Raw genomic sequence first — 71,707 nt, 5'->3', positions numbered from 1 at the left:
ATAGCCGAGCTGATCCATACAGACGCAGTACGCGGCGCTCTCTTCAACGTTTTTTTAGCTGTTTCAGTTGCTATGACGACCGCGGCGTCCGAGGTCTGGATGTCTGCGTGACTCGAGGCGGAAAGAAAGAAATGACACATTTTGCACAACCAGACTTGCTTGGGACTGACATCCGTGTGCCCCACCTCCTCCTGTCTCTTCAACTTGGCTCCTTTCTGGACTTTGCTTGTAGTGCAGATATCCTAGGGAAAGGCTCAAGCCGGTGCCGTGCGCCTAAAATAGCTGAACTACAAGCTTGCGTTTTGTGAGCTTCTAGATCGTCCATTTATGCCGCACAACCAGGCATAAATTATGCGTCAGTGTGACTGTGATCTCAAAGAGGGATGCCCTCTGGGAGTTTTGGGTCAAAATTCAGGTTTGATTCTATGCAGGGATCTCTTTTTATTTCATGATTATTTGTTGGTGAGTACTTTTTTTTTGTATCTTCTCGTCATTTTCTTCTTGTTTGAGTCGGTTTGTCGTTTTTCAAACCCATTTTGTCGTCAGTGTCCTTGAGGAAACCGGTGTCGCAAAAGCCATGAGAGATTGAACCCAAAACACGTTTTCTTTTGTTTTTGTTTAATTGCTTTTCTTACTTTTCTGTTTGTTATCGTGTTATTCTGAGGATTTTGATTACAGTCCTGTTTTTAAGGGTTTGTTTGTTTGTTTGTTTGTTTTTGCCTTTTCAATATTTCTCTGCCTATAGGATGTTTTTTTTATACATATATAAGCTTTTGTTACGAGCTCCTCTCATTTCCCTCATTTACCTGTGTCCCAAAGTTTGTACATCTTGAGTGTATGTTTGTTTACAGACTTGAGAGAAGGTGAAGGTTCAGTTTCTTACTTTAGAGAGTTCCCTACTGCCCTGGACCAGCCCCCTCTACCCACGGTCTGCCAGGCATCAGGATGCCTTTCATTCCATGTTCCATCTGTTACTTTGTTCCATGTTCCAGAGGGTTGTTTGGTTCATCGATATAGCCCTCCTCCTCCTACCACATCTGACAACGTATTCCTCCTTTCATGACCAATGCACCATACTGATGTCTCCAAGGGAACCGAGCCTAGCCCAGATATTTAGTAACAAAAGATAGCATTTGTTTTTTGTTATTAAATACAGTTTTTTTTTTCAAGCCACATTTACAGTATTCATTCAGTGGTTGTTTGCCCAAGTCCTTTTTGGTACATTGTATCCTGTTGTTGTTTTTTGTTTCGTCATACGGTAGATCTAGTTACTGTTATTCTTAACCTATGAATATGAACTACAAATTGAATGTGCAATATTTATACAAAAAATAAGAAAAATTCAAACTAAAGTATGTAAAGGAAAAGCGCACAGATAGCCCCCCCCCTCCACAGTGTATGAATGTGCGGGCCTGTTGCTTTCCACGCCAATGTACAGTAAAAAAAAAGAAAACTCTGTGTGAATACAGAGAGAGGAGAGGTAGGGAGGGAGGATTAGAATGTTTAGATGTAGCCCATTTTTAAAAAGGTTTTGAACGTACTGTGGTCAATTTCATTTCTTTTCAGACCTGTAACGTGAAACTAGATATTTGGCATTGTAAAAAGAAGAAGAAGTAACAAAAGAAGATGCATGATGGGAGACAAGGTGCAAATTTACCAAAGCACTTGGACATATGTCATTTATATGGAAAGAAATTTGTATGACCCTCCATTTTAACAATTGACTATGAAACCTAATTCCTTCTCATTACACTCCTTGTATGATTGTGAGAATATGTAGCCTGACATTTTATTGTAAATGGAAATGAGGATTGGGTTGCTTTTCTTTTTTGCATAAGAGTCCAAGAATGTTAAAGGCTATTTTATCTCCAGATCAGTTTACGTATATATGACACTAACAACAATTTTAATTAACTACTGAGCATTTGAAAGCATAAAATGAAAACCACGTTTCTTGACATCCAGAATCAGCGCTGATATTCTCTGAATGTCATCAAGGGGAGTGATGTACTGGCGCCCCTATAACTCCTGTTTTATAACCTGAGCCTCAACTGTGTCTCTCTATGCTTGTGTCTAATTCTCTCATCGCTTAGGCCTGCGAACGGTAGATGAAGTGACATTTGGTCAGTGGGGCAGTACAAGCCTCAACCTACAGACACCGCAAATGGAGAAGTTATATTCTTAGAAAACGGCCTCTTGGTATGCCAGTCCTGCCTTGCTTATACAGAAGATTAATTGCAATGCAAAAGGTACAAGTCGTTTTTTTTCTTATCAGAGGTCTCATTGCGTAACTGAGAATATACTATTTTAGCATGTAAATGAAATTACACTGACAAACTACGAACCCATTCACTGTTGTGTGTCACTTTCTCCTGACATTTCATTAGACAGCTTATACTCTTTAACAGTCCTGTTTGCTGCTCTTCTTTGCCTGACTAAAGGTGGCTAGTTGCCTTTCAACACACACTGAGCTGTCCTCGCAGGTCATAGGAAAATGAAGTATTTTGTTGTCTCATGTCTTAGTAGTGAAATCCATCTGAATTGCTACATAAGAGGAGATGAGAGACAGTCCACGGTTGTTTTAACTCATTGTAAATATAGGCTGGAGGGAGTGACGATCAAAGTTAACCGATGCATCCAGTTGTACAAACCTATTTAATAATCTTTGTTATTGACCAGTTTTTGGGGTATTTTTTTCCTTTGTATGTGGGTAAGTGCCCCCCAACGAGGCGGGCTATCGCAAGTGTCTCCTTCCTTATTTATTTATAATTTGGCCTTGATAAGTATGTAATAAGAATAAAGGTTTGTGTTCTAATTTGCCATTTGTTTTGGTATCAGCAAACTGGGAAAGGCATGTGAATAGCAGTTCTATGAGGCTTTGTAATTACTGTTTTAGGCAGTAATTACTTGTGTGTGTGTGTTTGTGTGTGTGTGTGTGTGTGTGTGTGTACGTGTGCGTGCGTGTGTGTATGCATGTGCATGTTGAACACCTGTGCCTTCCATCCGGCACAGAATAATACAATCAGCGACTTGATTAAAATCATATCCTGAAAACGCGAGTTTCTATGGCAACGAAGGCCTGCCTGGGTCTGTGTTTGGACTGTGTAGTGTAGTGTGATGCGTTATTAATTGACACAAATAGAATAGGCAGTTCTGCAGGTGAACATCATAAGCCCTAGTAATCATGCTTTTCCTTTCAGGCTGAAGTCAGCGTTTTCACTTAAAGGACCACCGTCATTTTCAACATATCTTCATGTAATTGGTCCTCATTAATGCTCATTATAAGACTCCGGTACCATTTCTCTCTACACCAAGGCTGTGGACAGTTCAGAAACCTGCCTATCAGTGACATCATTGGTAGGCAGGTTTGGTCATTTCAAACTTTGTTTTATTTTTGTATTAATGTAAGCAGCATGGCTTCTATTTCAGCGTACTAACAATACAGGAAGAGAAAGGCTGTATAGTTTCTAGCTTGGAATCCTCGATAATGTCATTGGTCTCTCTCTACAAAGTCCTCAGACGAGCCCTAGATCGGCGCCTCCAATCATCTTGATTCTCCATACATCTGGCCAGCTCATTTGTCCTTTAACGCACCAGCATCTTTTTTTTTAGTACATCCACATTGGTCGGCAGGTTTCTGAACTGTCCATAGCACTCCAATTGACAAGACATTGTGCTATCTTATAATGAGCATTAGTGAGGACTAATTACATAAACATAAGGCTGGAGTGATCCTTAGATATAACAGACTTATAAAGTCTGTCATCTATAGTATTTATGCCCTTCAGTATATTTACAGTCTACGTATATTACTTATGTATATACCCCAAAGAGATCTTGGCACAAAGATAACCTTTCTAAGGAAGAAATTCTTCCACACAAAGGTTAACTCAAATGCTTCTTGGTAACCAAACTGTGATCCTTAAAAGAGAACTTTGGTAGAACCTTGTCATAGTATAGGCCAGTGGCTCTCAAACATGCCATGGACCCGCAATTTGATATGTACTGTTCTAGAAAAAAAACACCCTTCTGGTGTTTGGGCATTCCTATGTGAAAGCATGCTGTACCCCAACACTGCTTCCTCCCAACTGTGGCCATCACCTTACATAGCCTACATGTACTGTAGGCAGCAATGTAGTGTTTCTGAAAAGCAGAAATGGGTTATTCTGACCATGTGAACTGAGACAGAGAATCATGTTCAGTATCATGTCAGTATTATGTCAGTATCATGGTAATCTCTCAAGACAGATTCTGATAGCAGAATCTGTTAGCAGCACTACTGCCTTAAACATGTAATGTTGTTGTTAGTAGGAATAAACACAGAAGCACCTGACATCAAAAAGGGAACGAGACAAACCTGAGTTCCTGTTTAACACAAAGTTGTTTTTGTGTTTACCGAATGGGTTCCCAGATTTTGTGTGTGTGTGTGTGTGTGTGTGTGTGTGTGTGTGTGCGTGCGTGCGTGCATCTGAAAAGATTTTGTGCCAGGGACACAAATCATTTTTAATCTGGGATTTGAATGAAGGTTATGGAAAATATTCTTTAATCCGTTTTGCATCAGTGTAGCAGATCACACACACATATACTTTATATGTATTTATTTATTTATTTGTTTGTTTGTTTATTTACTCCTCTCCAATTGGTCTACTTTGAAAACCTGTGTCAAATCAGCATGAAAGATGAATGACATCCTCACATGCTAGTCGGTCAGTCTAGTACACGTGACTGGAAAGGCAGTAAGGCCTTGCCTAACAGTGAAAGTGAACAGAGAAAGCAAAAAAGTGCAATTCCTTGATACCCTCTCACAGAGCACTTAAACCTACACCCCTTTCAACCCAGTGTTCCTATTTTGGGCATGTCATAAGCACAAAAAAATGAATCAAGTTGCAAAAATAGCACATCTATAAGAGGATTTGAGCTTTTGATAGAACTTACACTTTTTGTAAGTTAATGCTTTATTTAAGACAGGGAACAGAGAGACAGGAAAGGCAGGGAGAGAGGGGGGATGACATGCATGCAGTAAAGTGCCTTAAGATGGGATTTGGACCCAGGCCAGCCAATAGGAAGTTCTACAGCTTTATTTATGTGGTAAGTGCTCTTAACAGGTGAGCCACAGGGGCGCCCAAAGCAATACTAATACCAGCAGGACAAGTGTGCAGTGATGCTGAATTAGTGTTTTGTTTGCAATTCGTGTTTGTGATACAAAGAAAAAGACCAGTATATTGAATTGCAATAGCTCATAAAATATTCAAAAAACCTTATTTCCCAACTCCAGGCTTTAAAGTTTCCAGTTTAATAAAACGCCCAACCCACATTCTTCATTCTCTACACAGAGAAAAGCAAACCATTGAAATATTCCTCCCTCACTCACTACAAGTGATTCCCTCTGATCACGTTAATGAAAAGGTGATCAAGGGGAATGTGATTACAGTGATAGGCGGTGATTGCACATCATCACCAAAAGAGGCAACGAAACACATGGAGAATATTGAAAGAGTCAAGTGCTTCTCCTCCGCTCCTCGCTCTGTCCCTCCAATCCCCATGAGACCTGTGTGTGTGAGTCAGAGGAGTGTAACGTGCACCAGCCTGCTGACGCACATTCATACATCCGAGTGGCTCCGCCCCGCTGACAATAACGGCAGCAACCAGCGGGCGCATGAGAAGGACAGCTTCCACAATGTTATGGGTGTCATTTTGTAGGTGTGTTGTTTCTGTGTTCTAATACCTTTCCAACTTTTCCTCCACCTCCCTCTGCCCCTCGCCCTCCCACCTCTGTCTTTATGACTCAGTCAAAAGAGTTTTTGTTCTGTTTGCACCCATGCACACACACTCCAGTGTCATTGTGATCCATATTGGAGTTTACCCAAAGCAGTTCAGTTCAGCCGAACTGAACTGACGTTGGCCATCCGCCGCCCCCCAAATCCATGCCTCTCCATCCTGTGTAGAAGTGATGGGGTTCTGGGGGGGAGATACGTGGACTGAATGGTCCAGGGGACTGGGTTTGTTTCGTCGCTATGGAGCTTCAATGTAACGCAGATGAATAGAAGAGATGAAGTTAACTGAGATACAGAAACTCAGAGGCACAAAGGAGGTGTATTCAGAGCCTGATTCAGCTCCTGGCATTGTGTTGAAGTGCCCTTGAGCAAGACGCTGAACTCATAGCTGCTCCCACTGAGCACGTCTGCGTGTGAATGTGAGGCATGCAAACCATTTTGTTTGTCGGAAGACTGTAAAAGCACTAAAATAAATACATTCAGTCCATTTACCATAACCCACAGAGAGATACAAGAGGGGGGGAAAAGTTATGTTACTAAAAGAAGGGCCCCCTCCCCTTTTTAATGTTGCCTCAGTCCACGTATAATTAATAGACGTGAGCCTGCCGTCCTGCTGTCTTTATTATTGGTCGAACCAAACTGTGCCAAGCTGACCTTTGGCAGCGCTTGGCCGACGCCGCACCATGATGGGCACTTGGCTCGTGCGGCGAGCGGGCCAAAGAAGCGAAGGTGGGCAGCATGTGTGAGATCTGCTAATGAGTCTGAGATGGAGCGAGGCAGGAGAGCAGAGGAGGAGGAGGAGGACGAGGAAGGAGGGGTGGTGGTAGTGGTGCAGGGGGGGGGGGGGGGTAGCCACTGATACGTCTGGGCGATGACTCACCGGCACTGGGTATTTATAGCACCGGGATGGGGGGGTGGGGGTGGGGGCTGGCGGAGGAGCGTGGCGAGAGGTACCAGGGCAAGCGGTTTGGGAAGGATGCCAGGGCAACGTCATTGCACTGCCTGCTGGGGGAGTGGAGGACAGACAGCATCAAAGTTAAAGTAACAGAGAAAGAAAGAAATGAAAGAAAGTGAAGAGAAGAGGGCAGAAAAACTGGAGGCGGAAGAGGAGAGGGAGGAGGAGATATAGGGGAGAGCAGAAGCAAGACAAGCACGTTTAGATAGGAGTGGAAAATGGAGAAGATGAATGGCACTGACTGTAAGGAATGGATAGTAGGGAGACAAAGAATAGAGAGCCGAAGAGATGAAGAGGCAGCTATTTCAACACCTTTTGCCATAATTGCGTTTCAAACATATAATAGCAGATCTACAAGATTGTAGACCTGCTGTTTTAGAAATTCTTTGAAATACTGACATGCCAAAATACAAAGTGGTTAAAAATACAAACAAACAAACAATTTTCCAAAAGATAGCAGGGTGTGGCACCCTGCAGAGATGTTCGTGAGTGCGATGAGGCAGTGTGTCACTTACAATGCATTTTATCAGCGGTTATATTCTCAGCTAATGAGCTATCCCCAGTGTGGTGTCTGCAGCGTGATGCTGACACATAACACTCTTTGAATTTTGGGTTTTTACACACACACACGCGCGCGCCTAGACGTGCACACATGCATATAAGCACCAGATGTGTCTCACATCGTCACACTGTGACAGAGATGGAGGGAAGTGGAAGAGAAGTGGAAGACAGAGTAATCACCACAGTAGCCCAGACTACTCTGCAAAGTCCTGAATGTTAATTAGTGTCCCTTGTGGGTGCATTTTTACACTCACAGTGTTAAATTAACGTTCAAGACTTTCCAGTGTACCATTCAGAAGGGCTTTTCTTCTCTTCTGTGGTCGCACCAAACCAGAGCGAGGAAATAAATTATCATAAAGTAAGTGTGACCATGCATACTATGACTTGTTTTCTCAAATATAAACGCATATAGATGCTATTCAGGTATTCATACCATGTTGATGAAACAAACCATTAACGCCTGAACTTTAGGGAAGTGTTCATTAGAATATGAATCATGAATGAATCATGTTTTATTTTTCTTTATTTTTTTGGGGGGGGGGGGTGCGCTCTATCATTTATAGAGAAAGAAGAAAAGAAACAAACACAGGATACAAGGTCAAATAATCATAGATATATACGTACTGTATATAAATAAATAAATAAATAAATACAAATGATTTAACAAGAGGATAAGCCTCTTGAGATGCAGCATCTTGTTTTCAAGGGGGTTCTCAGCTATACAGATAACATGTGTAATAGCAGATAAACATGACTCATGTCCTTTTAGGCAGTGGTTCTAAAAGTGGGGTCCAGGGACCCCCAGGGGTCATTGAGGGGGTTCCAGAGGGTCCCCAGCAAATGCAACGCGTTGTGAGCTTGTAGAAAAAACTCTTTAAGAAATGTGAGACATTTTGAATCTTTTGAAACCTTTTAACAACACAAATCTTGTATGGGGGTCCCTGGCACAGAATATTTTCAAATGGGGGTCCACAGCCAAATACATATTTATGTTGGGGTCCTCGTACATGAAAAGGTTTGAGAACCACCTCTTTTAGGAACATTAGCATCATTATGTAAGTGTATACTAGTATACATATTAGACACATTAATATGGTCAACTCAGAGGTGACATGTAATTTCCCTCCTGTTGTGACGAGGCTGTCTTAGCTGTGGTGGAAGCAGTATCTTAGGCAGAACCTCGTTAGCAGGCACACTTCTCCCCCTGGCTGCATGGCTCTGTGACGTCAGCCAGTGCGTCACACTGACTGCCGTATCACAGAGCAGCACACCAACATTATACACAAGAACACACACACACACACACACACACACACACACACACACACACACACACACACACACACACACACACACACACACACACACACACACACACACACACACACACACAAAGAGAGCCATACAAACACAAAAGAGAGTAGGGATGATTCAGACGATAACCAAAGTGAAACTATGCGCTCTCTAGCTATGCACTCTCCGACAGACATGTCTAAATTGTAATACAGCAATGCATTCATATTAGTAGTTTGAAATTTGTACTTTTGAATATTTAAAGGGATATTTCACATTTTATTGTCTACTCAGGCTTTTGAGAACCCCCCAGACCGTTTTTAAGTTGCTTGATTCAGTATTTAGATATTTGATATTCATTTTATCAGACACGCCCCCTTCCTATACAAACCCATTGTAACTTCACTCAATTTTTAACATGTTAGATTCATAAAAAATACCCGTCCTTGGTTCTGGTGACTCACCCTGCCCTCCTAATTTTTCATCTATTTTTAATATTCTTTTTGGGAAAATGAAAAAATTCAATAGGCCTACAATAAAAAAAGTAATCGAAAAAACACGGCCCCCTCGCGTATTAGGAGGGCAGGGTGAGTCACCAGTAGCAAGGACGGGTGTTTTTGATGAATCAATGTTAAAAATTGAGTTTGAAGTTATAATGGGTTTGTATAGGAAGGGGGCGTGTCTGATAAAATGAATATCAAATATCTAAATACTGAATCAAGCAACTTAAAAACGGTCTGGGGGGCTCACAAAAACCTTAGTAGACAATAAAATGACCCAAAGTTTTTTTTAAAGTGAAATATCCCTTTAAGTATTTTTTCAAACAAGTACTTTAACTCAAGTACAACTTGACTGATCAACTTTCACTTGTAGTTGAGTAATGTCTGACCTGTCCACCACAGATGATCCAAAAGAAGGACCCAGCAGAGACACTCCAGATTTGACTGTGTAATGACAGAGCGGGTAAAGGCACGACTGTCCATCTCAAGTCTCATTAATGCAGGGATGCTTAGCCCAATGGAGCATGACTTTCTGTTGGATTCTGCTGGCCCTACATGGACATTTGCCCTTTTGAGAAAGGCTACGAGTGCGTCTAAATGAGTCGGTGTCGATAATGAACACTCCTCCTCTCCTCTCCTCTCATCTCTCTCTCTCTATCCCTAAAATCTGAACTTCCCTTTCCTACACTTACACAGCCTATTCCAGCCCCAACTTCATCATCAAGCCCACCTTGCTGCTGTATAGGAAAACCCTTTTACCCATAGAGATGCTTTTACCCTACAACCCTACACACTTCTGTGTGTGTGTCTGTGTGTGCATATGTGCGTGTGTGCATGTGTGTGAGGGTGCGCGCATGTATGCGTGTGAGTGTGAAGAGGCCATTGTTGATAGGTGGAAAGGGAGGGGGCCCCTCTCCCATTTGTGAGAAAGCGTCGCCATGGAGATACCAGTTCAAAAGGAGGTGAGCCTTGAGAACGGGCGTACGTACGTACATTTATTCATCCCACCGTGCGTGTGTGTGTGTGTCGGGGGGATCATGAGACAAAGCAATACATGAAAACAAACAGAGAGTGGGCTGAGATGGAGAAAAAGAGAGACGGAGAATGATTCCTTCCTTGTGACAGAGACAATGCTACAGCCACACATGTCCCTCACTTCCTCCCCTCCCAAACCGTTTTACTTTGTCTTGCAGCCAATGTGATGATCTTAACGCTCCGCTGTCTCCTGCACGGGTCCTGTGATTACCAGTGGGACCATGACTTTTAGATATGATTGAATGGAACAACCTTCATGAACGAATCCGAAGGCCCACGAATATTCAGCTTAAGCACTCCACACCTCCACACCTCCACACCCCCTGCTTTTGACTGCTCAGTGAAATTAAAGTCAACATTCATGCCTTGCATAACTGACCAAATATTGAAAATTCATAAAGGAATAAGAAGCTTTGAAATAGAGTGTGTGAGCCATCCGATCACCCAAGTCTTCCTTCCACATAGCTTTGATTGACGTGAACGTAAACAGAGACAGTGTCTCAGTACACTGGTGTAGCTTTGGAGATGGGAGGGAGACTGTTATGACAGGATCATGGAGAGAACCAATTAAGAGAAGACTGTTGTGGGATGCAAGTGAGAGAGAGAAAGCGAAAGCCGTAAATAAACGTGAGCCAGAGGAAGCAGAGGAATCAACAGTCAATGTTTTCTTTTACAGGCACCAGACACACCACATCTGTAACATCTGTGTTGCTGTGAGTCAACGCTAGCATCTTATCTGTTACCAAGAGAGAGTAAAATAGCCTGAGTGATACACTGTTTACCATGAGCACAGCAGACATGTACTAATCCAAACACAATCAAGAAGATGCTCTGTTTTATCTGCAAGGAGATGAGGATAAACTGAGCCAACACCTCAACATAGGAACAACCCACATGAATAAGGACAAAGCCAGGAGGAAACTGTATGTAGCCTATCACCCACACAGTAGGTCTTCTATCCCTGGGCTTTCATCTACTACACTGGGGTCAGTTTGCTTTGAGGGGTAGGAGGGGTGGGGTGGCTGAGATGTAGCATCACAAACCAGTGAACAGATAGACAGATGGGCTAGTTATCAGACAAAAGCGCTGGTGTGTCAACGCATACAAATTCGCCCAGTGCAATGCAAATATCAAATGTTGTTTTCCTTCTTTGAGACACACAGAATGTATTTGCATAATGCTGTACATATATTTTGCCAAACAGACAGGTTCCTTGTCTTCCTCAAAGGAAATTGGCATCATACTCACCAGATAATCCACCGTTAGTCTATAACCTTTCTGTCCAGCTGAATCTTAACGTTTTGGCTACTAGATATTTTGATATTGTGGATGGCCATCAATGCCAACATCCTGTCTATCCACTGTTTTGTTGTGTCAGAGGTAATGAGGAATACATTTTTCCCACTAAATTGCATATTCCCTCTGATCCACAATGCGATCTTCTCATCGCCATCTATTTTTAAGCAGCATCCTCTCTCTGCAACTGAAGCATAACAAAATCCCAGCTGAATTCTTCCTACAAGTATTTGCACGCACACACAAACGTCACAGCATCCACAGCAGGCTATTTTTAGCGAGCTGTGAAAGCCTACCATTTCAGTCAACAGTTTCCCTGTTCATATACAGACAATAAAAGGGTGGGTGTGTGCATTCATGAGAGTGCCAACAACAATAGGTTTAATGAAGACTTGCACACTCATTCAGCTTGTGATTGGGCAGTAGAGAATATTGCTCTACTGACCATTCCACAAGCTGTGCACAGGGCAAGTGTTTCTTTAAACAGATGTTGAACTTTGCTATATATGTACCTCAATATAAGTTAATCGCTATTGATTGGTGGTGATGATTTGGTAGTGACACCAAAGAAAACTTGAAACATTTGACAATATCATTAATAACATGCTCACATGCGCACACACTGTTTAGGCCATCAACTGGGCACTGTAAAGAAATCCTGCGAAAATAAGCTATAGTATAGTTTGACTTGAAGTGAAGATAATAAGCCAATATACTGTATCTTGTAGACCAAAATGTTTATGGCTAAACACATATTTTCTTTTCAATGTAGAATTAGATGCAGAAAATGACCCATCGATCTTCATCAAACATGTATTTCCATATAGCTGGTGGAACGTTTAAGCTGATTAATATCCTCCTACCACAATGACTTTCAACATTCATTAATGTTTCTCAGGAAGAGGCTGTGCTTTTATGAATGGACTGGTGTGACATCACAGTTGTGATACTCACACACACACACACACACACACACACACACACACACAGTACCGGGGCGGCGCCACTTGCAGATCGACCCGCTAGTGTCCTGCTCTGTAGCTGACTGACTGAACCACTGAGAACCACCATGGCAGGCAGCCCATAGATAGGCATGTCATGTGCTGCAGACTTTGAAGGACTCATAACCTATTCTAAGTGAGAAACACGTGGGAGGATTTTTTGTGTGGGATGGAAATGGATTGCAGTTTGAATGAGGGGGGGGGGGGGGGGGGGTGAGGGGGTGAGTCACTTAAAACTTTAAAACTAGAAGATATTATTGAGCCTTGACAGGTTGTAGGAGCACACCAATGAGCATTAAAATAATAATATGAAGAAAGAACAAATAATTTAAAGTAGGAAAATCAAACATAAATAAACGGAATTATTCACTATCATCTACAATCGAGATGGTTTATTGCCATTTGGTGACACTGACAGGATAATGTAAGCTTAGCCTTGGATCAAGACGGTCATCGGTCATAATGATATGACCAGTCTTATATCAAGGCTAATGTATAATATATAAGTTTCTGATAAGGTGTTAATCTCGTTATACTTTTTTGTTGTCAACTTGTCATGCAACAATGACCTTTATGTGACGGGTCGTTGTGGTCCCACCTGCGGACAGAGCATCAGGTCCAGTCGTTCAGGGCGTTCATCATGCTTTCATCTCTCTCTCTCTCTCTCTCTCTCTCTCTCTCTCTCTCTCTCTCTCTCTCTCTCTCTCTCTCTCTCTCCCTCTCTCTCTCTCTCCCCTCTCTCTCTTCCCCCCCTCTCTCTCTCTCTCTCTCTCTCTCTCTCTCTCTCTCTCTCTCTCTCTCTCTCTCTCTCTCTCTCTCTCTCTCTCTCTCTCTCTCTCTCTCTCTCCGCAGAGAGGAGTCAATTGCGACAGCGGATCTCGTGGAAGGTTTAGGAGTGTGAGTCATCGCTGGTGGGTTTAACTCTTCACCTGCTGTGCGCTGCACATCAGATCAGATCAGAATCACATCACATCACAGTTTAAGCCCGAGAGTGTGAACAAATAGAAACATTCCATACCATCTGTACACTCTCGTTGTTGAATTATAACACAGAATTAGTAAAGATCCTGTTAAACTTGTGTGTGAATGAATGCTTCTTGAAAACCAAAATGATACTGAAATGTAAGATTAGGCTACAGTATAGCCTAATCTTACATTTACAGTATCATTGTGATTTATGATTTGCACGTTTATCCATGCATTCTGAAATATTATGAGTTTAGCCTATAATCTATTGATTCCATTATACTAATCATGAGTCTCATCTGGCCCTCATACATGTTTTTAAAATAAAGATTAGTTCTAATTAATAGCCTATCCTATATGAAATCAACATAAACTATCCATGGCTGTGCATGTATTCCTCAGCATGCCATATCATGAACCAAAATCTTTTAGATATGGATTTCTTAAGACTTGCTATAGTGCGTGTGTCCTACGATGACGCGGGAGTCAGGTGTTGCCTCATATACAGCAGGGGGAGCTGTCCAAGTGCTGAAAATACCACAGATCCAGAGGAGATGCTACACGCCTTCACTGCTGCTTGAGCTTCATTGCCAAAGGTAAGAAACATCATTCTGATCATCATCTTTTGATCATCTCAGCCTATAAAACGCTCCTTTTTAGATTTAGATATTTGTACTGGCTTTATAAAAAATATATATATAAAAATAATCGCGTTTGATGCAGATAGTGCAGGAAACGTTAGGCTGTTACATGTTTTAGCAGCCTATACAGTATAAGCTGCTAGGCATTCTGAAACGGATGAGATCAATTCATTTCTTGAAGTAATTAGGATAATGTAATAAACTATTCTGGCGGGTTATATTGTGAACAAAGAAATGGGATGCTCAGTCAGGTTGCCCATAACAACACGGGGAGTGAGTGACTCATCCATGGCTGTATCTGTGACATCACTTCAGCATCGTCAAGTATAGGAGGCTATCCGTCCTGATAAACAAAACAATACCAGCGGCCACAGAACAAGGTGAAAACATGCAGCCATGCACGTTGTGTTAGTTCGCACCTTGTTTTTAGTTTTTTTGCTCAACAGTAGGCTATAGCAGTGGTTCTCAAACTGTGGGTCGGGACCCTTAGGGGGGTCCCCACATGATGTTGGGGGGGGGGGTCCCCAGATGACAGTGAAGTGACAATTTAAGGACTTTTAAGACCCTTTTAATAACTAAATAAAAAAAGAAAGAAAAGAAGAAAGACCATTACTGAATCAAAAGTAATCATAACAGCTGGTCAAACATTGGCCAAATTGTCAAATAACATAAGAAGGGGGCAAAAATCCCGATCTACAAGCTCACAAGGCCTTGCTGTGAACTTGCAGATCTGCTTTTTTCACAATATTTGACCCCCCCTGCTTATCAGGGCGGGGGGGTCCCCAGTTCAAATATGATTATTTTGGGGGGTTAGTAGCCTGAAAAGGTTGAGAACCACTGGGCTATAGCTATATAATATTCTCGCTTGGCTACCGATCTGTCAAACTCTAGCAAAGAACAGGCTGCCTTATCTGTGCAGATTAAAACGCCCAAAACTTCAACAGCATTGTGTTTGTTTTTTTTCTTTCTCCCTCCATCCTGCAGGTACATAGCCTTATAAAATGCTGCATTTCCACCTCAAGTTGCCGGCGGGAGGATCCGCTGCCCTGCTCGCCTTGATCCTCCTCCTGGCATCCTCCTCCGCCGTGCAGGGCGCGTCCGTCCCCCGCTACCACAGCAGGTACACCGAGGGGCGCCCCCCCGCCGCCGCCTACCCACCGCCCAGCTCCGACATGATGAAGGCGCTGGAGTACATTGAGAATCTAAAGCAGAAAAACGGGGCGATCAAAGAGCAACCGGTGGATTACGACGAAGTGGACAAGATCCGCGTGCTGCTCCAGCTGGCGTCGGCCACTGATCGCCAGTCCCAACCTCCTCCTCCTCCTCCTCCTCCTGCTCCTGCTGTCCAGCAGAGACAGGACCTTCCAGCCGAGCAGCTGGTCAAAGTCCTGCTCAAGTCCCTCCAGGACCAGCAGGCCGGGAGGGACGCGAAACCCGCTTCAGGTGAGAGATCTGTGTGACTTGACCTTGTATAGAACTGTACTTTCTGTTTTCTGATTATTATTTTTTGCAAACTGTTAATAAAGTATTCAATCAATCAATCAATCAATGAATTAATCACTACCTGAGGGAATTCTGTGCCCTGTAAGTGTAGATATAGGTTAATACGTTTTTGAATAGATCTAGAGTCTGTAATGCTTCTAAAGTGATGTTTTGTTCTTGCTATTTTCTTGTATTGTTTTAATTTTGATCTTGCCTCCTTTTTTTGGGTCTCTTTTTTTTATATGTAGAGCACTTTGGGCTGCATTTGATGTAATGAAAGGTGCCATACAAATAAAGTGTAATATAATATTATTATTATTGTTATTATTATTCAGCGGCACCCGGGGCCGGGAGCGACCGACGCGTGCAGCACAGACACCGCGCGGAGGAGACCGGCGGCCCCGCCGCGCAGAGCGCACCTCCCGGAGGAGACTACGGCAACTTCCCCAGACCCCACAAGAAGTACCCGCTGATGTTCGAGGACGAGGAGAACCGGGACGCGTTCAAGCGGGCCACCGAGGACCTGGACGAGCAGTACACCCCGCAGAGCCTCGCCAACCTGCGCTCCATCTTCGACGAGCTCGGGCGGATGCCCAGCACCGCCACCATGAACGGCCAGAAAAGAGACGGCTTCTTCGGGGACGACGATGACGACGAGGACATGTTCAGCAACTTCAGCCTCCGAAATCTGGCCTACGAGGACGTGGCCGGAGGCGAAGACTGGGTCCCCGTGGAGGAGAGGATGGAGACGGAGGAGCTGGTCAACGGAAGCCACGACGAGTACGAGAGGGATCTGAACCTGGAGGACTCTGACCTGGAAGGAGCGGAGAGAGAGGAGATGCAACGCCGGGCAGCGAGCCAGAACGACGAGGAGGCCGACGACGACACCAAGCTGGTGGACTACTACCTGCTGAAGGTCCTGGAGATGAGCGACCAGACACAGAAGAGGGGAGATCAGACCGGAGAGCAGAGGAAGAGGCTCATCCGCCCTTCCCTCGTCGATCCCCGGACAATCAAAGAGCTGCTGGAGCTCTCCTTGAGGCTCCACGTCCCGCCCCAGGACCTGATCGATCTGCTGATCACAGACGAGCTCAGGAAGCTGCACCGCCGTCACCCCCAAACGGCCACCACCACTCATTTCAGGACCGGCCAAACACCTAAGATCAGATACTACAGCAGGAGGCTGCCCGTGAAGAGCAAAGTCGCCCCCGAGGTAGGCCTAGGCCTGTCACAATTATTACATAATCGACTAATCGCAATTATTTGAGATAATCGCAATATTTTTTTTTTTGCATGATGGTCATTATTGTTTCCATGTTCAAACATTTTCAAAAAATATCCAATTTATTTTTATATTTTGTATATTTAAGTTATTAGTCATATCTGCCCTGTGCATTATTTTGTTTATGAAGCCTAAAAGGCAAACAGAAATGTAATTTATATTCATATGTTCCCATGTTCAATGGCAAAAACACAATTAAATCGTTGATTGCAATTATTTGTGTGACAATTAATCGTCAACTTAAAATGTTTTAATCGTGACAGCCCTACCCCGAGGACATGGACAGGGAGGACTTTCTGGACATCATCGGCGTGGAGACCATCAGCAACGAGTATCCCGTCAGGCAACAGAGACCCCTGAAGACCCCCGCTGCGTCCCCGGCCAGAGCCCCTGTGCCACCCCCCGCCCCAGCTGCAAACCCAGTGGCCGTTCCAGCTAAGATCCCCTCCTCCTCCTCCTCCGGCCGCAGGCAGAACTTGTTCATGTCCGAACTCAACAAGATGCCCCTGAAGCGACTGGCAGATGACGACGATGGCGACGACGTAGAAGACGAGGTGACGACGTACCTGGCAGCGAAGATCCTCACAGAGTATCCTCCTCAGAGCATCTCCAAGCGAGACACCCAGCAGGCCCATCAGTTCCCCTATGAGCTCTATGAGCAGGCGATGAAGGACTTTTTGGACCAAGCGGACACTGGCAACAAAGGCAGAGTTGCCAAGAGAGAAACGGAGAGCGATCAGCCTCCGGAGGAGGAGGAGGAGGAGGCGATCGAACTCGAACCCACGGCCAATAACGAGGTGGCTCTCAAGACGGTCGCCCCACAGACCGCAGACGAAGAGGAGAAAGAGCATCGCGGTATTAAACAGATTGCAGGAATGTAGTAACGAGATGTCCACTGATTAATTATGACTATGACGTTTATACCACTGGTTCCCAAACAGTGGGTCGGGACCCATTTTTATGGGTCACGACAAGTAGCCTACATTTCAAAACATAACAAAAAAAATCCCACAAAAAAAATCAACATTTTTCATGAATTTAAAACAAATTCAATGATTTTTCAAAAGAATTTCATGGATGACAAAAAAAATGTTTAAGAAGTAGTGAAAATAACCGATCTACAAGCTCACCATGCTGTGCAAAGCCACATGTTGTGAGCTCATATTCACTAGTAGATCTGCTATTTTCACTAGTTTGGGTACCGGGCATTTCTCTTTTGGGTCTTGAGCTAAAAAGTTTGGGAACCACTGGTTTATATCTATAAAAGAAAATAACAATAACCAGTCTGGTTGACGTGATCTAGTTTACATGACAAATTTGTATATTATATGGATTTTAGCCGGTATTGCCAATACCAATGTGCTGGGCTGACAACGAGTGTTTGTTGTGACTCGTGATATATTCAGGGTTCGTGGATTTAATGTTAAGATTATAGCCTATTAAGATTATATTTAGCCTATACTGACCTATACAAAGCAGACCGTCGCCTGCCTTCCAACCCTTTCATAATGCAAAAGCTCTGTATTGTTGGCCTATACCAGTTGTTGTGCTATGTTCATTTTTAAACCATTTTGTACGTGTTCAATAACGTGTGATGAAATCAAGAGATAAATAAAGGATCAGCGGTATTATTTTTCTTCTTGTTGCATGTGTTGCCTTATTACATCACTACACTGCAGACGCAAAAGGAGTTTGGCCAACAGCTATAGGCTGAAGTAATGAGTGTTCATTTAACTTCAAGGTCCAGTTTGAACTCTCATGGTTAAAAGAACATGGGATTTTGCTCAATTTGCTGTGCCCATGAAATACTTGTTCTACTTTCTTTTTATAGCAACTATGCATGCAGGCAGATAGTAGATTTCAGCATTTGGACAGCTCTAGATGAACAAAGAAATACATAAAAAGGAAAAATAAACAAAAAAAGGTCAACGTAGAACATTATTTATCAAAATACATTTTAATCATGAGCTCCAAATTCAAAAATTACATTATGTATAGCCTACTGTATAGCATATAAAACAATATCCTCTCCCAGACACTAACCGCTCCCTTTAAAGGTCAATGGTCCTTCAAGTCTATGAAAAACATCTACATCTAAAAAGCAAACAAACAAGCACATCTACACTTCCAATACATCTTAAATACAATATTTATATTAAAATATAAAAATCAACATGACTATAAATCTAAATGCCTTTCTTGATTATGATCATGTCCCTGATCTGCAGTAACTACTTCATTGATTCTGATCTGAGGCAACTAAGTGTCATATTATGCTTCATTCTCTTCCTTCATTTGACAGAACTATGGATAAATATTCAAATCAAAGTTGCATTTAAAGTGACAGCAATGCTTCAGACAGGCCATGAGCACACGTTTCCTTCTAGTTTTGGTTAAAAAAAGTTCAGCAGGACAAAAGTAGAACCCGTTTTCCATAATTCAGAGCTTCTATGACTCATCGCTGCCGCATTCTTTTCCTTCCTGATGTTACGTGCTCTTCTCCGAGTCTCAGAATGCAGGTTTGCTCATATACTCCTCCATGGTCTAGGGAAAGAGCACAGAAAACAAAAAATTAAGTGTTCCGTTTCCTAATCAAAGGGCGGGAAGAAAAAAAACAAAAACATTTTAAGCTATATATATACACACACACACACAGTCACACGTCTACAGACGTTATTGAATGCAGAGAGCACTGACACACGTTTTTGTTTTTGTACTAACACAAGCACAGCTTCTAACCTTTCTGTCCATATTCAAGGTCATCCAAACAGCTCCACCTCAAACCATTCACTGTTGTCATCCTGGAGAGGCTGGAGTGATAATGGTGAAAAATGAATGGGAGGCTATGCGCTACACATTAACGGCACTCTACATCGCAGGGTCAAGACATCTCTTTAACTCAAAAGCACAGGGGGGGGGGGGTACAACAGACCCAGTAACAGACCACAGACCCAGCATTACCACTCTTACAATAAACACTATATACTGTATTAGTGTATAGTAAGTGTATATTAAGAGAGTAGAAGGTATCAGACAAAGTCTAAAGCAGGGTCAAGACGTCTCTTTACCTCAAAAGCACAGGGGGGGGGGGGGGGGGTACAACAGACCCAGTAACAGACCCAGTATTACCACTCTTAAAATAAACACTATATACTATACAGTATAGTAAGTGTATATTAATAGAGTAGAAAGTGTCAGACAAAGTCTAAAACCTACTAAAAGTTTCAGGGAGATCTGTCTCTCACTCGCAATAACGTTGGCGCAGAGAGAGAGAGAGAGAGGAAGTAAAGCGAGACAATAATACAGACAAACGCCCACAGACAGAGAGAGAGAGGGGGGGGTCTATTAATACACAGTAGTCCCTGCCGATAAGGGTCAACCAAACAAGTCTATTAGCTGGCGCTGACAAAGAAGAAGAGAAACCAGGGGAATCAGCAGCACCACTGTTGTTAATTGGACTCATTAGGACACTGACTTGTGTGCAGCATTTGCAGTCACGCTCATACTCAAACACAACAAAGACAAAGAAGTCTTCACGAGGAGACAAAGAGGAGCTTGGTAAAACAAATCATAGGTGTTAATTATTATAATGAAGATACAGTATATACAGTACTACAGTATGTATGTTTTATTTATAAATACATGTATATACTATATAATACATACAATACAATACACCCACACGCACGCATACACTAATGTCTCTGTTGGATGGAAACCTCATATGTCCAAAACTGTTACTTTTCAGGATTCTAATAAAAAAAATAGCAAAAATAACAGATCTACAAGCTCAAAATGTGTGCTCCGCGTCGCATTTTGAGCTTGTAGATCTGCTATTTTGGATACTTTTGTGTGACACTGTACCATGATCAAGCAGGGCATATATTTACGAAAAAACACGAAAAGTTCAACTATGGAGATAAGAGGTTTCTGCCCGACAGCGACAATACGATAGTATTGATTATTATTAATTAACTTTTCCGAATGTTCCTTTAGACTTAAGATGAGAGCTACTTATACCACACATTTTAATGTCTGGTTGATCATGTGCCCAGACATACGTGTATGAATGTGTGCATGGCATTGCGTGCATGCATTTCATGTGTTACCTCCTGCAGCATGTCCGAGGCCTCAATGGAGCGAGCCACTATCTGTTTGGAGGTCTCCTGTATCTCCCCTCCCATCAGGAACTCGTCCAGGATAAAGTAGGCCTTCTCAAAGTTAAATATTAGGTCCAGCTCACACACCTGAGTGGAGGTATGGCTCCAGTTAATGACAAATGATGACTCGGGAGAAGCAACAAACAACACACTGCACATATGTATGTACTGTGAATACTAATGCACATTTTATTATAGATTTTTACTAAACAGTTGCATCTAAAAAGTGTACAATATATTGCTTACTCTGACAAAAATCGGCAACATTAGGCTTCAGAGTATTAATTTTAAAGTAGGTAAACATTAGAGTCCGACCGATATAATCAGCTGATACCGATCACAAGCCTATCACAGAATGATATATTGGAACTCCTTATCGTATCACCCCCCAAAAATCCAGTATCGTCAGACTCTATATGGAGGAGACAACTTACATTGCCAAAGTATTTGTCCAGCAGCTCCACGTATCGATGCAGTACCTCCAGACCTAACAGCTCGTTCTCCCCGTCCTCCAGCGCCAGGCAGAAATACAAGCTAGCATACCTGGAGAGATGGAGGACAAATGATTCGTTGTTGGTTCAAAATGTACTGGTATAGGTCAGATAACGGCAGGAAGGGAGAAGGGAGGGAGGGGGGAAAGAGACTCGAGTTGAGGCACTGAGAAAAGTGATACTGGTGTGAAATTTGGACAACCTTGATAAGCTTCCAGGTGTGTGTGTGTGTGTGTTGGGGGGGGGGGTGTCAGTACTCGCCTCTTGTAAACAACCTTCAGGTCCTTCCAGTGGAGGAAGTTACAGGAGCGTGGCTTCCTCGCCAGCACCAGGGTGGTCATGTCCCTGATGATCTTCTTCTTCTCCCGTTCGGGTGTGGGCGTGAACCACTTCTGAAGCCGCAGCCTCCCCTGGCGACTGAAGAGCAGCAGGAAGCGCATCTGAATGGGAATCACATGCACGTTATTGAATCGGACAACTTTATTGTCACGTCACGGGTTTACGGGTGTAAAGAAATTGGTGAAATGTGTTTGTGTTCTTTTCAGAAAGACAAAAGAAAAGAAGAGGGGGGGGGAGAGGATAGACAATTAGACATATAAACCAGCAGGTACAGTATGTACATGAGGTTAGACATAAGGTGAATCTGACGAAAGCAGACGCCACTGGGTCAGTGGAGCAAAAGGGACCACAGATGAGATGAGGGGACCAGGGAGGGGGTATGCATTTATTATTAGTTTGAAACAAGGGGGTAATGTATGTGTCTGCACGAAGACACACACACACACACACACACACACACACACATCTGAGTCAGTTGTTCTACGGGCCATTATTAACTCTCTCCCCCTGGGGTAAAAAGGGGGGGGGTCTTTATCGTTGGTGGCACAGTTCATTAACGAGTAACTTCTCAGAGCAGAGCGACAAGACAAAGAAACATGGGGGGGAAAGCGTTGGAGTGGGTGTGGGGGGTTAGAGGGAAAAATATCAAACATGGTCACTGGAAGACTGAGGGAAATGTGCGGTGTTTTCTTTCCATTTTCAATAGAGGTGAGGAGTCATGTTTCAGTGTTTAAAGAGTGGGTTTCCTAGCTTTGTTAAGCTACATGTCAAAACAGATTGCTTTTTTCAGGCTCTACGTTAGCAACTGCTGCCACACAATTTCCGCAAGGCTGCCCTCAGCTCTTCCTCTCATTGTTGACATTAGAGAGCCTTAGATGATCAAAAATATAATGCAAACGATTCAGTTAAACATGAGTTCATGTCAGTTCATGAGTGTGTTAATTAATGGGAGTTTTGCTCTTGATAAAATAAGGACATGACAGATTTTTTTTGGCAATGGCTCTTCTTAAGATCTATTCAACTGCAGACAAATAGGAGATATAGGTCAAAATCCCAAATAACAACATAATTTAAACTAATAATAGCATCCATTTCTGTGGAAAGTTCTGGGGATTGAAAAAAATAAAACTATCAGTCTTGCACTAATAGGTTTATCAACAGGGTAGAAAACAGACAACACAATGACAGAGCCCTTATCACAGATCACACATTAATGCTGCAGCTGATATATATCCTGTATCCAGTAACTAAGTACATTTACCTAAGTACTGTAATTTTGAGGTATTTCTTTACTGGAGTATTTCAGTAACTTCTACTCCACTACATTTCTGAGGCAAATATTGTACTTTTACTCCACTTTAGTTAAACTTTAGCTGTAGAATACAACTCTCGTAGACGTATTTATGATTCTGAAGTTTTCAATCTACGAGAGTTGTAGGGTTCACGCCCCATGGAGACAGGGACTTTCTGCACTATGCCCCGTAGACACTCCAAACATGTACAAATTTAAAATAAGGTGCTTACCCCCAAGCCCCAAATGTTAACTGTCTCTACGCAGTAGTAGTTTAATGTAATAATCCATATCTTTCAATAAAGAAGTGTTTTAATGCCGTCTGTGGCCGATTCTGTCGGAAGTTCCCAATGGGCGGTAGTGACGGGGCGCATCCGGTGAAACCCGGAATTACACTAAATGTAAACAGGAAGTAAACGAGGGTGAAAAAATGGCGTTCGGCCACAGACGGCATTAAAACACTTCTTTATTGAAAGATATGGATTATTACATTCAATTACTACCGCGTAGAGACAGTTAACATTTGGGGCTTGGGGGTAAGCACATTTATTTTCAATTTGTACATGTTTGGAGTGTCTACGGGACATAGTGCAGAAAGTCCCTGTCTCCATGGGGCGTGAACCCTACAACTCTCGTAGATTGAAAACGTCATAATCATAAATACGTCTACGAGAGTTGTATTCTACAGCTAGTTAAACTTACTAGTTACTTTGTAGAATTTGATTATTATTACAAAACATAGAGTATAACACTTAAGCCCTGAATACATTTATTTTAATTGCAACAGAGTATTTCTAAATTGCAGTATGGATACTTTTACTTAAGTAAAACATTTGAGTACTTTCCCACCACTGCATATTAATATTAATGCTGCAGCTGATATATCCTGTATCAGCCTGGTAGGCAAATGATCAGGTATAAAGCACCAAACTGCCACTAGGGCATGTTGCCTGGAAAAGTGACGAAACCTGTTCTACAGAGGGGAACAGGTTCAGGAAACATACACCTTTACTTCCGACTGTCGCTTAATGATACATACACACACAATGCATCTTAAATGTACCGTAGATCTATGGCACAATCCACCATACAGACAGCATACGAGTAGCATGAATAGTTGAATAATGTGTATATAGTTAGTAGCCCACTGTTTAGGCTACAAGGCTAGTAGATCATAGCCTACCTGTCAACGACATACAGGTGAGCACAGTCTTGTCACCGACAAAGACTTAATGATCATAAAGTAAAAGTCATTCAAAAACAATCATCTAATAAAGATGCAACAACTCACCATGTTGACACTGTGGGCCGATCTGATCTCTACCAGTCCAGTTCTACTATGAAACACTGTGTTTTTCAACCCTTAAAACAGCGGGTCAAATGTTCTGGTCAACCACATAGTGCGTTGAACCAGTCACTCTATGTAACTCCTCCCTCCTCCATGTAACTCCTCCCTCCTCCTGGCACTGCACTGAACTGGCGAGGCGTCACCAGTTCTGTGGATTGGTCATTGACAGTGGCGGAAGAAGTAGCCTACTCAGATATTTTTACTTAAGTAAAAGTAGCAATCCCACAATGTAGAAATACTCTGTTGCAAGTAAAAGGCATGTGTTCAAAATGTTACTTGAGTACAAGTACAAAAGTATTGGCATCAAAATATACTTAATGTACCAAAAGTAAAAGTGCTGAAATGTTTGAAAATAGCAGATCTCACAGATCACAACTTGTCTTGATGTGACACGTTGTGAGCTTGTAGATCGGCTATTTTCAAATAGCCTATGTATAAAATAGGGCTAAAGTGGTTAATGTGTGTTTTAGAATATAATAATTTATATGTGCAAAGTACTAGTAACTAAAGTTTTCAAATAATTGTAGTGGGGTAAAAGTAAAATATTTTATATTGCCTGAGCAGAAGTAGAAGTATTGAAAATTGGATATAATACTCTAGTAAAGTAAAAAAAACATTGCTATTTGTTGGACTTTCACAAAATGATATTATAAGCCGTCTTAACAAAATGTCCTTGTCTAAATATTAAATTAGCAAAACCCCAGATTGTGTAGTTTTTAGAAACGAATGCTTTCTTATTATAACAGGCCTTTTTTAAATTTTTACTAAAGTACTGTACTTGAGTACATGTACTTAGTTACTTTACAACACTGCACAATGGTTAGCCTACTGGTGAACTGCAAGCTGATCTGATCACCACCGTGTCCACACTGGGAAAGACCTCTTTCGGGATTTCACATATCATGGAAAGCAATATGTCTCTGTATCGCAATATCATGTGGTTTTTGAAAGGAATCCACGAATACTCCAGGTCAGTTACAATTTGTATGCATTTTATATTTTGTTAGTTTGATAGTAGCCTATTTATTTTTGACTTTTTACAACTGGATTAGAAACAACTTTGAGATATGTTCTGTGAAGTTAGTCACCTTTGTTACCCACAATCTCGTTTTTAAATTATTTTATTTTTGAAAATGGGAACTATTATTCATCATCAATGCCTTAATCATCAATAGACAATATGCCCTTGTAAAAGAATAGCAATGTTCTGGCTGTACAGAAGCCTACTTGGCATCAAGAGACACACACACACACACACACACACACACACACACACACACACACACACACACACACACACACACACGCCTTTTCACTAATACAATAGTTCCACTGTCAGATGAAGTGCCTTGTCATCAGTGTTACAGTCACATCAATAGCTGACAGATTTTATAAGAGCTCAATTCTGGAGAAAGAAAAACTATTCTAAGTGGTTTTAAACAATAATTCAGTCTTTGATTATTTTTACTACATGAAAAAAAATAAAGTCTTGAGGCACGAACGTATTGGTTTACAGACTTTGTGTGCCTACAGAAATGGATATGAGATAGCGTCTAAAAGCTTTGTGGCCCAGGACATAGATGTGTCTGTGGTGGGAAGGTCCTTCATGATCACTGGAGCCAACAGTGGAATTGGCAAAGCAACTGCCATGGTCATAGCACAGAAAGGTACATAGACTACATGATAATGCCAGAAAGCTGTATTCCCTGTCATTGATTCTGTAAAGAATAATAAACAAAGACCAGGACAGCATTCCCAATAATAGTATTTTATTATTGCACAAACGCTGGAAGGGACTGCTCTCTTGGACTTTATTGTGTAATTCAGCACCCAGTTTATGAGTTATTATTATAAGGAGTAGAGCACTTAATCCTTGTGTAAAGAATAAACAACCGTGTCTCCTACTCTGTTTCCAGGTGGCACAGTACATATGGTATGTAGGAACAAAGACGCAGCTGAGGCAGCCAGGACGGACATTGTCAGAGAGTCTGGGAACACAGTGAGTGAGTGAGTGAGTGGGTGGGTGGGTGAGTTATTGCTTGGAGTTATTGCTTGGAGAGAAATGAAACTGTATTGATTACTTGCTCTTGTTTCTCCAGGAGGTACATGTGCATATTCTGGACATGTCAGAGACCTGCAAGGTGTGGGAGTTTGCAGAGGCCTTCAAGAAGCAATATTCATCCTTGAACGTTTTGGTAGGCTCCAGATGTTCCCTTTGCTCTTCTACTTAATAAGAAAATCCACCTTTACAATGCCTTTGTTGTTATTTGCAATGTTAATTGTTTGTGCATTGTTTTTTGTGTGTGTCAGATAAACAATGCAGGGTGTATGGTGAACAAGCGAGAGGTGAATGCTGAAGGATTGGAGAAGAACTTTGCAACCAACACTCTGGGTAAAGTCTCTACTTTCAGTTAGCACAACCTGCTTGTTTTGTACAGAATGTGGAAACATTGACTTCTTTCTCCATTCCCTTCAGGCGTGTATGTCCTCACCCAGAGCCTTCTACCACTTATACAGAAGAGCCGCGATCCGAGGGTGGTGGGTTCTCTGCTCTCTCACACACACACACACACACACAGACACACACACACACGCACACACACAATCATCTCATCTGCATCAGCAAGACGGCATAATGACACTTTTGTTTGCTTTTGCTTTGCAGTGAGCCTTCTCTAAGTACACTGCTTTTCTTTTCTCCATGCTTGTCAGATCATAGTGTCGTCAGGGGGCATGCTGGTCCAGAAGCTCAAAACTGATGACCTCCAATCAAACAGGGGAGACTTTGATAGCACCATGGTCTATGCCCAGAACAAGGTACTGAAGAAGTGGGATACATGTTATTATAGAGTGTATAAGGAAATTAGCTCAATATGAAAAATAAAATTAACCTACTTTTCCTATCTTTTATATTTACTTTATATAATTCACAGTGCATCTTTTGTGCATTCTTATGAATTAATATTTAATATTGACATCTTTGGGTTTCTGTCACCTTTCCACACTGACTCAGCATTTGAAGTTATTTAAAGTAGGTTGCAACCACAGAATAAGCTATGATATAGATATTGAGTTGGTGGCTGTCTGTGGCGATTAAGTGCTCTTTACTCTCAGAGACAGCAGGTGGTGCTGACAGAGCAGTGGGCCATAGCCAACCCTGCCATCCACTTTTCCGTGATGCACCCTGGCTGGGTTGATACACCAGGTACTCTTTCTTTGATTCCCACTCGTTAACTCAATTATAAGAACTTACACAAACACACACATACCAATAAGTGTCCTGTCTTCTGATTTACTCCCTTGTAGCTGTTTCTACAGCCATGCCCCAGTTCCACCAGAGGATGGGGGACCGTCTGCGCAGTGCAGAGCAGGGAGCTGATACTGTAGTGTGGTTGGCATTATCTAAGGTTGCAGCCAGAACCCTCAGTGGACAGTTCTATCAAGGTGGGTCATATGAAATCAGACTACTTCTTTAGTACACCTGAAAGACCACCTTTCAATGGCTATTCATATAGACCATGGGGATCTACAACTTTTCATATCATGGATATCTGTCTGGATTTAGTAAAATGTTGTCTGTGGGACATACAGTAGCTTCCATTGTTATACATGTTTCCATTATATACCACCTGTTTGTAGATAGTGAAATATCTACAATTAAAAGTAATTTTTCTACATTTTCTCGCTTATCACGCTGACTCACACAAAATATAGTGAAATGGATCCCCTGCAGTCCCTGAGCACTGACCAGGCCTGACTTGTAATGTCCATAATAGCAGCTGTACACTGCTGTCAACTTCTTTCATATCAGTTATACAGACAGTGCACCCGTGTTTTCCAGATCGACAGGCTGTTCCAACCCATCTGCCGCTGGCTTGGACCGACAGTTCTACTGAAGAGATCCACAACTTTATGGTCCAGTTGGAAAAGCTGGCCGATGTAGCCCTGTGTCAAGCAGACACTCAACCCAGTGATGGCCTGGATTTGAGTTTGGCTACACCTCAAATGTAGCTGAGAACCATTTATATCATGTGAAACACATTTTAACCGTAGTCAGATACATTTGACATCCATTTTGACCAATGGTGACCAAAATTTGGTCCTCAGGGTAGTGCTGATGGTCTGGCACTGATTATTCATCGGCATCCATGGTATTCTAGAACAGTGTTTCTCAAACGTTTTCAATGCAAGGACCCCAGTTTAATATGCATCAGGCCACGGATCGCCATTTGAAATATTTGTATATCTCTGGGACGCCAATGTGCACTGTAAAATCCTGTTAGTTTAACTCAGACCGTGTATAAATAGAAGCAAATGGCATGTCCATTTGCTTCCATTTATACACTATTCCTAACTATTAATCATTTACCTGGGAATTCCCTGGAACCCCTCCAAGGACCCCTGGGGGTCCCCGGACCCCACTTTGAGAACAGTGTTCTAGAAGTCCAGTTAGGGACTAGTTAGAATAAACAGTAGGGCCAATAATGCACAGGTAACGAGCAGCAGAAAAGTGTTGACTAAAAAGTAACCAGAAACGGCTAGAGACTTGATTGTAATACTAAATGCCAAATTTTACACAGCCTAACCTACGACCAATGCTCTTCAAGCCATTTAATAAGTCAGATTTACTTAGTTGCAAGCTTGTGTCGCACACCAAAAGTACATCTACAACCTCACAACACATCGCATTGTGAGCTTGTATATCTATTTTCGGTGTGCGACATGATGTGCAACAAAGTACAACTCAAGCGTTAGTGACATTCACGGCCAGCAATTCCCTAACAGTATATAGCTCAGCTTTGTGAGAGTAGATGTGCATCCTATATTAACATCAATACCTTTTGTCACCAGCCTCGTTAACTGGACCGTTTTGTGTACTATTCAGTGTGCCCGTTATACTTCTGTTTCTCAACATACTGATAAATACATTTGCATCATCTCTCCAGAATGTTTTAAGATTGATTTCTGAGTCATGGCCCACAGAGGCAAAAATTGTTGATGTTAGAAAAGATGACTGTGGGAGACAGCAGCGCTGACGCACCAGCTTACAGCCGAGTCAGTACCTTGATAAGAGCCAAAAACACAAAATTGGGTGCATAAGTCACACTGGTGATCCGTATACAGCGATTGTACGTCACACTGCACAATCTGCTCTATTGTGTGGTTATAATGGTAATCATAATGGGGCGGGGGGGAGCAACTAAGTGTATTATGACCAATATGTACCTCATGTGCAGAAACAAGAGATAAATCACTTGTCACTTAAGGGGTGTTTCAGTATAAAACACTTCTAGGGTCCTTTAAACTTGTTTGCACCCGACAGTTTTTAAGTTGTTTCATTAAATATTTAGACATTTTGTATTTATCCCCCCGCCTACATAAGTACATTAAACTTCAAACTCCATGTTAACCATGTTAGACTTAACTAAAACACGTCCCTGGTTCTGGTAACTGATACGGTTGTTCTAATTATGCATATTTTTCTTTAATTTAATGCATTCTTAAAAGAAAGGAAAAAAAAGTACTTGAAAAATACAGCCCCCTCACATATTAGGACTACATCAGTCACCAGAATCAACCAGGAACGTGTTTTCAACAAGTCTAACATGGTTCAAATTGGGTTTGAAGTTCAATGGGCTTATACAGGAGGGAGGTGTGTCTGACCTAATGAATATGAAATATCTAAATATCTAATCAAGCAACTTATAAAACTGTGGGTGCACACAAAAGCCCCCGTAGACGTTAAAATGAGCCATGAAGTCTTTTAAAGTTAAATACCCTAAGACGGACTGCATCACTCACCAAAAAACAGATTTGTCACAATCTGTTATTTTTGTTCGTCATACCACAAAATATAAATTAAGCTTTACAGCATTAGAAGGGACCAGGATGTTAAGACTCGATGATAGGTGGTGGTAAAGTGCAGAACATCCACATTCAATATAGATTTTTTTTAATTTCCTTTTTGTAACAATCCACATTTGCCGCGTTTTTTGTTTTTAATAATTAATTTTCTCATTTTTTTACACAGTATTGAAAAACAAAAATAATGCGGTGCATTCACATTTCTTCCCGAGGGATTCTTTGTAAGGTCGCTCTCTACAAGGGTAAAACAGTGAAAAGCTTGAAGCTGGATCCGATCCATGTTTAAACCTCACAGGGAAAAAAAGAAAAAACAAAAAAAAGGAAGAGTGGGCCTGGTTTTAAAATCATCTAGCAACACTGTGGATTTTTCGCTTTGTTGACATTGCTTTTCTGCATGTGGTTTTATTGAGGAGAGGTTGTGTTTTCATGTGTGTGTGTAAGGGGTGAGGAGTTAATTTCCCAGCATTTATCTTTAAAAGAATACTTCCAGTCCATGCGAATAACAGTCCAAAGAGGAGAAAAAAAAGGAAAAAAGAAAAACCCAATTGTCCCCCCTTTCCCCAGCCGCGTCCAGTCTCTGTCTCCTCTCGTCCGATGTTCCTCTACGCTACGTAAGTGTAGACTTTACGATCCTCAGGCGTCCGCGCCAAGTATTCTCTTTCTATTAGTCCTTCTATACGCTTCTTGATGACCACAGGACTGGGGAGGAAACGTGACCGGAGCTGCTGAGTAACCTGAGGAGACAAAAACAATGGCAATAGTAAACATATTTTCCAACTCTTGACTCTTTTTCAAGCCAGTGTTAATTAAACATGCCTAGGCCCAGTCAGTCACATCCAGCATACTTGTAAGATAGGGTTAACTCCAAGGGCATTAAATTGTGCCACTGCGAGGCAATCCTTCAACGTAATGTGATAGATCTTAAGATTTTAATGAAAGTTATGAAAAATTCAACATTTACATTATTTTTAGCTGCAGCCATGCAGCTGAAATCTTAAGTGCACACCAAGAGCTATAATAAGAATTACGTGCATGTAAAAGGAGGTGTAAGTGATATTCTTCAAGTAGAAGCCACAAGTATTGGGGTAGTAACCACAAACTCATGCCCCAAAATGATTACAAACCATGATCTATCTGAACAAGATCAGGCAAATGCTGTGATACAACTTGTAAGTCATCAACCTACACTAAAAGAACACTAACGTTTGAGGGCCGATAAGATAACGAGGAGTGTCCCTTCCTACCTCTGCCACCAGGACATTGTGCTGCATCTTCTTCCTGGACTTCATAATGCGGACAATGGCCGCCTCGATTTCGTGCTTCCTGTCATCATCCACTTTCTGGCGCGTCTCTTTCCTTTCGGGGTCCGACTCCCCCTGTTTAGCAGCAACTGGGAGGTGGGGACAAAGACAAGATTAGATTTGATATAGACACTGTAAAATACTGGGGTGGACATGACAGGTCAACATACTGTTCTTTTAAGACATTTAAACACACCAGGGCATGGCATGATAACCATATCAGCGTAAAATAGATACAACTCTAGGGTTGTGCCGATTAGTGTTGGGATCACGCATGGATGAACTTTTAACAAGTCACCCTGAAGTCTGTGTTATCAGAACATTTTAGGTGAGAAATAGGTTGATTTCATACTTACTACAGCTAATTTAAAAGCGTTTTCTTTTTTATTGGGAAAAGGAAATGCATTTCATATCAACATTGATAGATGCAGGCATTTTCTCAACGTTTATGTAGCATCATTTAGCCTACGTTCAATGTCAACTACTATGTGCAATTTTGAAATAATCGGTTGTTGCCAGTGAAATTACCGACACGTCTCCATCACCATATACTCATATAGGGTAGTCCTGGAGGCGTGGCTATGTGCAAAAGTGTGTTCGGGAAAGAAGAAAATAATCAGGCACACTGAATTCAATTAGCAATGCCTGGAGGAGGGCACAGGCCAGTTATGATTTAAGAAGTGGACAGTTGTTGTGCTCTGTGCATGGTGTTTGTGAAATGCAATAAATGGAGACGTTCCGGCGTTCCAAAGTGTATTAAGTTCTGCAGCTCTTGTTTCTATAAAGAGGACATCTGAAACCCATACACCTTGGATGCTACACATTAGATTGTAGATCTGTTTTTTTTGTCAAGCTGCACCTTCATACTACGGAGCATAAATTAGGCTTCAGTCCATACTCAAATACTGTTAGTTTACGTTACCATCCTTAGATTTAGCTTTTAGCTAAAAACAAAAGGGTGTGAAGATAAAATAATTTACATAACCACAGATGTATTAAAATTTCCCCTAGTTGCACTCAAATGAGATTTGAATGATCTAAGGCAGCTGAACATGGCAGTCACATGGATGTTCTTCCGTTTCTACTCACAGTGGTGTTTGTCTAAGATTATAGGGAGTTAAGGTGACTCTCCACCAAACAGACTACAAGTCTGTTGGCAAAAGTTGGCAACATTTCTGCACAAACTGTCAGTGTAGAGAGGAAAGCAGATGGCATGTCAGATTGCCAGGTCTGCTTATTATGAGCGACTCTGGGCTTGTTTTCCTGTAAAGTCGCTTGTAAATATTTATAGTTGCAGGTTACTTTTGTTTGGGCTCGTTTCTGGAGTGTGGTTGCTTCTTTTGGGCTTGTTTTCATAGACAGTCGCTTGTTTCACTCACATAATCTGGCAACACCGGAGCCTGCAGTTGTTTTGTTTTGGTCCTTGGACCAAAACAAAACTGCTAAAACAAAACTACTACTTTGCTTTGGAGTTGATCGATCGATATCGGTATTGAGAGTTGAGAATATGGCATCTAGTTAAAATGTGTGACGGGCAATGTCATCTGCACCAGTAACAGACGAGAGGTCCCCTCTACGGAGCTCTTAACCCCCTCTCTGCCCCCTCTTCGCGACCCCTCGGCTAACTACGGGCTGTGGCTGTCGGTACACAACCGGACATGTTCGGTCGGCGAGATCCTAGAAGTCCCAACCCGACAGCACGGTGCTATCTACAACAGTTTGGCGGCAGGATACGCTTTCCAGCGCCTTCCGTGGCCGACGTCGGTGCGGTGGAGAGCTAGCTTTAAAGTAATACTTCTTTTGTGTGATTTTCAAACAGAGAAGTTGAGACATGTATTTTTTAAACATTGCTTGTAGCAGCCTGTAAGTGGTGCACTACGGAGGCAAACAAGGTCACCCAAACCTCAAGTTTGTCTAATTAGCGGTAACCCATGGAAACTTAGACATACTGGAGTTGGACCGCAGAGAGAAAGGACAAAGCATGTAGTTCATCTTGGTGCCAATTGGCTGAATGACAGAAAACTGCTGGTGTAGAGGGGAATCCCCCAAGGAAGAATCTCACTCAGACAGGCAGCAGATAAGATAAGACACCTCCCAATTTAGGAACTCTTTCATAATACATGTGGATGACATTTTGTATTTAAAATGGGAAATTCTGCCAAAAGTTGACAGGTTTGCAGGCGTGACACACATACACACAATTACCTGTTTGTATTTTAACTCGGTGCAGTTTGGAAGTAAACTGATCATTGACTGTAAACACATGGCCATTCTCAATCTCCTTGGACTTGGGCTCCTTGGTGAGGACTCTCTGAGTGGGCTTCCCACATGCCAGCGACTGCAGTGCCCGCACCAGCTCCCTCTCTGGGATGTCTGTCTCCTGCTGTATCTCCTGTGGACAGGAAAAAATAATAACAATTATGACAAACATTCAACGGGGAGAGAGCGATTGACAGGAGCGGCACTCATTCTATGTTCTGACCTCAAAAGTGGACTTTTCTCTGTTGTTAAAGAGCATGAGGATGGTCATCTGGAAGGTTGAGACCTGCAGTATGTGCTTGCGAGTGTTGGAGCCCGTCACCTGGGCCCCTCCTACGACTACCTCCGAACCATCATCCTGGGAACACAGTAAAGACAAGACACAAGGACTGAGAAATGAGTCTCGCAAATATGATTTCACACTCCCTTTCCATATCAGACAAAGCATTATCGCATGTTGTATTAGTCCGTGTGCAACTGTTAATAGTGAAGCAGTTTTGCCATGCGGGTTTAAAAAATACATGTGGATTCACCTTTTTGACAACGCCATAGAAGGTCGCGTTGAGGTCTGCTGAGCCCATGTGGTGCTGGAGTGTGAGCTGTCTACCGCTGTGCTTGGCCAGGTAAAACCTGCAATACAAAACAAAATATATGCAGTATATACGTATGTAAATGGAGGTCATGGGACTCTGGATATATACTCTAGACCTCAGTTGTTAAGCCAAAACAACAATTCCTACCTTCTAAAGACCTCAAAGGCATGTCTGGGAGAGGGAGGGATGGTACATTTGGGTGTGGCCGACTGCGTGGGCCAGTAGCCGGTAGTGAGGACTCTGACTGTGAGATCAACACCACCCAGAGACACCTGAGCAACACACAAGCATGCAAGGTTTGAGTGTCAAAACACCAGCATTATTGATTCAAGTCAACACAGACTCAATAGACTAACCAGTAATTACACCTTCAGCCTGACTTATGATGAGTACGGTAATTACCAACACGTCTGGTTTCTTTTGCTCATACTCGTTCAATTCTTTGTATAGCTTTGTATAGGGTTCCAATGTATACACATTTATGTATGAGAGCACAAAGTCACATAATAGCTACTTCCTGAATGCAACACTGGTTTACATGAACATTTACAGGAAGTGTGTTGTTTTCCATAAGTTTAGCTCATTAACCACTTTCAACCTGATGTTCCTCTTTTGGGCATGTCATAAGCTAAAACGTTCAAAAGATTTCAATTTTCAAGAAGGAAAATAGAAGCTTAAGTGCTTATGGCATCGGCCTGTCTTACCCCTGTGGACTGTAAGTGTTGCCTGAATTCATCCATGGTTGTGTTGGAGATGCTCATGTCCCTGAACATTCCTTCCAGTTTAGAGGTGAACTGACAGCCGCATTCCGTCTGTAAAGAGGACAAAGGAAAGACATGATGCGCTGAACATTGCTCATTAGCTGTAATAATCACAACATACACCATACTCTGTCATGAGTTATTGCCTTTATGAAACTTTAATTTAATTTGCTATGCCAACATTTATGTTTAGATTTTTTCTTCAAGTTGGTCAATCTCATCTTTGTGCAGCTCTGCATGTTGTCCTTTGCAGTTTCTGATACTGGCATAGAAATCTCACAGAACTTCATTGAATTTCTATGCGATATGAAGATCTAATAATAAACACTGTTCACCTAAGCAGTCAATTTCACGTTTCATTTGCTTAACAGCGTTTGCTTAATTTCTGGGGGGTTTCAATCTCATCTTCCTACAGTTCTGCGTGTCATCTTTTTAAAGTGGATGTTTTCTCTGAGACATGCATTTCTCGAGCCAGTAGCCACTCCTCCATAGTTAAGCCTCCACGTAGGTCGAAGTTTACCTTAAATGTTGTCATTTGTTTGTAATTTTTTGCACGCCTGAACGTTGCAGGGGTAAAATACCTGTCCACCACTAGGGGTTTGAATCCACCTTATCTTAGCTCTGGCTTAGCTGAGCGTCTATATTAACACAATTACGCGTGTTCAGGGAGGGAAAACAGGCAGGGAGGGTGATCTTTGTCACTGTGCTAGTAGTCTCGCATAGCCAGACAACTAATTCACAATCTCTGAATGCTATATAGTCTGGAACTTAATTGTGAGAAAAAGGGGGTAAAAAAGAACTCTACCCTACCCTAAATAAAATAGTTTTCATTTTGATGACTTCACCAGTTCACCTTGACCTACATTTTGTAACCTACCTTGGGCGTTGAGTGATACAGAACTGTACAAGACATTTGACTTCATAGCCATGGTATATGATTATACCACACCCATCAACCAATCAGGTTGCATGATTTTATACCCACTTTATTATAATTCAACTAACATGTATTCATTATAACCCAAACTTGCAAAGAATTTCTACTGCTACTGTGAAAGGGTAAACAAAGGGACACACCAAGTTAACGGGGAGAGTGCATGACAGGACTCACAAAAACACAGCCACTCAACATCTCTGCCGCATACCTTAAGCTTGGAGATCATGTTCTTCTCAGAGTCGTCGGAGACACTCTTGTTGGTGAGCAGCCTGCGGGCCAAGTGTTGTTTGTAGTACCGTTCAAACACGTCCTTCTCCTGCATGAACCTGAACAACACCATGGCCTTGTCCAGGATAGACTCAACCTCCTGTTCCGTCAACTGGACATATTGCAGGAGAGGACAGAGACACAAAACAAACAATGAGCACAGTCCCCGTTTCATTTCCGTCCGGAGAGGTTTCTTGTGTCTTACCCCTCTTCTACCCTCAGCTTCCTGTCTCTCTAGCCTCTATCTAAAGCCAGGGTTCGAAATTAACGGGGATGTGGGACAAAATGTAAATCCAAATAATAAATGGTATTTATTTAATTATATATACTGATAATTATATACTGTATATAGCTGGAGGCATTAACATTATATAATCAAACATAGTTAACTGACAAAGTGAAAAGACATTGTTGATTTAATGTTTGATCAGACGTCGCTATAACCTTGTGGGATTGGGAGACTGGTTTCTATTCACAGTGCAAACTGTGGATAATTTTGTAATGAGAGGAGAGTGCTGTCTAAACAGTGGGAGCATAGGCGACTAGTACTTGTGTTTCTGTGCCTAGTATTTCATTCAGTCACTGTTCTGTGCAATAAACAAATCAGATTATTAATTTCCCTTGGAAGGATTGAACAGTTGCGGTGGAAGGACCATTGTGGATTTATTTCACACCCACACCGATTGACAACGCTGAAGGTGGCATCTCAGAAAATCAAGTGACAACTTAAGTGTCGCCTGTAGATGGCGTTGTTCAGTTATTTTCAAGCTAATTAGAACGAATCAAAGAATTGCATTTTAATAGTCCCACCCCTATTAATATTTTTTTAAATCGCTAAGGCATGGTTTCACCATTGTTCTATAGCTCAAAATGTAAGACTGTAGCGTATGCATTTGTACATACCCCTTTGACTCCCTTCTTGAGCTTATCGTCAATGAAGAGGGAGAGGTATTCTGGTGACCGGGAGTTCAGGTTCAGGAAGTATTCAAAGTCCCCGGCAATGGTTTGCTTGAAGAGTCTGTCGTTGCTGAAGGATTCCAGCAGGAAACGGTCAAATCTTGTCTTTAGGTCCAGCAGGCCCTGTGAAAACAAGTTGATGAGTATGTAAACCGTTTATGTTTTCTATAAATGGTTTGTTATATATTCAAATAAGGAAAACATACAGTATGTTGGAAATGAAATATGAAATTCCATAGATTATGTGAATTGGCTAGAACATCTTTGAGTTTTCCACAGACCGTGTAGACAGAAATGATAACATCCTATAATAAGCATTCAGTGAGGACCGATATATGGATATGGTAATAAAAATACAAAACTAAAAAAAAAAAACACGTTACGCAGGGCTCTTCACATCACAATGCATTATTATTCCTTTGAGACATGAACACACATAATTAAACAAAAGATCCACTTCAGGACCTCGACAACTGAAGGACTAGTTTACCTGAATGTAGTCGACAGGGTTCTTGCCCTCTCCTTCCTCAGACACCAGAGCTTTGCCCTGCTCCCTCAGGTAGGAGCTCATGCACTCACACATGGTCTTCAGGCCGTTTGGCACACGACTGAACAGCTTGTACATGCAGCCCAGGTCTGCAGGAAGAGAAAGATACACAAGGCAATTTAGCAAATGGCTAATGTATTGGTGAAAGGCTGACCAAGAGTAGTAGACTGACCTTTTCTTGCTGCTACATGCTAACTATCCAAAAAGTATTGTTTCAACATGATGTGCAAGGTAACATCAACGAGGCAGTGCAAAAACAAAGTTCCTCACCTTCGGTCTTGCCGTTTTTGAGCATGTGAACCAGGCCGGAGTTCTCCATTTCCACAATGGTCTTCATGTGTTTGGAGATGAGCTCCCTCTCCACCACCTTGACGATGGGTTCCTCCGTGGTCTTGTCCAAGCAGTGCATGACCCGCTCGATCTCCTCGTTGATTCTGGCCTCCACCTTCTTGATGTAAACGCTGGCACTGTTTTCCGCTAAGAATTTCTGGCTCTCCATCTGTTGGAGGGGATGTTGGGAGGTTGTTTTAAGCCCTAAGGACTTTCACTGGTCCCAAAATGACTGAACCCCTATCCCCCCCAAAAAACACACAATTTGCCAAAATATGGTCACCCCACCTGGAAGAATTCAGCAGACATATCTAGGAAGGGTCCCTCAAAGTCTTCTTCATACACAGATCTGCCTTCCAGGCCAAGAATCATCAGCATCTGACAGGCATTCCTGATCGCTCCCCTGCAAGTGTCACATGGTGGTACTGTTTATGTAAGATGAGGAAAAGAAGAAAACAAACAGTACGACACAATACATCCAATGAGTTAGCAGCAGCCCCATTTCCTTACCTGTCTACCACCTCTCCCTTCCTCTCCCGTGCAATCATGTCCAGCAAGGTCTGTCTGAGGTGGTCCCGAATACAGCCATAGCGCACCACCTGGTCCCTGAAGATGATAAGGCCCAGGTTGTACACATTCTCCACATTATTCTGCTGAACATACACTCGGTCCTGCGATAAAAAAAATAAAATAAAAAAAAGTTAGAGTTAGGAATGACATCAGAGAGTACTAAAGAATGAAAAGGGTGTATAGTGGCTAAAGTCAGGCTCACCGTTTACATATATACTCGGTAAGAAAAGTTAAAAATGTGCCAGTGATTTACTCAAGGGTAAACATGAATGGGTTTGAAAACTGTGCAGTCCAATTTACAGTTGTAAAGCATTTGGCCACAGTGAATACATCAAATGGTTCAAAATATATCTGGCTGATAAATGAGATCCACCGCACACTCCTACTGTGTTGTGCAAGAGTTGCTGACTACATTGCTTCCAAGGTGCTCACACTTTTCAAAGAAAACAAACTAGCATAGCGTTCAAGGGATACCGCATTACAACTAAATTGTACAAATACATTGGCCACTGGAGCACAGCCGCACTCCTGTGATTATCTGAATGACTTTATTCACAGAGTACAATAAATCCAAGAATTTGCGTGGCTGACAATGGCGCAGGAGCAGGTGATTATCCATTTGTCCTCCAGAGTTCAGCACGCCAGAGCAAGCAAGCTGCTACTGCTATCATTGCAAAAGTGAAGCTGACCTGAGCACTGCAGCAGTTCAACAAATACAAGGCTGATTGCGGGGAGGGGGGGTTAAGGAGGGAAATAAAAAAATGGAGGAAGCAAGGAGGGAGAGTGGAACGAACAATAGAACCCCCTGAGATAGCGCTGCATTTCAGTAGCAGGCTTTGTCATTGTTTGGGACCATGCTTCCACGTACTTTAAGGGCTCTCATTCACTTTCACTCTCACAAACACTTCGGCCTTTTTGCTTGCTACACTAAATCAACAGTCTTGCCAGTTGCTCAAGGAAAAGAATAAATAAAGCAACAGAGGCTCTTTGTTTAGCTAACAAAAAAAAAACATGTCTTAAAGTCCAAGTCCAACCTGGGATGTTGGTAGGTGGGGGGGAAGGGGGGCAGCGCTGGACATTCCTTCACAATTTTTCTTGCCAGGGCTAAAGGACAAGAATCCTCCTCAAAATGGACAAAAGCCAGAGGAGAATTTATCTTATTTTTAGGTAATCTCTTCCCACTGAGAACCAACTTATGTAAGAGGCACCGCCCCTGTAAAACAGAGGACCTTCTATGCAAACACCCCATAACTAATGAGTTAAATGAGTATGACAAGGACACAGTAGCCCACCTACCATGTACATGAGGATGTCTCTGATCATGACCATGGCAGTCTGATGGTCATTCCAGGCTTGATTCAGTGTTTGCAGAAAGTTATTGTTGAGAGAGTTTAACACATCTTCCCGTACCTGTAACGATAGACAGAGAGCATCAGAAATTTGTTGAGGCCACCTGGAAGTCAAATCCTATAAAAAGGGCAAATTCTCCACCAGCCACATGAAACAGTGCGTCAAAATAGAATGCTAGGATTCAGGATAAGAATTGGCTTAGTCACCCTTTAAGGTAGTCCCGGTTTGACTCTTAAGAAGATTAATCTTTAGACTGTCAACCTGTGCTGTTCATACGCAGAATTGATGCTGAATACTAGGGATGCACGATTAATCGGTCATCATATCGGTATCGGCAATATCTGCTTTAAAAATTCTATATTGGTACTGAACCAATATCAAAAATAATATATTTTATAATATTTACGTTTGAAGGTGAAAAAGCCTTTTGTGATGTCAATATTTTCTGGAGAAGCTTTCCATAATCAACAAGTTGGATCTTTTTAAATAAAGACTACATTTACACTGTACCAATATGTGTATCAGTAGTCCTAATAAATCAGGAAATGAGAATGCACTGTTCATAAAAATTCTGTATCTGCACCCTGAATCAAAGTTACTGTATAACAGGTGTGTACGGTAAAGCCTATTGGAAACTTCTATTGGAATATCGGTATCAGTTGATTTGACCATGCAAATAATCGGCCAAAATGTCAATATTGTGCATCCCTAATGAATACCGTGGTAACACATAACATCTGCTGCTTAATGCTTGAGGGGAAACACTTTACCCTCTGTAAAAGTCCCATTTACTTTGTAAGGAATAACTCCACATCACTTATTTTGCCAACATTCACTTGTGTCAGAGTGCTGCATTGAGTGGATGCTGTGTGTGTTCTGTCAACCATTGTGCTTTGTAATCAAAAGATAGCAACAGGACTCTTAGCCTAGTGCCTCATTGCTCTTTTGATTATAGGACTATCAAGTATTTAAATTGACTGTAGATCGTTTTTTCAAAGGATGAGTTGAAGACATTGTCCAAATACAGTTGTGTGGCATTTGTTGTTTGCCATTTTATTTGGAAATGTCTATGATGAAATCTCTCTTTTTTAATCTATTAGAGACAGTCATTTTAGCCTTATAGGACTACTTCCAGTTTTTAAGCACTATTTGTCAACAAGTGTGTGAGTGGGAGATATTGCAGTTCTTTACTTTATTGATGAGATGCTCTGTGACGACCTCCCGCAAGCCCGTGTAGAGCTTCTCTCCGTGCTTGTGGAGAACCATTGTGTAGGCATTCCTGTACAGCTCCTCAAAGCTCAGACCACTGTTGTTCTTCCTCTGGATCTCCTGGATGGCATTCTTCAGAAGGTCCCAGATGTTGTTGACATACTTCTCGTCCATCGTCATCTGATAGACAGACAGATGAAACAAAGAAAGATGAATCAAAAAGGTGATAAGCTAGTAATGCCAGTGAGAATCATGCATTTGGATAACTGATCATGGGGTCCATTTTTTTATGATACAACTTCCACGGTCACTAATATATTTTCTTCTATGGAGCTTTTACATTTGGCTAATAAGACATGTCAAGCTTTTGCTTGACAAGTCCAACAGTAGACTGAAGATGTCAAACAGTTTCTTTGTGGGGGGTCCAGTCTCTTCACAGTTACTGTTATGTGTATGTCTATTCATTGGATCAAAGGGTCAATTGAATGTCTTCCAAACCACAGTTTGTTCACAATGACTGATAACAAGGAAAGGGGCATGTTATGACTTCACTTCTGCTCTCACAAGTTAAGATATGAGTGTAAACATTATAGTATCAGGATTGAGGGCGGCAAAACAATCTCACAATCACAACATTTGTTTAATAAACCATCATTATCTTTCAGTCAGACTGACCATAACCAGATCACCATACAACAATGCAGCTATAATGCTCAATTTCTTAATGACAGCGATTGTTGCCTTCATACAACACAGTCAGAAACAACACCCCCCAACTTCAACAGTGATGGATGTTGTCAACAACACCTACAGTATGCACACCGGCCTGCAGGATTCTACAAACTGGCAACTTTTAGTCTACCAACAAAAGTCATGTGTGGACTGGCAGAATAGGTCTACCATGCGTCCAAGCCAAGTTGGTATAACTTTACGTAAACATGTCACATTAAGGGTATATAGCCTAGTAGAAAAGTTGAGGAGATGGTGCAACGTTAGCTCACAACAAGCTGGTTTAACCAATGCACTCTTCTCAACACAGTAACACAAGCATAGTGGTGGAACAGCGGCTAGCTCTCGCTAACTTTAACTGTCTGGGGGTGGATTGTGGATATAACCCAAAACTGAACCGGTAACAACGACCGTTAACCAGCGTGATTTGCAGACTGTGTGTGTGTGTGTGTGTGCAACTCAGCTAAAGCTAGTGAGGCCTGCTAGCTTTAGCTACCCACTAGCCTCTCATCAGTTAAGACGTTTCCTGGCAAATTGCTATTTTAGCAAACTAACGCTAGATGACGAGGACATTTTTTTTTGTAAAAAAAAACAGACCTTAATACTAAAGCCCGTGTTGTCCTCTTTAACCAGGCCGAACATTTAAGCAGTTCAGCCCGGGCGAGGTTTAAAACGAAGTAGTTAAACATTAGTTGTGTTGACTTGACAGAGAGAGGAGGCCCCGCTGACTGGGTTTCATTTCAAACCAACTTAATGCTCCCGTCGTACGACGGACGGTGTCGCGGAAGCAGATCTACAAGCTCACAGCGCGGCGCGTCCACGACGCGTGGCGAGCTTGTAGATCTGCTCTCCCCCCCACCACCACCACCGTCGTACGACGAAGTATATGTATGAAACGGGCTTCAATTAGCTTTAACTTGCTAGCTTAATTTCGTCGCGGCCGAGTCCCTCTTTTCAGTTTGCAAATAATGTCTTTTTTTTTTTGGCCGTTGAGAGAAGGAAGGGGAGCGACGCAGAATAATAAGCTGGCCCTCCATGGTTAAAAACACACTCACAGGGAAGGCTCGTATCCTCATCTTGGTGTCCTTCTTGGTGCCGCCTTTGAGGTTGGACATGTTTAGAGTTTTAAGTTGTTTTTGAACCGACTGTTCGTTTCGTTTCTCTACGTCAACATGAAAGAACTACATGGAAAAACACACGCGCTCCTGTGTCGGTTTATAATAAACGCTGGGGACTCTGGGGCAGGGAGTAGACTGACTCCCTACGACCGCTCTTTAACCCCCCTTCGTTCAAATGAATGTCCGGTTGTGTGTTGTGTTGTGTTTGTTCTTCTCCTTCTTGTTGTTGTCACACTCCTCCTCCTCCTCCTCCTCTGTGAATGTTTTAGCTAACTAACGTTAGCTAGTTCTCACAGTGATGGCGGACAACAACCTTCCCACTGCAGTAGCAAGCAACGCTGAGGAGAGACGAATTCTCGCGAGAAGAAGAAGAAACTTGTGGCAAAGAGACTGACAGGTGCGTTCTACAGGTAGATAATGAAGACCTCTCATCCCAATTATTACTGATTATATTATATATGTGATATATATATCATCATATGTCGTGTATGTATATGTGTGTATATGTATATATATATATGTATATGTGTGTGTGTGTGTGTGTGTGTGTGTGTGTGTGTGTGTGTGTGTGTGTGTGTGTGTGTGTGTGTGTGTGTGTGTATATATATATATATATATATATATATATATATATATATATATATATATATATATATATATATATATATACACACACATATACACACACATATACGTATATATATATATATATACATATATATATATACATATACACACATATACATATATATATATACATATACATATATATATACATAGATACATAGATACATACATACATACATACATACATACATACATACATACATACATACATACATACATACATACATACATACATACATACATACATGCATACATGTGTATATATATATGTACTATTTTACTATAGGTTATATACATTTCATAGTTCAGGGCCGCATAGCAGCCCTCATACGTATGTTACATCACCGATCTGACATATATATGCCCATATTCTGTATCTGTCAGTCCTTGTCCCTTTATGCCCATATATGAGATCCCTGATGTCATCAGTATATATGCCCCATTCTTCTATTACCCTGAAGAAGGCCTGTCCGAAACGTAATTTTTCTGTCTATGTGTCCACAATAAAATTTGCATCGGCAGTTACGAGTGTGCAGCTATACTCTTTCATTATTTAGTGTTTATTCCGTTGGCTGGCACCTCACAAGGACCTGTGTGCTGTGCACCTTTTGATAGGTATATGCCCATATATGGGCATAGTAATATGCTCATAGATGGAGATCTCTTTATCTGTCAAGCCATGTCCCTTTTATGCCCATATATGGAGATCCCTGATGGCATCAGTATATGCTCATATTGGCATGCCCCCTTTTGTGCCCATATATGGAACAGACTAATTTGTTTGCGCCTGACACATTGAGGTTAGACTACACACTCCGTATTTGGGCGTAGCTGTATTGGGAACTCCTTATATGGTTATGGCTGAGTCATGGTGACATGAGCGTGATGTCAGAGGTCAGTACGACGCCAGCCAGCCAATTTTAATATAGGATATATATATTATATAACCCTAACCCTTACATATATATATTATTAATATTATGAATATATATATATATATATATATATATATATATATATATATTTTTTTTTTTTTTTTTTTTTTTTTTTAATGTGTTGTAATACATGGCAATACATTAATCAACCTAATATTAGTTTAGTTTAGTTTAGTTTAGTTTATTGCACATTTAAAAATGACATGATAAAAACTAAATAAAATGGGAAAAAAAACTATAATTTGTATATGAAAAGGAAGTAAATCAAAATCAAAACATGATGTGCCGGAGAGGCCAAAAAAACACAGATGGGCTTAATCAACCTAATATTGACTTAAGATGCATTAACAATAATGACAGAAACTCATTATTTATTGAATCACATATTTCAAATGTCCAAGCAGATCTTAATATTAATATGCTAGGCCTATTATCATAGCCTAATATGTAACCACGTTAACTTATTAGCCAACCCAACAGCCTACACTATACACTAATAAGGTGGTGTATTGTTAGCCATCCATCGTGTCAGTGTCAGAAAAGATGATCATCATGCCCCTCCTCATCTTCTCTGTCCTCCAGTCCAGTCGTCTGTGTATCGTAATGGATTCTCTGCATGTTCCACCTTTCAGTCTTAGTGTTGGTTATTTGAAGATTCCACTGACAGACCAAAGGCTGGAAAACCGAATACCTCCTCACCGTCATGACAATGCTCTCTAAATAAACCAAGAGAAAGACATGAATTAGGCTAGATGCAGGTGCTTCTGTATTGCTGTCAACAACAAGCTAATATAATATTCCATAATGGGCCTACTTCTATATTCTGCTGCAAAGGCAGGAACTGTTGCAATCCTATGAAAATGAGGTCCAGCTCTCCTCTTCAGCCCCATGTTCTCCAACTCCAGTTTTCTGATGTCCGACTGCATCTGTCTGATCACCTGTATGAGCTTCTCCTCGCTGTCCATGGTGCCGAATTGAGACGCGAAACACAGCATTGCATTGCACCTGCTTCATGTACATGTACCCCACATAAGGCAACCACGTACCACACACCCCCATTTGACCTGTAAACGGATATCATGGAGCAAGAGCAACACGTTCTATTCCCTCTATTTTAAGGTGATTTCAAAGTAAATAAGTTGACAAAAGCGTGGGATTTCATCTTTCCAAAAAAGAGTAACCTATAAGAGTAAACAATCAAAAAATAAGCAATCGGTTCCTCATCACGCCATTGATTCTGTCCAGTCACATGATGAGGAGAGAGCTGTTTTCTTCTTTGAGACCGGATGCCTGCCACTCTCACTCCTCCTGTTAAATATTCATCAAGTCTGTCAACATAAAGCAACAATAGGCAGTCGGGACAGTGAGATGCTGGCCCACAGCCTGTATGACCTAGCAAGGATACAAGTCTGCTGCAGTGAAATAGGGTGAATCATTTCTCCTTCAAAATTGAAACAATTCTTAAATAAATATAATTTGAAACGGTTGATTTTTGTTTTTTGTTTTGTTGTTCATATTGTGTGTGTGCATGCGTGTGTGCGTGTTGATTGGGAGTAAGGAAGCATGTATTTCCCCCCACCAGTTACAGCAAGGTGACCTTGATTGACACTATGACAGTTCATGCTGTGCAACATGTCTATTATTCACTGTGACGCATACAGTTCAAATCAATACTTTATTGTATTGGGGGGAATTCATTTTGCATCCAAGGGGTCACAAGACAAGCATAAAAGAATATAAAACAAGCATTACATATCAAGCTTAAGCACCATATGGGAGTAGGACACATGAAGGGAACATATAGCAAGAAGGAGCTTAATCTAACTAGAACTCATAGCAATGTCAGCTTTTTTGAGTTCAACACCATGATAGCAGCAGGGACAAAGCGGTCTAGTCCCATTGTTTCGGCTGCAGGCACCCAGAAGCTCAAATTCCTTCCTAAAGAGGATCGTGAGGACAGTCCATTCCTGAAGACCTGTTTTTGGCACAGGTCACTGAGCGGTGCTTGGTTCATCCCAGTGATTTTGCTTGCCAATCTGACCAATTGAAGATTTCCATGCAAGGTAACAAAGCAGAAGGTTAAAATAGATTTAGTAAGATTTACAATTTAGGCAAACTCAGCATAAACAACCATAAGGAGGCAGAACCAGGGCAGAACAAGGCGGAAGGAACCTGCTGGTGGGTCAGTCAGGGTCCAATCAAAAAGCTGACAAAGTGTCCAATGCTCTGCAATAGAATATTTAAAAGACATAGTTGTTGTTGACCAATTTGAAAAATATTAGAGAATTGAGGTCTTTGGCCTGCTGTCAGCATACATACACAAGAAATATGATGTTGATCGGTCTGTGGACAGACACAGACACACTCACATTGGCAAACGTATGATCTCCTTTTGGAGATAAAAAGAGACACAAGCTTCTCTGCATGTAAATGTGACTGGACAGTGTTAAAATCTGAAGAGAAATCTATGAATAAAAACCTGGAATGAGTCTTCGATCCCTCAAAATGTCTGAATAAAAGATCAAAGTGGTGTCTTTGCTGCAGGCAAACTGAAAATGCTCCAGGACAATTGCCCAGAGTACCTGTTGTAACACCTCATTCCTCGTAATATTTTCAAATGATCTCATGCAAATTTTCACAGTGTTCGGTCCAGCGGTTGATGGGGGGACAGACAGGAGCGAAAACATAATATCCGCCTTCCGTCCGTTCCGGCCTGGCGTAGATAATAATACTACAGCCTATATACGTAAAACTACAAGCAGTTTCCCACAGTACATGAAAGTGGCCATGGGGGAGGAGGGTGGCGGCGAGGGGGCGAGGATGGTAGCACACTGTCGCCACCATGGCGGGGGGTCTGTGTTCTGAGGAAGTGAGTGGAGAAACAGGGTTTTTCCAACATTGAAATGGGGGAGGGGAGTGAGATGCTATAAACAATTTGAAGGGGCAGGTGATTAGCTACAATCCTATTGAATGATTTTTTGATAGTCAAATAATAGCTCATCTTACTCAGGCACCAAGCAAACATATTTTAATCATAAAGTTCTTCTAAGTTTGGTGCCGGTGATTTTACTTTGGGTGCAACACAAATTCCTTTATGCAGGAAAATCCCTGGAGGAAAGCGAGAGATAGTGGCGGCCTGGGGGGTCATACTCTGGTCATAATTGAATCATGCCTGTCAGACTCACTACCTGTCAACTCACATGCTGGGTATGTGGCTGCAGTGGCTCAGGGGGTAGAGCGGCCGGTTTGATCCCCTGGCATGTCAAAGTGTCCTTGAGCAAGACACTGAACATCATTTTAGAGAGCTAGGGGTGAGCAGGTGGATGCCATGTCATGCCCTGTTAATCCCATGGGTAAGGTGGCGAGAGAGTCCTATTTGACACCATTAATAATATTGTCAGTCCACAAACACCTGACCCACCTGACTTCTCTGTCAAGTACTGCAATAATTTTCTCATGTCCTTGAACAAGGTTGCCAGTGTTAGGGTGGGCATCAATATGCACCTCGACACACACACACACACACACACACACACACACACACACACACACACACACACACACACACACACACACACACACACACACACACACACACACACAACACACACAACACACGCAACGCTCAGGTCAATTGTCTCACACCCAGAGTTAGAGATGATTATTCATGCCTTTGTCTCCTCATGCCTGGACTACTGCAAATCACTTTTCACCTGCCTCAGGAAAACATAAATAGACTGCCTCCAATTAGTCCAAAAATGCTGCTGCCAGACTGTTAACCAGGTCCAGCAGAAGGTGCCACATCCCTCCGGCCCTGGCCTTGCACTGGCTTCCTGTTCATTTTAGGGTCCAGTTCAAGGTTCTGGTACTCACATGCTCACCTGCTCCAACAACATGTGCCCAGCAGGACCCTAAGGTCTGATGAACAGGGTCTGCTAGTAGTCACTCCCCATTCCAAATTAAAAACAAAAAGTGACAGAGCCTTTCTGTACTGTATCCCTCAAACATTGGAATGCCCTTCTTGAGGTCTTGAGAGCTGTGGGACAACCAAGCATTTGCGGAAGGTCCTTGATTTGATCCTCCGTGTATGTATTTTGTCTGCTGTCTTGCTTTGAGATGAATTGCACTTGTCTTTTTTCTATTGTATTTCATTGTTTTAATGCCTTATATGCTTTCTTTTTTACTACTACTAAAGCACTTTGTGAGATCTCTGTGAGAAGTGCTACATAAATAAAATGTACTTGCATTGATTGATTGATTGATGTAGTTTATTTAGAAAGACATGAGAATAGTACATGACAGTACATAACAGTACATGGAAGTACAAATTCACAATACAAGGTCTACTAAACTGGAAACTCTCATTAAGCACTAAGCTTGTTTAAGATGAGAACCCCATGCACACAAATCATGATGTCATATAAGAGGCAGACAGATATACACACTACTATACAGAATGTCATACAATCAGCTTTCAGGTTACTGGTATGACGAGAGAAAAAAAAAAAAATATATATATATACAAAAGAGGAAAATGAAGGAGGGGGGGGGGTAGGGGGGGGTAGGTTAAGACTTAGACAGGGGCCATTTTCGAATTGCAGCCTCCTGAAGGTGTATCTTTAGGCCAGTTTTGAAAGTGAGTAGGGTTTTACACTCCTTTACTCCTTTTGGTAGGGCATTCCACATTTTTGATGAATAGCATGAGAACGAGTTCATTCCCTTAGTTGAGCCAAATCTGGGTTGAACATGATTTGTGGAGCTGCCTCTGGTGTTATGATCATGGACTGCATTAACATTTTGGAAGTATTTTGACAAATACAGGGGGATCCCAATGTTGTGGTGTATCTTGAAGACCAGGCCCGTAGCAAGTTGCTGTACTCTGTCCTCAACCCTAAGCCATCCAATCCTAGCAAAATGAGCAGGGGTTAGATGGGTTCTGTGATTGAGGCCAAGAAGTAGCCTTACAAGTTTGTTTTGGGATGTTTGGAGCCTTGTTTTTAAGGCCTTGGAGGTGTTGTGATACCATGAAGTGCATGCATAATCATAATGACCTTGAATGAGGGCCCCTGCAAGAATCTTCAGAGTATTCTTACTGACTAGGCGATCAATCCTCCACAAATAGCGTGTTGTTTGGTTGACATTTTTGATCACTTTTTCGGCGCTTTTGTTACCAGAGAGGTTTGCCTCCATGCATGCATGTATGGTGTCCTCCACTGTCAGTGTGTGAGTGTGATTGGATGAATGTAATGCACATTCTAAAGCACTTTGGAGAAAGGCACTATATAAATGTACCATTTACCATTCATTTTACCTAGTTTGCCCTTGTTAAATGTTAAGTTGCTAAAGACTTGGAGAGTATCCAGAACCTTTCCCACCAGAAGAAATAGACGAGAGAGGCTTTTAAAGACTAGCCTGGGCACAAGTGGTGTGTATTGTTAATTTTACACTGACAAGTTGACAACAGTGACAGACAGCTCCTTTCCAAGGCTTTATGAGCTGGGAACTGTTTTGTTAAAGGCCCGATCACGTGTGTGGTGTCTAACACAAGGACTTAATTTATCTGAAATATATGGGGATGGGGGGTTCAGATTACCACCAGATTCAGTTTGACTGTATCTCAGCAATCTGGGAACCCATTCGGTAAAAAAAAAAGGAAACAAATATCCCCCCTCCACTTTATTTTTGCCTCTTATTATTTTCTTGCCTCCTTTATGTGTAGAAACTGGAACTTGGTTTTGCTCCTTCCCTTTCTTAGTCCACTTCCCCCCGGGTGCTTCTGTGTTTATTCCTACTAACACTATAGGGCAGTGGTGCTGGCAGATTCTGCTGTTAGCAGAATCTGTCTTGAGAGATTACTATCTCTCAGTAACAACGAGAATGCAGCATCATCACTCTCAAACATCTGTATTGACATGTTGGCAACAGTGCCTCCAACTTGCCTTCATTTGTTCCTCTTTATAATGTTCAAATAGCACCATTTTGAATAGAGCAGTGAGGTTAGGCTGTTTCAGCTGGCTGATTCTGAGAAGATAAGTTTGACACATCACTGGCACAGCATGATAGTCTTTCCTTCCATTCTACAGAGAAGATAAACAGATAAACTGCTTTCACAGCCAAAGTAAGAGGCATCACATTGCCAGAAGAGGAGATATGTCATGCCAAACACACATATTGATAATGCACCAAGTGAGGCTCTTGCACAGATATGTCCATACACGGACAAATGTGTCTGTGGCAAGACTTATTTATTTGATCATAAGACCCAATTACTGAATGTCAGTCTCCAGGTTTTCTTCAGAATATGTTGTAAGTATGTCCACTAGTACAGTGGTTTTCAAACTTTGTTTTAATATTCAAGGACCCCCATAACTCTGAGAGTGTACAAATGGAACCAAATGTCCATTTGTACACTCACGTCTGAGTTACACAGGGGTGGACTGGCCATTTGGCGTACCGGGCAAATGCCCGGCTCCCGTTTTCGGATTATTACGGTCATTTCCGGGTCGCGCGGCCCAATTATTAGTTACGTTAATGTTTGGGCTGGGATGCTTACCAGCAGGGGCCTCAGTGCGGCTGCAGAGTTCATGTGCAGGGCTGGGCTGAAACAGTGAAACGCTCCCCCCACCCCCCCCCCCCAAAAAAACGGCCCAGGGGGTGGTGGGCCGGTCCGGACCAAAATGCCAGGGCTGAATTTTGGTCCCAGTCCGGCCCTGGAGTTACAGACCTGTAATGGTCATTTAGGGCTAGCTTTTTATGTGTTTCTCGTAATATTATTGTCCACTCATTTGCATGTCAATGGCAGAAATGTTATTTTGACAAAAATGTCCACCACAAGCCAGCATGGCGATGATCCCTGCTCTTGCATCAATTTCTGTGTATTACAAAAAAAAGTCTGTCTCATAGATGGTCTTCTCTGCTTACTTAATCACGTGATACCTACTTTGACCGGCAGGTGGCGGCGTAGTGTGGGTTTCTGAGAGTACTTGCCAAGCTAACCTCCATCAGAGTGCAGTATGCAGGAGCACAACTCAGGTAAGGGCCAAAAGAAAACTGGAAGCAATGCATTTTAAAGCCAATGGTAATGGATTTTCTAACGGCAAATGATTACAGAGGCAGAATTTAATGCACTGCTTTTGATTCAAGCCTTTTTTTCGTCGTTTGCAATTGTCTTTGCAAACATGACACCAGAGGGTCAGGAGGACAAATGCTAGGCTACTTCCTACAGAATCCTGGACTCATCATTTCAGCACAACTTAACTTTTTGTCATGGCGCCAGCACAACAATACAGGAGGAGAGGACTAATTTAATTTAGCCTCCTCTTCGACCTTGAAGCTCTTGAAGCGGAGAATTGAGGCTAACAGAATCCCAATAGACAGAGAAGCAAGCTAGAAGAGAAGGTTGAGGCAGCTGAGAGAGAGAGAGAACCAGTGATGTGTCACCCTGTTCTGCATGTTTTTCATATTTTTTCTTGCATTCTGCTCCAGTGGTGTAAAGTAACTATAAGTACATTTACTGTACTTAAGTACAATTTTGAGGTACTTTTACTTTACTGGAGTATTTCTAATTCGTTTACTTGTACTCCACTACATTTGATTGATTGATTGATTGATTGATTGATTGAATACTTTATTAACAGTTTGCCCCAAAAACAGCACAGAAAGTACCGTTTAATAGCCTACAAGGTCTGCTAAAAGGATTACAACCCAAGAAAGCACTATGGCCTGTTTCCATTGGGGTCCATGTGTATTCAATTCATCGAAACATTTAATGACAGATACATATACAATACTATGCAAAAACATCATTTAAACGAGTAGGAATAAGTGATTGATTGATTGATTGATTGATTGATTGATTGATTGATTGATTGAATACTTTATTTAGAAATTTGCAGGGAAAAAAGCACATGATAGTACAGTTTAAATACAAGGCCAACTAAATAGGATTAAAAAGCCCATGAAAGCCTAATGTCTTGTTTCAAATGGGGTCCTTATGTACTCAATTCATAGAGTAAGAAAGAATAATATGTACAGTAAACAGTTCTGGGGGGGATTTCTGGTGATAAGCTTGGACCTTTTACAGGGGCCATGCAGTTCAATTGCAGCCACCTGTAAATGCTCTTTTAGAGCTGTTTTGAAGGAGAGTAAGGATTCACACTTTTTTATGACTGTTGGTAGGGCATTCCACATTTTGGTGGCATAGCAGTAGAACCAATTTAATCCCTTGTTTGAGCCAAATCTGGGTTGAACGTGATTAGTGGAGCTCCCTCTGGTGTTGTGTTTATGGGCGTCTTTGACGTTTTTGAAGTAGTTTGACAGGTACATGGGTGTGTCAGTTTGTGGTGTCGTGTATCTTGTAGACCAGGCCCATTGCAACATCTCAGAGGCAAATATTGTACTTTTACTCCACTACAATTATTTGAAAACTTTAGTTACTACTAGTTACTTTGCAGATATGAATGATTACATTATAGAACATACATTAACAACTTTAGCCCTGTTTTATACTTCGGCTGTTTGAAAATAGCCGATCTACAAGCTCACAACACGCTATTTCTAAACATTTTAGTACTTTTACTTTTGGTACTTTAAGTACATTTTGATACCAATACTTATGTACTTTTGCTCAAGTAAATTTTGAATTCCAGACTATTGCTTGTAACAGAGTACTTCTTCATTGCAGTATATACTTTTAGTAAAACATTAGTAGTTTAGTCACAACATTAGTCCCTCCACGTGCCAGAGCCTCCCCGAGTCCCGGCAGAGTATTTCCGGAGAAGCGGACTGAGTGGCCCTGTCTTGCCCTATAGGACTGACCGTGGGTAGCTACTGGGACGTAAGTCGGGGCCTGATCAACCCTGGCTGGGTCACCTGGGTGAGGGTGTATGTTGCGAGACCCGAAACATCCTATGACCCCAGGCTACAACACTGATGATACGTCCCAGGTGCATCCATGTGATGCTTTTCGTTATAGTTATTCTATTTATAGTGGCTCATAGGAATTTATAGACTACGTGACAACCAGGAATAGATTGGTGACCACCGGAGAGACGGGTGACAGCCGGAATGTAGACGGCATCCGGGAGCAGTTTGGGTTGGCGCCCCAGTCTGTGTCTTCCGTGAGGAAGAAGCCCAACAAATCCACAGTGAGGCCTTTGGGAGGACCATTCAGGCAAGACGCAAGGGAGCCTGCAGTACCACCACGGGCCAAGACACCATCACACCAGAATGAAATGTTTGGAGCGGGGGAGTCTGGTGCAACGCTCAGGTCCTGGACCTGGTGAGAAGAAGGAGGAGCCCGGCCAGGAGACAACCCACAGAGCCTAGTCCCTCCACGTGCCAGAGCCTCCCCGAGTCCCGGCAGAGTATTTCCGGAGAAGCGGACTGAGTGGCCCTGTCTTGCCCTATAGGACTGACCGTGGGTAGCTACTGGGACGTAAGTCGGGGCCTGATCAACCCTGGCTGGGTCACCTGGGTGAGGGTGTATGTTGCGAGACCCGAAACATCCTATGACCCCAGGCTACAACACTGATGATACGTCCCAGGTGCATCCATGTGATGTTTTTCGTTATAGAGTACTTTTTCCATCACTGTTCTGCTCTATGGTACAGGTTAATGAGTGATACATTACTGTTAAGCTACACCCCCCCCCCTCTATTCACATATAAATTGACATGTAGACCTATTATTATTGTCTCCGCCGAAGGTGGAGAATATGTTTTCGCTTTGTGTGAGCAAACATTGTTAGCCAAGCTAACATTGGGCAAGCTCCACGTGACACGTGTCAATTTGTTGACACCAATGCCTCTGATTGGCTAGAGGGACGCGTGACGAAATAAAATTCTATAAATAGGTGTGTCACTTCAAAAAGCCCCTACTTTTTGAAGTGAGGTAAAACAGGATCAATCAGACTTGATTGGAACAGTACCTTCAGTAAGTCCAAGTCACCCGTCTGTGCGTGTGTGTTTCCCTCTGAGAACACCTAACATTGGTCAAGCAAAGGCGCAGAAGGCCAAAGCTAAGAAAGCATACTCATCTACAATTGTAACGTAGAAGAGGACTAGAGTTGAAATGATCCCACAACAAAGCCGAACTCTTAATACGTGTCAATATGTTGACATCAATGTCTCTGATTGGCTAGAGGGACGCATGACGAAATACAATCCTATAATAAAAAGGTGTGTCACTTCAAAAAGCCGTTTACGTTTTTGAAGCGAGGTAAGACAGGATCAATCAGTCTTGATTGGAACAGTATCTTCTAGTCCAAATCACCCGTCCGTGCGTGTGTGTGTCCCTTTGAGAACACCTGACATTGGTCAAGCAAAGGCGCAGAAGGCCAAAGCTAAGAAAGCATACTCATCTACAACAGTAACACAGAAGAGGACTAGAGTTGAATTGATCCCACAACAAGACCGAAATCTTAATACGTATTAATATGTTGACACCAATGCCTTTGATTGGCTAGAGGAATGCATGACGAAATACAATTCTATAAATAGGTGTGTCACTTCAAAAAAACGTTTACGTTTTTGAAGCGAGGTAAGACAGGATCAATATAGTCTGCTGGCGGAGACTTGTGCTCCGAGGAGCACATTTTCTAGTTATTATTATTATTAGTTCGAAAGTATAATGTCAACAGAGCCAACGTAGGGCCTATAGGCATATACACAAATAGGATTGTTGATATAATTATTTCTATGCTTTAGACCACTGGTTCCCAAACTTTATAGCTCAAGACCCAAAAGAGAAATTTGATGTCTCCCCAGTCCTAAGCTAGTGAAAATAGCAAATCTAAGCGTTGTGAGCTTGTAGATCGGCTATTTTCACTATTTCTAAAACATATGTTTTCTAATTTGTGGAATTTCTTAGATTTCTTTTTTATTTATTCATGAATTGTTTTGGGAATGTTTTGAAATAAAGTAATTAAAAACAAAATGTAGGAAACAAAAGATTTACTTGAGACCCATAAAAAATTGTCTCCGAAACAGTGCTTTAGAATAATAATAATAATACACAATACATAATAATGCACATATATACTCATAATAAACAATACAATAAGATGTTTATTGTCACTGTATGGAACATACAACGAAATGTCGTTCAAATCAAATCAAATAGCAACATCAACAAAGAAATACAGATACAGCATCATTATGCCATACACTGTTAGGTCCGTCATATAGTCCACATAGTCATCATAATCTGTTAAATAAAAACATCCATAATACATACAATAATACATCTTAAAATAATAAGTTAGACCACGAGAAACCTTCCACTAGATATTGCACTTGCCCAATAGCCCATATTGCACTTGTAAACAATAATAATCATAATACATCATGAAGCATTTTATAATGACATAATATTATGGTCAATTATTATAATACAATACATAATTGCTGGACACTCAGACATTTCTTTGGCAAGGATCATAGTGTATGATAATTCTCATAGTTGTAATATATTATAATAATTTTAGAATGTATTACAATGCATTATAGTGTGAATCTTATATCACTGCATAAGTGGTCATTAGGCGCTTTAAGTGAAGTTATGACCTTCCTCAAAGTGTAGGCAAAAACCTTTAGTGTTGTTCTTGTATAGATTTAATGCTGTAATACAGATTACATTATGCTGACTTACCGGTACTTGCTATACGTTAAACCTTATAAGTCATTATGAAGTACTTTATAATGTGTTATCAATCATTATTGTTATTAAGCATGATGTGTATGTATGAGTTCTTAACTATAATTTTACAGTATGTTTATAATGCATTATAAGGCCTTCTTAGATAGCGTTACCATACATTTTGCCATATAGGTGGCAATTGTTTTGGTATATTTTGAAAGATTCCATAATTTTTTTGCAGGATGGGCAAAAAGACCATACACAGACTGAGTGTCAAGTATGTAACAGGATATGTTTATGTACTGTCCCATATCATAAAACATAGCCTATGAGCACTGTACCCAGTAAATCACCAGTGTTCATTTACTGTAGTGTACAAATGACAATCCGAGACAAATTAATACTCTGGCTTTTACAGTGCAGGGACTCATTGGATGCATCCTGCTGAAGTCACAAAGTGTCACCTACCCGTCTGAGTGGCACCAAATAAAAAGGACAGCGCAGTAAGGCAACAGAAATGTAGGACACGACACATCTGTTTTTCCAAAGGCATGTCCGGGTACTTCCATCAGTCATGATTAGCTCATCCAGGGAGGACATAACAGGACGATCCTATTACAGATAGATTACTCTTGGTGTGGTGAAGTGAATGATTTTCAGTATGCCCCCACATTAACCCTGGCGTCACTATTTTGGGCATGTCATTATATGCGAAAACATTTTTCATAAGAGTTTGTAAAATAGCAGATCTACAAGCTCACAACGCGTCGCAACTCGCAATATGACGCGTTGTGAGCTTGTAGATAGGCTATTTTCACTATTTGTCGTGCATTGAAGTATACAGTATCAGACTTAGGCGGTTAAGAGACGCTCAAAAAGAAACTGCCTTTCATGGATACATTCATTTTGTTTTTGCTGCCCTATCATCATTGTAACTTGTAACAAATATGAAAATGAGAGGGTAGATTAGATTAGAACAAATTACTGAAATAAAATTCATGAAATAGCTTTTTGTCCCATTATAACACATTAATAATGTGCTGTGTTGAGAGACACACATCTCAAAATCCCTTCTCTCATCACCCAGGGGCAATAATAATAGACTTTATTTATAGAGCACTTATCAAAAACAAAGTCACAAACACAAAGTGATTTACATAAAACGGAATAAATAAGCAAATCAAATCAAACAACAGAATCAAAACAATTATAAAATATGCAGTGTGAAATAAAAACATCAGTTTAGTTTCATCAAACAATAAAATGTCAACATTGAAGTTATGGAAAGGCCTTTGGATAAAAATAAGTATTAAGAACAAAGGAACACCCCCTGTCCTAGACCCTCACCCTAATGGGGCGAGAACGTTACCCCAGGTCCTCCCCTCGGATCGAGCAGCAGCTTATGAGATGTGATCTGAAAGTAGTGGTCGTAACCTGGCCGCAACTCCTTGCCCCACCGAAAGTGACACTGTAAATCACCCTGGTCGAAATATCTTGGATTGGAATTCAATATTGGTCGTAAAGTCTAAATATAGGGCCTTAGTGACCAAGCTGTTTTGCAGAACTTTGGGGCGGCTGGCTGGCAAGGTAATTAGGTCCACGACATGAGCCTCAGACATAAAAGTGTATGACATTTATGGCAATGCTTCTGCCACTGTAAAGCATTTTGGATTTTCGGCAGTGGTATAACATTTGTGTGATGTATGGCATTACATTAGTGAGATGTGATCTTTTTTTTCCTTTTCCTCAGACCGAAGTGATTTGTCTTGAATGGGGTTCTGTGTATTTCTCTGTTATCCAGCATGCCAGTGTTTGGAACAGAGATATGTAAGGCTCTAGGCACTCGACTATGTCTTTAATGACATACCTCATAGCCACAGTCCCATCCAACAGCTCTCATTATGACCCTGTAATCATAGGCTACAATTCTCTCTGTTTTCCTCCCTCTTTTCTCTCTCTCTCTCTCTCTCTCTCTCTCTCTCTCTCTCTCTCTCTCTCTCTCTCTCTCTCTCTCCTACCTCCCCCTCCCTCTCTCTCTCTTTCTCTCCCCCCTCCCTCCCTCCATCTCTCTCTCTCTCTCCCCCCACTGTGCTACGTCTTCCTCTGTGGGAGGGGAATCCAATAGTGAGCTAATGCTGCTACCGGAGAAAGTGTTTGTTGACTTTCCAGTGCAGACTGGAGCTCTGTAGGGGAGCAGTCTGTTATTTATGGCTCAAGGCCTTATGTGATTGGTCGAGAAGAGATATAATTATGTCTGTGGCTCGGCTTAGCTAGTTTTAGCATTACAGTAGATGCAGTGTTGAGTTCACCAGTTGCTAGGTTACTAAGTGGAATAGTCTTCTGCTTCTTGGAATTCTATCTATTTATTTATTAATTGTTTGATCAAGTGACATGTTTGATGGCTTGTTGCTCCTCCTTTACGCTAACCCCTGACACACCCTACGGCAACACAAACCATAACTGTGGCACAGGCCAGGCCAGGGACTAGACACGCATGGTGACATGGCCAAATATGTTCTCCTGTGTGTGTAGGGAGTGTAAAGGAAGCAGCGTAAGGCGTATGGAATCCAAAATCCTCTATAACATTGGAATTTGGGGAATAGCAGCCTCCCCCGGCTATATTTTCCCTATTATGGTAAAGCTATGCAGAAGGAAACAAACGTATCTTGTGTGCTTTGCAGCTGTCACTCAGCCTTTGCCATCACCCTGACTGATGTTTACCAGAGCAATTGATGCAGGGCTAAAGTCAACATGGCCCAAAATGACCCACCCTGGTTTCCTGGCTTGTAGTTTAGCCGTGTACAACCATTACCAATGCAGTTGTGTGCCGCAGGATCAATACGCTTTCATCTTGAATGAGCCCACAACAACCCGTCCAACTTCAACATAGCGGGGATCACTGTTGTTAGGTCTGTAATTTCATGTTTTATTGATGTTGCTTTAACTCCAATAGCTCCTAGCTTGCTGGCCCCAGATGTTTTTACGTTACTGCAGATCTGGTCGATGATGGCTGAGCTGATGATGATGATGGCTTAGGGCTGGGCAATGTTATATTGATATCGTGATATGAGACTAGATATCCTCTGGGATTTTAGATATTGTAATATCGTGATATGGTATTTCCAGGTTTTAGACACTTAAGCCCTATTTTAAGCCCTTAGCAAAAGTTTTAAAACTTTCTAAATAGCTAAAATAGATGATCTACAAGCTCACAATGCATTGCACTGTGCGTGTTGTTGTAGATCTGCTATTTTTGAGCGTTTTTGAAAAAATAAATAACATATTATCGTCACAATATCTATATCAAGGTATTTGGTCCAAAATATTATATTTGATTTTGTCCATATCGTCCAGCCCTATGATGGCTGAAGATTCTCACTGATAGATGAGAATAGATCAGGTTTGCACTGTGCACATGGGGGTGGAGAGGCTGGATTAACACAGTGTGGAGGTCAGCTACACATTGTTTGAAAGAATAAGCAGGGCTTAAAGTGTCATAACTTGTTGTTAAAGAGGCTGACTCTGACCCCAAAGAATTCATGAATCAGCAGAGTTCACTGAAAATGTAAATTGCGACTCTTGAACGAAAGTAAATCACGTATACATTTAGTCGCGTGCATTACACTGGCAAAAAGAGATTACTTCATGAAATGCGGGTTCCTCGTTCTCTATGCAGGGTGGTCAGAATGGGGATCACTGGGTAGCTAATGGGATTGTGTGTGAGTGTGACTAGGGCTTTGTCGGGGCCATCCCACTGGGTTATGATAACATGGCAGACACATTTCGTAGATTCCACATGGGGGCTGGCGGTGGGGGCAGAAGATGAGACTTAAGCGCGCTGCCGTGGATAATCCTATTCTGTGTTCATACTATGGTTTATGATCAACCCCTTAAATAAGAAATGTAGGGTCACACCAATGGTTTGAAATGCAGGGGGCGGGAAGGCGACAGAAACAATGTAAAGTAATCCTCCTCTAATCCAGTTATTTAAAACACCTGTGCTGTGATATGTCTCATATTCATCAGCTTGCTGCTTGGCTGCGTAGCTGGCTTTACTCTGCAAAAGAAATGCCTTCTGAGTGCAGTTTTTCAATTTAAGTGTCCATCACTAATGTTGCAGTGAGGCATTTTAATCTGATTTGTTTTCATGAGGCAAAGAATTGAATCAAGTGGTTTGTGAGTGATAATTACATTTTGACTTTTTGGTGTAATCAGAACAAATTTCCTTTCTAAGAAACATAATTGAATTAAATGTATACAATTTAAATAATCCTCTTTCTGTCTTTCTCTCTCCCTGTTTCTCAATTCAACCACTTAAGCCTTATTTTATACTTCACCATACCACTTTGTTGCATGAAAATAGCCGTTCTACAAGCTCACAACGTGTTTCGATGCGATGCTATTTTAGCTATTTTAGAAATGTTTTGAAAAGTAATGAGATTTTGATTTATTTTAATGTTCGCCTTTAAGGGACCCTTACAGGTTTGTAACTCTGAAGAGTGTACAAATGGAACCAAATGGACCATTGTACACTCGCAGAGTTATGGTCGTCCTTGAAATTAAAACGTTTGTGAACCAACGGTATTGTAATGGCATAGCAGACGTGAAGTCCACATACCAGCTCTGACAGTGTGATAAACCGGTTCCGGAAACGGTTCCAAATGCGATGGAACCGATTCCGGTTCCTCGATGTTGGATCCGGTTCCTCAGGTTTCCGGATCCCGACCCATAGTGGAGGCTTGACCCCACTGGTAGTTGAGCGGCATCTAGTTTCGGTGCCAGGGTCTTTAACATAACGTGGCATTGTGTCAGGATGAGTGGCTAGCGTAAGAATAGGCTCTCTAATCAGTATATTGCTCACAGCTAATTAATGGTGTGATATTGTGAAGATGTTGTGACAGTGGGCCCTGCCTGGACACCAGTGTCTGACTCATTAGTAGCACCGCGGTGTGTCTGTTGTATATCCCTCAGGTTGGAATTCATTATCAATGAACTGACAGTCTGACACGTCCCATCATGACAAGATTAATCCATTAAACTAGGGGTCTGATGAAACTTTTTCATAGGTCGCTTCATAGACTTGTTTGACAGCACTGTCAAGCGTTGTGTTGGGTTCATGTTAATGTGTCTTTTCAGACATTTAACCACTTAAACTGTCAACACTTAACTTAACCTTTCACTCTGTACTTGGTTTGTTCTTCTTTCCCTCTACACCAAACCTCTTTAGCTCACAACGCCTCACAGCGCGAGGCGTTGTGAGCTTGTAGATCTGCTATTTTGTGGCTAAAGTTCTCCTCAGAATAGGGATTATAGGGGTGGTTAATGCAAAAATATTATCCTATCACACAAAGATTTGGCGGCCCCCTGTCGTAACTCTGAGGACCCCCTAGGGGTCCCGGACCCCTGTTGAAGACCCCTGCCTTAAACCCGACATACTTTGTTGACCGGAGTCCCCCAGGGCTCTGTACGGGGTGGGGGTCTGTTCCCTTTTTTCCCTCTACACCAAATTTCTTTGCAGAAAATAGCCGATCTTCAAGCTCACAGCGTGTCAAGTTGCACCTTTGTACCTTAATCCCATGTTCTTTTTTTTTGCACCTTAACTAATGTCCATATCATGTACAGTATATACAATATATACAGCATCTACAGCTGCTCTGCTCACGCACCTTTATATCTTACCTCAGGTACTATGTGTAAATATGTAGATAATTAGTTTGTTTTTTGTTGATTGTTCTCTCTTCCATCTTCTTCTTCCCTTTCTTTTTTTATGGAAATGGATGGCAAAAACTATGGAGCCTGTACGAAAACAAATTTCACCCAACTGTTTTACACCTGTAAACCTGTGATGTGACAAGAAAGTTGATTCTGATTCTGACGTTGTGACGCATTGTGAGCTATCGTTGTGACGCATCTGCTATGTGCGCCCCCAGATTTGGGACGCTAGGGTTCAAGTGGTTAAATCTTTGAGATGTGCCTGCCTGATATTGTTCCACATAACTTACAAAAAACGTCTGTGAAACTTCAGGAATTCTATACGTATGTAGTACAAAGCTATGATTTTTAGATCTACATAGGCTAACAATGGCTCTGTATTTCTCATGTAGTAATTTACTCTGGCATTCCCTCCTCACTTTAATCACCCCCCCCCCCCCCCCATCTCTATCTTGTGTGTCTCTATCCCCAGTTATTTTGGGGATGCAGGCTAAAGGAGTGTTGTTGTAGCACGGGCCAGCCGCAGTGTCCGGAGAGCCCTAGAAAAGGGAAGGAGTCTCACTCAGGTTCTTGGCAGCCCCCGAAGGAAGGGAGGCTAAATTGGGCCCAGTTTCATTGACTCTCAGTCCCCTGAGCCCTGGCAGCCCCGCAGCCTGGAGGAGCGAAGGCCGGCCATCACTTGGGGGCCTCTGCTGCGGCTTCACAGCTCTTTCCCCCAGCTGTTACGGTAAGTTAGAGAGTCAGAGAGACGGCATTGCTCCGGACGGTCCTGACGAGAGGCTAAAAGCGAAGAGGAAGAGCAACCTTGACATTCGATGTGATTTGTTCACCACTTTAACCCTCTGTTCTTAGTGAAACGGACCTGAGTTGCAAAAGTACTCGGGCTGCTTTTTTCCATCTACACGAAATCTCTTTGCGAAATCTCGCTTGTAGATTGGCTATTTTTTGGCTAATGTTCCCCCCAGAATGTGGATGCTGGGGTTTAAAGGGACTACACCATGAATTTAAAAAAATTCTGTAATATTTAATATCATATTGTTTATGTCCCTCAAACGTTTTTCAAAAGGTTTGAGCCTAAATCAAGCCTCAGATATACTCATTCCAACTAACTTCTCTCTGGCTTATAAAGCACTTTCACCTGCAATACCACATTGTCCTGTTTGGCACGGGGCGCTATTGAGCCAGTTTGTATGCATGTTATCTCCTGGTTCTGTGTGAAAACCCCAGATTTGCTGTGAAAGCCTGAGTGTTCAAACTGGGGTATTTTTGGGGATAGAAGAGAGGTAGGGGAGACTAAAAACACACAAAAAAGAAGGAAAAGTTAAAATTCATGGTGTAGACCCTTGAAGTGGTCAACCACTTTCAACCTGGCGTCCTTTTTTGGGGCATGTCACTATGGGCGAAAACTTCCAAAAAGTTTCAAAAGCAGCAGATCTACAAGCTGTCGTGATATGATGCCTTGTGAGCTTGTAGGTCAGCTATGTTTGAACATTTCGAACAGGGCTCAAGTAAACAGCGCCACGTACCGCATGCAGAGTTAAAATGTTCTTACATCATTTTAATTCACCATATCTAACGCTCTCTTGATGTTATCTTTGTACGCCGTTCTCTTCTGATTGATTGATTGATTTTGATTTTCCTGTCCCGATCCCTGTCCTGTCCTGTCTTTGGTGATTGACTCTCTCTCTCTCTCTCTCTCTCTCTCTCTCTCTCTCTCTCTCTCTCTCTCTCTCTCTCTCTCTCTCTCTCTGTCTCTCTCTCTGTCTCTCTCTCTCTGTCTGTGTGTTGGCAGTGGCAGACAGGTGCTGAGCAGAGCACTGCTGAGTCTGGGCTCCAGGGAGCCCGTCTCAACCTACCAGTGACAGTTTGACTGACGTGGCACAGAGGGGAGGAGAGGAGGAGACCATCTGCCCACACCACCCCTACTGAAGAGGAACTAAGGTGTGTGGGGTGGCGGGGCTGAAACCAGCTAGTGTTGCCACGTCTGCTTATTACAAGTGACATTTAGGCTTGTTTTTCTGTAAAGTTGCTCGTTAAATATTGATAGTTGCCGGTTGCGTTTTTTTGGGGGGTTGTTTCTAAAAGTGCAGTTGCTTATTTGGGCTTCCTTCCTTAAACATTTTCATGTCAAGGACCCCCAAATGAAAGCTGCACTATGTAACTTTCCTCTTCTACCCCGGATTTGAACCCGGTTTCCTGCACAAGTGCTGAAACGTTTACCATTGAGCTAATAGAGCCTGTCTGCTTGCTCAGAGAAGAAATTAGATCTTGACCATCAGGTCAAAATTCGTGTCAGATCCTGTGTCTAGGTGAGACATGGCCTATCTAAATGTCAAGATACAGAACAACCACCCAAATTGTAAAAGTTATATTGTATTAACATACTCTACCATACACAAAATTACATTTTATTCATTTAATAAAGTTACATAGTGCCGCTTTAATATGTATTTGGCTGTAGACCCCCATCTGAAAATACTTTGTACCAGGGACCTCCCATACAAGATTTGTGTGGTTAATATGTTTAAAAAATACTCCAAATATTTCACTTTTCTTTTACAAGATTTTTCACTTTTCTTTTACAAGATTTTTCTGAAAATAGTAGATTGCTTTTAAATAGCTGTGTGTGTCCTAGTCGCTTTTTGGGCTTGTTTCTGTCAACCTGACCGCTTGATTCTCTTGCGAAAATGTGCCAACACTGACTGAGACCCTTTAACAGTGCACCTGGCAGGGGGGTTAGGATAACCTAAATGCCCTTCCCCTTTCGCAGTCTCTCTCCACAGGAGTCGAACCCCACTTCCTGTTTCATTTAACTGTTTCACAGCTTATCTGAGAGGCTGCAAGCTGGTCAGATGTCACAACCTCTTCCTCTTTTCCACGCACTCATATAGACTACAAGTGGCATGTGTGCCTGCGAAACACACACACACACACACACACACACACACACACACACACACACACACACACACACACACACACACACACACACACACACACACACACACACACACACACACACACACACACACACACACACACACACTTGTACGCGTGCGCAATGTTTTGAGAATGGAAGGAAAGCGGAAGTGACAAGAAAGGAGAAACAGTAAAGGGGCAGGACATATAAGGGGGTTACCATATTTGGCATCGGCAGATAATGCAAGCCTGGAGATGCAAATGAGATTAGGAGTCGTTGTCATGGCGACATGGTGTTGCGCAGTGATGACTCGCTGTCAACCCGACCGCATTTGTGATATGGCCGTTACCAAGCAAATGGCGCTGTTTTAACAAGAAAAGGGGAGGGGAGAGGGAGGGGGGGTTGGTTAGCGGAAGTTGCAGAGAGATCAAGATGTTTGTTCCCACAATGCACTGCAGCAACGTGACCTGTGTTGAAGTAGCCCTGTCTGTCCCAGTGGCACGTCAGTGCTAGACAGACACCCCAGGTAAGACATGTCTCTAACTAAGATTACTTACTGTTCAAATGGCTAAAACTCATTGAAACAACTCATAATTGTTGCTGTATGTGTGTAGTTATTGAGTGTTTTGAACTAAGGGATTTGAACGACGTTGTTGCACTTACTTTTCCGACATTCAAAAATGATTGTTTACCTTTTATGCAATAGTAAAGCCACTGTATGGAATATTGTGGTGCATGGCTGTGAGCTTGTGTCTTGTGGTGAAAGATATGAGTGTGCTCGCGTAAGTATTTGATCTTTTATATTTGACCAGCAGACGGCACGAGGGCAGAAACTCAAGTGAAAGGCCTCTTTGCTTAGGGTGTTTCCATCCATTTTCATTTTATCTACAAGATAAGCTCTAAGCGTGAACACTGAGAAACAGGCACATACACATACTGTGGTGTCAGACGGGGACAATACAGCATGCTATTTCCTCCCTCCGTATTTCAAACTTGACAGCTTCAATAGCACCTGCTTCCCTTCGCGGCGTCAAAGTGGAAAACGTTCAGTGAGAACCACACAGTAGGCTGCAAGGACTCACACAACTACCGGCAAATTCTGGTAAACTACAAAAGAAGTGCTTGTGGCATGATGTAGTCTACAAAAGATCAACCATAGCTTGTATTGTTAAAATTGAACATGCCTGTTTGCAATTAGCATGAACATTGGCTGTTTCTCTCACATTTATAACTAAATTGCACTTTTATATTATCACTTAACATTGTTTAACTCACTTGGCTGGCTTCGTTTATCTATGCAACCATAACTTAACTCATTTTCTAATTTCTCTAAGCTCAACTGGAAATAATATGAGCTTAAAACTTGATTATTCACAACTCTGCGTGGAACTGAGAAGAGTTATGACACATTCAGTGGCCATTTTACTGTACGTGTAGTTAGTAAATACCCCTACTCTTGATTCTGCTGTGTCATTCTGTGAGCGCCAACACAAACTGTTTGTAAAATGGCTGACGTTGAATATAGCTCCTCTTTTGCGGTTGTTGTGCTTTGGGGCCTTACTGTGAGGCTGCGTACTGTTGTTACTGTGATGGTCTGTAATGGGAGTGTAATGTGTATCTGTGGCCTTGGTGATAGATGGGCCGTCAGCGCTTGGCTCATAAAGGCTCTGGGACATTTCCTCAGTAGAGTGAGAGTTCACATCAGCCAGCCAGTGTCATTTGCAGAAGGCTGGGAAATAGTCAAACGCTGAGACTATAGGGAGAGCTTAGGGTAGAGACTTGTGTTCTTCAACCAAGGAAGTCGGAGAGAAAATAACCGAGAGGAGACGGAGGATTTAAATGGGCAAAAAGAGAGGGGAGGTTATAACTGACCATGTTAGTGTGGGATTATACTCAATGAGTCGTCGATGAGATCAAAGTGACAGTTGGCTATTTTGAGGATTCTGTTCTAGAATGTTCTCTGCTTCCCCATGAAGCGAGATTTTTCGTACTTATTTTTTGAGGTCACTGAGGTGCTTTTTCAACCACACTGCCCCATCTATACACACACACACACACAGACACACACACACACACACACGCACACACACACACACACACACACACACACACACACACACACACACACACACACACACACACACACACACACACACACACACACACACACACACACACACACACACACACACACACACACACACACACACACACACACACACACCTCTTCCTGTTCTCTATCAGTTAACGTTCATCTGTGTGACCGCCTGCTGGTTTCGAAAACAGTTTTCTCAACGCGTCCTGTTGCATGCTCTCCTCTCATACTGAAACACAGCCCTGTGAGATCACTGGTCTTTTCTAGAACAACTGTCACGCTGCCATCTTATCGACTTGGGGCAAGGCGAATAGCGAGTAAAGTAAAGTAAAAACATGACAAACTTCACTTGAGATAAAAATAAAAAAAGAAGTCTAAAATATGTTCCCTATAAAGTGGCTTCTGTTTTAGCATTTAATCATAAAATATATGGAATGACACACTTATGAAGCCGAACGAGTAAACCATCTGGTAACTGTGAAGCTTTTCAGTACACTCACTCATGCCCTTAATTAGACTAAACTAATACAGCACTGTGGTTGGTGACAAATAGACCAGCGGTTGTGGTTCGTTAGGGGAATACATGTAGCCATATCAAGAAAGGGAAATATGAGAGAGAGTGAAGAGATGCTACTAGAAGCACTGAGGTATCAAAAGATGAGTTACTATGAGTAGGAAATAAGGTCTGGCAAGAAAGAGAGAGAGAGAGAGAGAGAGAGAGAGAGAGAGAGAGAGAGAGAGAAGCACTGGTGTGATGTCAGCAGCGTAAAAAAGAGGGGAAATTCCACGTCAATGTCTGAGTTTCACAGCGAGCCCAGATCTTTGGGTGTGTTGTTTGTGTGTCTCCCCTTGGAGCCGGAGAGCAACATCAATCACCTTGTTTCTCCGTTTTGCTTGGTTTTGGGGGTCGCAGTGACCTGACCTGTCCCCCTGCCATCCCCCCCCAACCCTGACCCCCACCACACCAGTAGTCATGCGGAATTGTATCTGCGCTAATCTGAAACACAGCCATCTTTGTGCCCAGCGGGCTTATTTCCACAGGAGGCGATCTCAACCTCTCTCTGTATGCTCCATGTAAAACGGATCGAACTCTGCACTGCTTGTGTTTTTACCGTCTACTGGAAACCAAAATTCCCTTGACTCTGTTTGACACCTTTATTTATTTGATTTAATTTAAGAAGCACTGTGTTCCTTTATTGCGTGGAGACATTTTGAGCCCATCATCTAGGTGAAGTGGAAGCGCTACAGCTGGGGCTCACATTGTCACCCAGGGTTTAAGGGGGCGAGCTGTGTGAATTTGAGCTGACTTATCACCAGCTCTGCATTTGGGAGCGCTGCATAGCGCTGCGCACTGCTGGAAAATGAGCTAGAAATATTGATCTCTATGTATTTCAATTCATTTTTTAAGGCAAGGCAAGTTTATTTGGCCCTAGAAACCGTTGAGTGATTTAAAGATGATCAATATTTTGTCAACATGGGTTCTAATAATGGCGTGGCGTCCCTGTTGAACACACACTCACACACGCACTCACACCCCCTTTTATAGATGCTCGCCCCCTTAGGTGCCATGCCGTAAAAATCTATTCTATGTCTATCTAGAAGCCAGTGAAGAGATCTGAGAATTGGTGTAATGTGTCCAGCTTTCTCAGATCTAGTTAGAACTCTAGAGAACTGCATTTTCAATGGGCTGTAGTAGCTGTCTGATATCTTTGTTGGAAGAGACTTGAGAGAAGGCAATTATAGTCTAACCTGCTGCAGATAAAGGCATGGATACATTTCCCTAAGTCTTGTTTGAACAATGAACATTCATTCTTAACTCAGTATAACTCAATAAGATGAAATGATGTGATGTGCTAAGAGTCATTACTGTATGTATCCTCCTGCAATCAGGCTTAACCCATTAAAGGAGAATACCACTCATTTTCAACATTGAACTATGTCTTTAATACACCTTAGAGCTGTTGTGTGGAAATAAGAAACCCCCCCCCTTCTATGTTGCCTAGAACTGGATAATTGATTGAGGTCATGTGATCAGTGACATACGCAGGGTGTACTTTTGGCTCCGCCCCCTCAGCCAAAAGTACACCCCGTGTATGTCAATTATCCAGTTCTAGGCAACATAGAACGGGGGGGGGACTTTTTTCTTATTTCCACACAACAGCTCTAAGGTGTATTAAAGACATAGTTCAATGTTGAAAATGAGTGGTATTCCCCTTTAAGACCGGGAAAGCCTATACGTTGTTATACCTTTAAAACCAGGAAAGTGTCTGTGTTATTTTAAATGTAGCTATGTATAGCAACAGGATTCTTTTCAAATTCTTTGAAAGTCGACTTAGGTTAGGATTTAGACGGCGTTTTTCAAATCGGCCTCAGGTCTAAATGGGTTAAACTTCAAGATATGCACTTCAATACGGGTCAGAACTGTGGCAGTATAGAGCCAGTGCAGTGAACTGAATTTTTATTTTCGGCGTGTGATGTCATTGGAAATGAAACCGCAGAACAAAGTGTCACTCTCCCGCCTGTTTCACAAAGTCGTTAAACTCGCAGCAGTATCGCAGTGTGTTGCTTCGTAACTAACTATAATCTCAGTCTCCAATAAATAAACACGGTCATATTCAGAGAGCAAAGAGACAACGCGATCAGATTAACGGCAGCAGCAACAACTTGGCTTTAGCATGCAGCTCACAATCTGACTCGATCCTCGTGGACGCCAAGGCCACTATCTCCATGGCTACCGGATATTGCGGCATCAGGTCCAAATCTAGCACCCGTCGGTTCCCCCAGCTCATGTGGCTTTTCCTCAGAATGGGGTGTGGGGGGGGGGTGTGGGGGGGGGTCTGGAGGCAGTGAACACTGAGACAGAAGCAGGCAGTACTCCCTCTCAATGTGGTCCCACTTAGCTTTTATGCATTAGCATTGACCTGCAGCTGTAATTGCAAATTGAACTGGCCCACATCTTTCCATATATATACATATATATTTATATATATATATATACATATAATTCGTTTCCACTATGTGGGCAGGAAGTGCGTGTGCGTGTGCGTGTCCGTGTGCGTGTGTGTGTGTGTGTGTGTGTGTGTGTGTGTGTGTGTGTGTGTGTGTGTGAGTGAGGCTGAGCCAAGGTGTCTGAGGGTTGCATGCCACAGCAGAAAAACAGAGAGAGAGAGGAGATAGAGAGAGAAGCCAGACGTAATCTGTCACAAGCTCCCTGTAAATTTTTCCATAATTATTTCCTTCACTCCCCTAAATCTTTTGATTCTTTCCAACTCCTTCCCCCCACTACCATTTCTCCCCTTCCCATCGCCCATTTCTTTCACTCTCCTCCCTCATTTTTCTCTTCCTCCGTTCCGCCCCGTCTTCGCTGGCACTTTCTGATACATCTAACCCTCCCTTCATTCCTTGTTTGACTCTTTTTTTTCTCTTTCTTTTTTTCGGAATCTGCCCAGTTTCTTTCCCTTGTCTTAGCTCTATTTTTCCCATTCCACCCTCCCTCTGTGTGTTTTCTCTCTCTCTCCTTCGTCGGCCTGACTGGATATAGGGAAGGCCAGTGTTGCTGTAACTGAGCCAGCACTTCCTGGTGTTGTTTTAGGGGGCGTGGCCACAGCCCTCAGTAAAGGAGGGAGGGGAGGGGTGGGGTAGGGGGGGGGGCTCTGCGGGGGAGACTGCAGGATCTGTATGCCCAGTGCAGTCAGAGCCCCCCCTCCTCCTCCTCCTTTGCCTCGTTCTCCTCTCCTGTCCTCCACTCCTCCTCCTCCTCCTCCTCCTCCTCCTCTTCGTCCACAGCTGTTGCTACTGCCGCCCAGCGAGCACTGCTCTCCTGCAGGCTGCAGACAGACGATCCAGAGGCTGGGGAGTCCAGAGAGACACACACACACACACACACACACACACACGCAGGCAGCCCAGCCCGGCACAGGATAGCACAGCACGGCACAGCACAGCTCAGTCACTACAGAGAGAGAGAGAGAGAGATAGAGAGAGAGAGAGAGAGAGAGAGAGAGAGAGAGCAGGGGAGGGGGAGACGCTAGCGCGCTGAGCCAACGCTGCAACGGACACACACACTCTCTCTCACACACTCCAGCGGTCAGCTCTCGTGCTCATTCACCGCCGATTCACTTTGCCTGCCTCTTCCTCATCGCCTTGCCTCTTCCTCGTCGTCCCCTTCTTCTTCTTGTAATTCTGCCGGTCGGTCGCTGCGCTCTTGCCTGCCTGCCTTCCTGCCTCAGAATGGTCCAGCCGGTGCCTGGGGGTCTGCTGTCGCGGCCTGTCTGAACACACACACACACACACACGCACAGACACACGCACAGACACACACGCACAGAGTCGACAGACAAGCGGAAGCAGGCTCAGAAACTGAAAAGCGATGTGAGAGGTAAGGGTTCTGTGAGTTGTACCGTTGTCTGGTCTCCTGTTTCTCTCTGTGTAAATTCCTCTCTCTCTCTCTCTCTCTCGTCTTTCTTTCCTCTCTCTGTTTCTGAGACTCTCTCGTCATTCATCCAGATCTTTCTTTCCGCTGCGTGCTGCAGTGTTTTACTTTCCAAAGTACTGTAGAGCCCGTATGGTGGAG

The 71,707-nt window shown here is 42.3% G+C and overlaps 6 protein-coding genes across 18 annotated transcripts in view; 4 read left to right on the top strand and 2 right to left on the bottom strand.

The window, feature by feature from the left end:
* Positions 1-2,815, top strand: part of acsl3b (acyl-CoA synthetase long chain family member 3b) — a 23,566-nt gene extending 20,751 nt beyond the window's left edge. The window contains exons 15-16 of one of the 2 annotated variants that reach the window (XR_013933871.1): positions 1-839; positions 870-2,815. The exon at positions 1-839 is cut by the window's left edge and continues 519 nt beyond it. The gene's annotated coding sequence lies outside the window, so the exon portion shown is untranslated. The other variant, XM_080439587.1, reaches the window with a different exon arrangement.
* Positions 2,816-15,023: 12,208 nt separating this feature from the next.
* On the top strand, positions 15,024-17,667 carry scg2b (secretogranin II b; the record flags this gene model as incomplete). The annotated part of the gene is made up of 3 exons (XM_080440424.1): positions 15,024-15,465; positions 15,840-16,705; positions 17,050-17,667. 3 exons carry the CDS (start codon positions 15,024-15,026, stop codon positions 17,665-17,667), a joined length of 1,926 nt encoding a protein of 641 aa, XP_080296550.1.
* A 1,063-nt stretch (positions 17,668-18,730) lies between these two features.
* On the bottom strand, positions 18,731-24,502 carry ap1s3b (adaptor related protein complex 1 subunit sigma 3b). 2 transcript variants are annotated; one of them, XM_080440440.1, is made up of 6 exons: positions 24,359-24,502; positions 21,699-21,877; positions 21,381-21,489; positions 20,896-21,033; positions 19,526-19,596; positions 18,731-19,330 (listed from the first exon to the last, which is right to left on the bottom strand). In XM_080440440.1, exons 1-5 carry the CDS (start codon positions 24,359-24,361, stop codon positions 19,546-19,548), a joined length of 480 nt encoding a protein of 159 aa, XP_080296566.1. In that variant the 5' UTR covers positions 24,362-24,502; the 3' UTR covers positions 18,731-19,330; positions 19,526-19,545. The 2 variants fall into 2 exon arrangements, with proteins under 2 accessions (XP_080296566.1, XP_080296567.1); XM_080440441.1 differs by lacking the exon at positions 19,526-19,596.
* Positions 24,503-25,329: 827 nt separating this feature from the next.
* Positions 25,330-28,426, top strand: dhrs12lb (dehydrogenase/reductase (SDR family) member 12-like b; the record flags this gene model as incomplete). Its single annotated transcript, XM_080439898.1, has 10 exons — positions 25,330-25,385; positions 25,949-26,082; positions 26,332-26,414; positions 26,515-26,610; positions 26,726-26,807; positions 26,892-26,953; positions 27,128-27,232; positions 27,530-27,620; positions 27,722-27,859; positions 28,257-28,426. 10 exons carry the CDS (start codon positions 25,330-25,332, stop codon positions 28,424-28,426), a joined length of 1,017 nt encoding a protein of 338 aa, XP_080296024.1.
* Positions 28,427-30,351: 1,925 nt separating this feature from the next.
* Positions 30,352-43,544, bottom strand: LOC308094006 (cullin-3). Of its 2 annotated transcripts, none has more exons than XM_080440422.1 (16): positions 43,146-43,544; positions 41,344-41,541; positions 40,099-40,212; positions 38,743-38,903; positions 38,521-38,635; positions 38,173-38,401; positions 37,846-37,991; positions 37,302-37,478; positions 36,340-36,510; positions 35,138-35,245; positions 34,581-34,705; positions 34,375-34,470; positions 34,064-34,208; positions 33,787-33,973; positions 31,525-31,670; positions 30,352-31,014 (listed from the first exon to the last, which is right to left on the bottom strand). In XM_080440422.1, the coding sequence occupies exons 1-16, from the start codon at positions 43,203-43,205 to the stop codon at positions 30,883-30,885; spliced, it is 2,310 nt and encodes a 769-aa protein (XP_080296548.1). In that variant the 5' UTR covers positions 43,206-43,544; the 3' UTR covers positions 30,352-30,882. The 2 variants fall into 2 exon arrangements, with proteins under 2 accessions (XP_080296548.1, XP_080296549.1); XM_080440423.1 differs by having other exon boundaries at positions 34,064-34,198; positions 34,374-34,470; positions 43,146-43,543.
* A 22,000-nt stretch (positions 43,545-65,544) lies between these two features.
* Positions 65,545-71,707, top strand: part of mbnl1 (muscleblind-like splicing regulator 1) — a 62,141-nt gene continuing 55,978 nt past the window's right edge. For 3 of the 10 annotated variants that reach the window (XM_080440433.1, XM_080440431.1, XM_080440430.1), the window contains exon 1: positions 70,943-71,512. The gene's annotated coding sequence lies outside the window, so the exon portion shown is untranslated. Of the gene's footprint in view, positions 65,566-70,939; positions 71,513-71,707 lie in introns of those variants that run through there. The other 7 variants (XM_080440426.1, XM_080440435.1, XM_080440434.1 and 4 more) reach the window with 5 other exon arrangements.

This window comes from Gymnoscopelus braueri, assembly GCF_963280865.1.
Source record: "Gymnoscopelus braueri genome assembly, chromosome: 10".
In the NCBI taxonomy this organism is placed as follows: domain Eukaryota; kingdom Metazoa; phylum Chordata; class Actinopteri; order Myctophiformes; family Myctophidae; genus Gymnoscopelus; species Gymnoscopelus braueri.
This window is presented reverse-complemented; position numbering and strand designations above follow the sequence as displayed.

What these genes read in the sequence shown, in the direction of transcription:
- ap1s3b (XM_080440440.1), bottom strand. An exon ending in TGGACAAATACTTTGGCAAT is followed by an intron (nt 21,034 to 21,380) that starts GTAAGTTGTCTC and finishes ACCTCCACTCAG; the next exon opens with GTGTGTGAGCTGGACCTAAT. An exon ending in CCTCGGACATGCTGCAGGAG is followed by an intron (nt 19,597 to 20,895) that starts GTAACACATGAA and finishes TTATCACTCCAG; the next exon opens with CCTCTCCAGGATGACAACAG.
- LOC308094006 (XM_080440422.1), bottom strand. Translation starts at nt 43,205, where the DNA reads ATGTCCAACCTCAAAGGCGGCACCAAGAAGGACACCAAGATGAGGATA. An exon ending in CAAAAACGGCAAGACCGAAG is followed by an intron (nt 37,992 to 38,172) that starts GTGAGGAACTTT and finishes CTCTTCCTGCAG; the next exon opens with ACCTGGGCTGCATGTACAAG. An exon ending in ACCCTGTCGACTACATTCAG is followed by an intron (nt 37,479 to 37,845) that starts GTAAACTAGTCC and finishes TTGTTTTCACAG; the next exon opens with GGCCTGCTGGACCTAAAGAC.